The sequence below is a fragment of the Dermacentor albipictus genome, unplaced genomic scaffold (genome assembly GCF_038994185.2).
Source record: "Dermacentor albipictus isolate Rhodes 1998 colony unplaced genomic scaffold, USDA_Dalb.pri_finalv2 scaffold_19, whole genome shotgun sequence".
In the NCBI taxonomy this organism is placed as follows: Eukaryota; Metazoa; Arthropoda; class Arachnida; order Ixodida; family Ixodidae; genus Dermacentor; species Dermacentor albipictus.
The window spans coordinates 1,971,335-2,043,046 of NW_027225573.1; the positions used below are offsets into that span (position 1 = coordinate 1,971,335).

Consider the following 71,712-nt stretch of genomic DNA (forward strand, 5'->3'; position numbering starts at 1 on the left):
TGCTGATTGCTCCCTAGACTCAGCGCACTTTGGTCGTGGCCACCTTGGCAGCTGGAATCCGGAAGCCGGTTGTCGATGGTGAGCCCCAGGTACGTGACCACCGCCTTCCATGGTACTGCTTTGGCGCCAACCTTCAGCTGCTTGACCTACAGACGGGCAGAGGCCAGCGGGTAAATCAGGGGGGCCTCCGTCTTGGCGGCAGAGACCCTGAGCCCAATGCCTCCTAGGTACGAGACCACCGCATCCAAGGCCTCCTGCAGCGACCTCCTGATGGCTGGGATCGATCGCCTCGGTCCCTGCACACATAGTGCCATCTCGTCCGCATAAATGGAGCAGCGGGCCGGGAATGGGGCGGCGGCTGGGAGTGAGGCCGGCAGTCCTGCCAGTGCCATGTTTAAGAGGAGGGGGCTGAGCACCGATTCTTGAGGGAAACCTGCTGTGATGCCCCTGAGTTCGCTCAGCTCCCTTCCAACACGGACCCAGAAGGTCCTTCCCGTCAGGAATCCGGTGACAAAGCCGAGGAGGCACCCGTCGACGCCGAGTCCGTCCATGGCAGCATCGATGACTGTGTGTGGGAAGCCATCAAAAGCACTCTCCACATCCAACAGCCGCAGCTTGGCCACGTCCCCGCAGCTCTTCGCACCCCCGAGAGTGGCGACGACGTCCGCGATGGAGTCCGGCATGCAGCGGTAGCGCCTGAAGCCCGAATGTTTCTCTGGGAAGAATTACAGCTGTGCTGCAAAACACTCTAATCGCGCCAGGGCCACCCTCTCCAGCACCTTGCAGGCTGCAGAAGTGAGGCACACTGGCCTGTACGACGACAGAGTGCTGTGGAGGGCTTCCGTGGCTTTAGTATCTGCGTTAACACTGCTGCTCGCCAACATTCTGGTATGTCGCCTGAGCTCCAGATGTCGTTCAAGCACTCCAGGAGACGTTGCCGACCGGCATCCTCCAGATTGCGCAGCATCTGGAAAGCGATGCCATCAGCTCCAGGTGTCCTCCGGCGCTTGTCCTGCTGAGCGCTGCTTCCAGCTCTGGTATCCTGATGGGCTCGCTACACAGCTCCTGGATCTATGCAGCCACCCATCCTGGATGGTGGCAGGAGGCTGGATATTGCAGAGCAGCAGCCGGTGGTGTGTCCAGCAAAGCAGGTATTCTGGAAGCAAACCGGTCCGCCAAGAGCTCGGCCAGGGCAGCGGTACAGATTCCCAGTTGTACGGCCACGGACAGCACTTGGCGTGTGGCTTGTGGAACCATCAGCAGGCACTTCAGCAGGCGCCACGTATGGGTACCATCCTGGGTTCAACTCATAGAAGAGCAGAAGCCCTTCCAGCTTTGGCACCGACATCTCCGTGCGTGGCGTCTGCAGACGGCATCCACTCGGCGGTACTTAGTCCAAAGCTCCGACCGGTCTGTGCGCAGTGCCGGGAGCTCTGCTCGACGCCATTCCGCTCGCAGGGCCAGGTGCCTCAGATGCGGAACCGGCTGGCCCACCTGTGCTGTCATACTGACCGTTGCAGCCCTGACGCTATCGACCACCATCTGCAGGAAGTCTCTGCTCGAGGTGTCCTAGTGGCAGAGCCGTCTGAAGGCCCGCCAGTCCACGATGTGGCACTCCTGGCTCCTAGTTGTCTTGCCTTGGAATAGAGAGAGCAGGAGAGGCCGGTGGTCGGACCCCTAGTTGTCCGGAAGTGGCACCCAGGAGTGCCGATAGACCTCTGTGGCCACGCTAATGTCAATCGCCGAGCGGAATGCCCGGCCTGAGCGTCGGAGGAACGTTGGTAGGTCGGTGTTCAGCAGGCCCAGTTGCAGGAGGACGTCCCTCAACTCCTCCCTCGTGCGTAGCACCGTCTACTGCCCCAAGCCGTGTGGTGGGCGTTGACGTCTCCACAAGGCAGGAACTCCCTCCCTAGACAGTGAGCCAGCTGCCGCAGGCATGTGGGATCCCATGGCTTTCCTGGCTTGATGTAGACGCAGGCCACGGTGGTGACGGAACCCTCGAGGCGCACTCGAACAGCACAGCACTCGAAGGGAGCACTGACCAGGTTTGCCGCATCCACCTCCACCTGAAGTAGTTCCCGCTTCACATCCACAGCACAGTGAGGAGCGCCCTGCTTATGCTATCGTCGAGGCATGGCACTGCATGGCAATCCGCCCGGGTACAGGAGGTTCGGCTGCTATAACCCCACGTAGCCTGGGATGCGCAGTTCCTCAGCAGCTACGTACACCTCCCGTAGAGCAAGTACATCATAATCTCTATGCAGGAGATGTAGCGAGAGGTCCGCATGTAGCCGCAGCAGTGAGTTAGTGTTCCACTGGAGGACGCTAGGGCGGCGACGACGATTCCTTGCCCTAGGCGGATCAGCCATGATAGTTGGCTGTGGTCTGTGTTGCCACTGCCTGCAGGCAGATGGCTCTCATAGGATGTTCAGCAGGCGGCATAGAGCCGACTGCCTGCATGGTCAGCAGAAGATTGGCCACCAGTTGCTCCACTGTAGTCAGGGAAAAGGGGGCCGCAGGCGATGGGGTCGTGGTGACCGCAGCGGCCTCCGACAGGATTGGCAGCGTGGACAGCGGCGTGAGCGCATTGTGAAACTTCTGCTTTTCTTCAGGCGTGTACGGTGTGGAACCGGCTGCAAGTTTGCTGCAATCAACGACTCTGGTGCCCAGCTGCTTGCGATAAGACTGCGCTCCCTGGGACGAATCAGCCCTTCATCTGACCACGTGGACCACGTGGCCTATTTCCTGGTGCTTGCACGGGATAAAAGGGCGCTCGGACGGCTACGCGGGTCACTTGGCAGCGTGGACAGCGGCGTGAGCGCATTGTGAAACTTCTGCTTTTCTTCAGGCGTGTACTGTGTGGAACCGGCTGCAAGTTTGCTGCAATCAACGACTCTGGTGCCCAGCTGCTTGCGATAAGACTGCGCTCCCTGGGACGAATCAGCCCTTCATCTGACCACGTGGACCACGTGGCCTATTTCCTGGTGCTTTCACGGGATAAAAGGGCGCTCGGACGGCTACGCGGGTCACTTGGCAGCGTGGACAGCGGCGTGAGCGCATTGTGAAACTTCTGCTTTTCTTCAGGTTGAAATACTTTTATTATTATTTTTCATTTGAATTGTATAACCTTGCTGTCCGTGCTGCCAAGTTGCTGTCGGTTGTTATCATATGTATTTTTCTTCCATTATCAGAGACTTGTGTTGACAATGGCTACTGATATTGCAGACTTGAAAAGGGAATTCCGTAGGGAACTCCGGGAACTGAAGGGCAGTTTTGACTTCATAAACAAAGCCTTTGAGGATCTAAAAAGCGAATGTAAAACCCTAAAGACTGAGAACGAGACCCTCAAAGCAACGCAAGCGGTGCTTGTGCAGGAGGTTGAGGCACTGAAAAAGCAAGCGACAGCGCAAGATCAGTATTCCCGGAACAAAAACATCGAAGTGAAAGGAGTGCCGCATAACAAAACAGAGAATCTCGAGAAGCTACTAAAGCAGGTTGGAAGTGCACTCGGTGAGCCTATCACGAAGGAGGATGTCGAGATTTGTCACCGCGTTCCTGTGCGCAACACCGATGCAGATCCAAATATAGTGGTTGTTTTCAACCACCGATCCAAAAGAGATGTTGTGCTTGAGAAGGCCAGAAAGACTAGGCTAACGGCAAAAGACATTGGGTTTACCATAGACAGACCAGTGTACATCAACGAACACCTTTGTCCTCAGCTAAAGAAACTGCTTGGAATGACCATCGCTAAGAAAAAGGAAGCAAACTGGCGTTTCGCATGGTCTAAAGGAGGCAAGGTTTTCGCGCGCAAGACAGAGGAGTCACGCATAGTGCGAATTGCGTGTGAAGCCGATCTGCAAAAAATTGGTAACTAAAGACAGCTAGGAAAGCGCGTTCGGTCCAATTTTATAACTTTTCTATGGTCACACCCAGGGACGTTGTTGCCCCTAAATACAGCGATTGTATTACCTTTCTACACTGCAATGCGCAATCTGCGTGTGCTAAGCATGACCAGCTCACTACATTTTTCAATGAATTTTCTTTCCATTTTCAAGTTATCATGATTACCGAGACATGGTATGCGTCTGAAAACGAAGTAATGTGCCTGCCTGGTTACAACACCTTCTTTGTCAACAGACCTTCTCGTCGCGGTGGTGGCGTGTTGCAGCTTGTGTCAGAGCGCTTATCGTGCAGTTTGCTCGATGACTTTTCCATAGCTACCGCAGATTACGAAGTTCTAGCACTAAAGTGTGGAAAATGCGTGTTTGTCACTGTATACCGCCCCCCAGATGGAAACACCAACACTTTTTTTTCTTTTTTGGAAAAATTACTCAGCTTTGTGTCAGTAAACGAACTGCGCCTTACTATGGGAGGAGACTTAAATATCAATTTTTTACGCCAGACACCAAAATCTTCTGAATTGAGAACGATTCTCGAGTCATATCACTGTACTAATGTTATTACTGAACCTACACGCATCGGCCATCTCTCTGATAGTTTAATAGCTGTATTTGTAACAAATTCTTCTGAACATTGTACCGATTCAGGTGTGATTGTCACTAGTTTAGGTGACCATTTACCAATTTATATGTTCTGCCGTTTTAATCACTGTTTTAAAGATACACAACACGCTGATACATTTCTCGTGCAAGAAATCAACGGCAAAACATTAGGGGAATTTCGCACGAAAATTGAAAATATAAACTGGAGCTTTGTGCTTGAAGTAAGTGATGCAAACAACGCTTACAATACATTTATAAGCATTCTGAAGGAAGCGTATACTTGCTGTTTTCCGTTTAAACAAGTAAGAAGGTCCACTAAAATACGCAAGCCATGGGTTACGAATGAGTGCCTCAAAATGATTCGCGAGAAAAATTTATTATATGCTCAATTCGTGAAAACAAAGGCCACCAATGATCTCGCAGCGTTCAAGAAATGCCGCAATGGTGTAACTAAACTTTTGAAAAACACAAAACGTGCATACTTTGAACATCGGTTTAATCAAGCAAATGGTAGAAGCGAATCAGTCTGGCGTGAACTTAACGAGCTTTTAAGACCAGACCGTGAAGATGAGTTGGAAGTTACTGTGGGTGGCAAATCGTTAAGGGGCGAAGAGCTAGCAAACAGCTTTAATGACTACTTTACTTCTCTAGCTTCAAGCAATTACAACAAAACAGCAATTGAGTTTTTGGGTGTACTACCCAATAAAAGTTCAGCCTTTTTTGAGCCAACGTCTCCGGAAGAGGTTTTCTTAGTTTTCATGTCCCTGAAAAACAGCAAAGCGCGTGATATTGATGGGCTGCAAATAACACCCATTAAATTTGTGCTCGATCTTCTGTCACCTGTCCTCACTCATATATTCAATATTGCTTTATCTACTGGAGTCTTTCCCGAAGCAATGCAACATGCCAAAGTTACTGTACTGTTTAAATCGGGGAACAAAAACGAATTTTCAAATTACAGACCAGTTTCAGTATTACCTGTAATTTCAAAAGGATTAGAAAAAATTATCTGTAAAAGGGTTACATCATTTTGCGAAAAACATTCTATCATATCCAAGCAACAATTTGGTTTTCGAAAAGGAATGTCGACAGAGCTTGCTTTACTGTCACAAAAAGAATTCATTCTTAACGGTTTTGAAGATAAAAAGATAACAATAGGAGTTTTTATTGACTATTCTAAAGCGTTCGACCGGATTAATCATTTAATTTTATTTGATAAATTACGACATTATGGGTTTCGCGGCACTCCATTAGCACTTATACAGTCATATTTAAGACATAGAAAGCAGTGCGTCTCAATTAAATCCCACCAATCAACCCTTCAAAAAATTTTGCAAGGAGTACCGCAAGGCAGCGTTCTTGGGCCAACATTGTTCAACATCTACATAAATGACATCGTTCATATAAGCAAAAAAACACACTTCATAATTTATGCCGACGACAGCAGCTTGTTTTTCCAGTCAACTAGTCTGGCTTACCTTTCGGACCTGGCAAATAACACCCTGAGTAGTTTACTTAATTGGAGTAAAACTAACTCGTTGGAAATAAATAGTACGAAAACAAAAGCTATTCTGTTTGCTCCACCACAGAAAAAAATTGATAGAAACATACTGATAACGCTTGGTGCGGAAAGGATAGAGCTTGTAAAAACGGTAAGGACTCTAGGAGTAGTTTTTAATGAGCATTTATTGTGGGATGATCACGTCGCCCGAGTTTCAACGTCTTTGGCCAGGGCTTGTGGCATACTATGCAAATTCAGACATGTTTTACCCCCTAAAATTAAACTTTTAATCTACAACAGCCTTCTTGCTCCTCATATAAATTATTGCAATCTCGTATGGGGAACCACTTCCCAAACGAATCTTCAGAGACTACTAGTCCTGCAGAAAAAAGCCGTTCGCAATATTGTGAATGCCTCTTACGATGCTAATACAGCTGCAATATTTCGCTCCCTTAATCTGATTCCCGTACAACACTCGTACGAAACAAACCTTGTCTTAAAGTGCAAAAACAGTCTTCTATACAACAACACATTTTTCTTAGATATATGCAAATTAACTTTCCCCACACATGTACCGTACAATATGAGGCAAAAGAATGCTTGGCTACTGCCATTTTCAAGAACAAATTATGGCTTCTCTAGATTAGAATATCGCGTACCGAAGTTACTAAACGCCTTACAGAATGTTGATATAACCCTAAATGATATTTCTAGGTGAACGTTGACAGCACAACTTTCGGAATACGGCGCATTTACGTGGAACCAGTGACGCAAACGGTTGAGCAATTATTAAAATGACTTATATAACGGTATTTTGCTTATATTTCTTGAGTATCCTTTGCACAAAAGCATGTTGCTGTACTAAATTATACCCTTATAAGTGGCTGTATAAATTACAATGGCATGTTTCTGAAAAATGAATGTTGTCACAATGTTTAAAGAACAATGTTTCAAGAAAATGTTGTAAATGTACTTGTCTTTTTTTGTATTGGTGAATATGTGCGCACTTCTGTCTTTCTCTCTCTCTCTCTCTCTCTCTTATTGACAAATTAACAGAAAGTTTTTTTTGGTATGAGTGTGTGTGTATATGCATACATGTACTCTGAATGTCTGTATCAATCTGTGCGTGTTGCCAAGAAGAGGGGCAAGGACCTAGTCAAGCTGCTGTTTTGCAGCTTTTTGTTCTTGCCCTAGTGTTCTTTTTCTGCTGTAAAAAAGAATGCTGAAATAAAATGAAATGAAATGAAATGGATCGAGGGGCCTCGCTTTCGCGGTCTCGAATCGTACTGAAATTTAAGATCAAGCAAGCATTTGCCCTTTTGCTCTACGCGAGGTTTCTGTCCTCGCTGAGCTCGCCTTAGGACACCTGCTTTTTTTTAAGGATACTGGACTCGATGGCCTCCAGGAGGACCCTCTGAGCAGGCTCTCCGTCCACCCCATGCAGAAAGCCGGTGCTCTTCCAGCACTCAGCCGGTAGACGGGCAGTCACCGGGATGCCGTGGAGCTCAATGACCGCCAACAGCTCCTCTAGGCACGCCCGAGTTGTGGTATCAGCGGCCACCATTTTGCGCTTGTGGTTTACTCTCATCACAGCAACACCAGACCGCGCAGAAAGTGCCACCGCGAACACGAGGCGTGGCGCACCACGGAAGGCTCCCCCGGGTGCCGCTGGGGGGAAAAGCACCGTGCGGACCACCTCAGGGTTTACCGGCAATGCTGCATTCTCCAGGGTCGTTGGGCGCCGCCGGTCTGCCTTGGAGCGGACCAGCTCAAAGCCGTCCAAGGGGGGTTCCTGATCGCAGGGGACCTCGTGCTGCACTACCTTGAGGGTGGTGACTGTAGTCGCTGGTGCAAGGCGCGAGTCAGCAGCAGCCCGGGGGGAAAAAGCATCCGAAGTGCCCGCAGATTTCTTCGAGTTGTGCTTCTCCTTCTTCTTTTTCCCTTGGTTCTGCTGTGCGGGAGGGACTTTCAGGAATTCTGCCGGAGGATGTGCAGGTCCATGCTGCGTTGGATCAGATGGCACAAAATCCGCGAGCTCCTTCAGGACCGAACCGATCGGGCTGCTAGCAGACGACGCAGCAGCTGGCTGGTGGAGCGTGATCAGGGGCTTTACGTGATCATCAGTAGTCGCGCCCTCTCTTGGAGAGAGCGCCAAGGAGGCAGCCGGCGACTCATCAGGAGTCCGAGAGACGGCACTCGCAGCGGGGACGGGATAAAACCCCTCAATTTTTCAAAAGTAGCACCATTCTTAGATCTTTCCGCCACCCCGCTCACCCTGACGCGTCCTCCTCCACGCCTCCTGTCGCCCCAGCCTCCACCGCTCCCCCATTGGCCAATCTGTGTCACGTGGAAGCAGGCGCCGCGCTTTTGTGTATTTTTTTCTTTCATGTGTGGAGCAGGCGCCGCGCTTTTGTATATTTTGTTCTTTCCAGCGCACGCCGACCTCCATTGTTGGGCCTGCGCGACGAAAGTACGGCAGGCGGACTGACGGAGCGCGTTAGCGTAATAGAATGTGCAGGGACGAGAGCTTAATTGCGGTGCCATGCTGCTGCGCCTTCGGTTGCCGCAACAGACACAGCGAGGTCAAAAAGCTTTTTGCTTTGCCGTCCGGCGGGCGCAACGCAAAAAGAAGTGTGGATTCGCAGGATCGGGTGGGCTGACTTCGAGGAAGTGGCAAAAAACGCACGGCTTAGTGAAGTAAGGGCCACGGCTACTCACAACCTCTTATTTTGAGCCTAGTTCACGCCTTCCGCTTCGAAAAAGTGTGTGTTCATGCTCTGCGTGGTTTTTAGCGCGTTGTTTGACTTTTGTTTTTCGAATGTGCTCTTTGTTTCGTGTAGTTTTGTCTTGCGGTGAAATGCACGCTTCTGCAGCTGGCCTGTGACATAAAAGCGACTTTATTCAGGGTGTGTTTTGAGCTCCACCAGAAGTTAGCACATTCTCGACGCTTTTGCAAGGCTCACTATGACTTACGATGCAGTCTTTTAGCTTCGAATGTAGGCCCGCATGTATTGATTCGGTTTGTGGTGATTAACGTTTTTAACGTTCCGAAGCGACTAAAGCTAGGATTGAGGTCGTAGTGGATGGCTCCGCATAACTTTATCTAGCTCGCCTGGGGATGTTTAACGTGCACTTTGATCGTAGAGTCGTACGTGGGCCGGTAAATTCCTCGTTGGCGTTTCATAATACTCGCACGCTAGCGCTGCTTTAGAAGTTGGCGCCTCGGCGCGATTGTATTTCTTCAATAAAATTTGTTTACTAGTTGTAACAACTTGTCATTATTTCGTATTATTGACGGCGCCTCCAGGGCACCAAAGCGGCAACGGGAACACCAAAGCTAGAACCAGGGCTGGATGGGGCTCGCCGAAGCCTGTGCATGCCAAGGGGGTATAAGATCGCGGGCAGCCAATTTTGTATGCGAACACTCCCTGCGACGCCTGCATTAGTGTAATGTTACGTGCTCTTCAGAGGCCTCCATAAGCCATTACATGTGCCCTCCTGGAGCAGTACTTGTAAAAAAAAACATATCGTCACGATTACCAAAGCACCCCGCAATGAAAGAAACGGCCCTGTTGCCAGGCATTGCTGACCGCACACAGCCGAAATCTCTCACGCGCCGACCGAAGAAAAGTGTCCTGCAGGTACGTGAATGAACCTTCAAAACAACGTACACATACTTTCACACTGTCAACACCTGAAACTTTGGTAATTACGCGCGCGTTTGAGTTCACCGCGTGCTGGCGTCGTGTTTCAGCAACACGAACTCTCAACGTCGCGCGCTTTACGCCTTAAGTACGCCTTGAATAATGGTCATTTTCTCTATTTCTTCCGCAATTCCAACACGAAATTCTAAAGGCCAGTTACCGAGTGACGAAGAAAGGTATCAATTGAAAAAACTGCTCCGCAGGTCTCGAATGAACTTTTCTGCGGAATTCCTCCCGTAGCGTGTTAGCCGTCGTCTGCTACGGCAGGCCCACCACCGGCGGCGCCACCGTCGAGGCCGCGCCGAGCGGAGGAGGAGGGAAGCGAATGGGGCTGCTTTGGGAGATTGAGGTAGGGTGGCTAGAATTCCCCATTCTAGCCACCCTAATTGAGGGCTTTAGGACGGGCTCGTTAGCTGGATGGATGGATGTTATGAGCGTCCCCTTTGGAACGGGGTGGTGGGTTGCGCCACCAAGCTCTTGCTACTATACTGCCTAATATTCTACCTAGGTTAAACAATGCAAAAAGAAAAAAAACACTATGAACTACCACGCCCAAATTTTCTGATCCCCTATTGCGAACTGTGCTTTTGTACGTCTCCGTCTTTTGTCGTTTCCCTACTTTTCTTCCACCAATCCTCCAGTCGCCTCTTACTAATGTGTATTGCGGACGTGTTTGCTTTACCACTGCTCCCTCTGAACCCAAGGGCTTCAAGGAGGCCAGTGGTGCCTAAATCGACCACTGGGTAGACGTCTTCACATTCTAATAAAACATGCTCCGTAGTTTCCCTAGCTTTACCACAGCAAGCACATGCTTCTTCTTCCTTCTTATATCTCGCTTTAAAGGTGCATGTTCTAAGGCATCCTGATCTCGCTTCGAAAAGTAATGAGCTTCCCTTTGAGTTATCATACATGGTTTCTTTCCTGATTTCGTCTTTTCCTCTTAAGTAGTTACTCATGGCAGGTTTCTTTTCCATTGCCGCCACCCATGAGTTTATTTCAGCTTCTCTGACTTTCCGCTTGACCTTTGTTGTTGTGTTGTCCACCCTACAGGCCGCATACTTGCTGGTAAGCTTCCTAGTTCTTTTCCTCCACTGTGAATCAACGTTTTACCTGTACAGATACGTGAACACTCTCCCAGCCCATTTACTTTCTTCCATATTCCTCAGCCGTTCTTCATACTCAATTTCGCTGCAAGCTTCCCTCACTTCAAAACTAGTCCAGCCCATATCACCCTGCACAGCTTCATTTGTAGTCTTCCCGTGAGTGCCCAATGCGAGGCGACCCACTGACCTTTGGTTCGCGTCGAGTCCAGATTGTGCCCCTGATTTATAGCAAACAACCGCATTTCCAAAAGTAAGTCCTGGAACCATTACACCTTTCCACATACCTCGGAGGACCTCGTACCTTTTGTATCCCCATAGCGCTCTGTGCTTCATTATGGCTGCATTTCTCTTCCCCTTTACTGTTATGGTTTATCGTGTGTTTCCATATATCCATTGCCTTCGCTTATCCATATACCAAGGTATTTATATTCTGTTACCCAAGATATTTCTTGGCCCTGTATCTCCACTGTCTATTCCCTGTTTTCATTGAATACCTTAACACCTGATTTTCTAACAGTAAATTTCAAACCTAAATTGTTGCCTTCCTGTCTACAGATATTAGCCAGACGTTGCAAATCACTTTGCTTTTGAGCTAGCAACACAATGTCGTCCGCATAAAATAAACCTGGGAGTTGCTGCTCTACTACTGTACCCGACTGTTTGTGTGAGAGAATAAACCCGATATTACTTCCTTCTAGCACCCTCACCATGTATATCATAAACCGCATGCAGCGGGGATAAAGGGCACCCCTGCCTCAGTCCCTAGTTGATATGAACTTTCTCTTAGGTCCTCCTCCCTTCCCATTCAACGCAAACGGTATTTTCTAGGTAAATCTCTCTCAAAAGCCGTAGGCAATCGTTACCTAAGCCTTCCCCTTCCAGAATATTCCACAAAATGTTGCGGTCTACGTTGTCGTAGGCTCCTGTAATGTCTAAAAAGGCCACATACAACGGTCTGCTTTCTGCTTTTGATGTTTCAATACACCGAGTAAGAACAAACAAGTTATCATCCAAACGCCTACCTATTCTGAAGCCATACTGAAGTTCTCCCAAAATGCCATTATTCTCTGCCCAACTTTGAAGCTTTAATTTGATTGCTTGCATTGCTAGCCTGTATATTACCGATGTAATGGTCAACGGTCTATACGAGTGAATTCTGTCTTTATCCCCCTTACGTTTATATATTAAATTCATTCTACTTTGTCGCCAACTGTCTGGCATTCGTCTATCTTTTAAAGCTTTTTCCACTGCTTTCACCAGAGCATCGTTACTTTTTGGTCCTAGTTCATTTATCAGCCTAATGGGAACCTCGTCTAGCCCTGTGGCTGTGCGCTTAGAAATTTTCTCTTCCGCTTTCTTCCAGTTTAAGTTTGTCAGCACCAGCTCCTTTTCCACTTGGGTCTCTTTCATGCTGTTTTTTCTTCAAATGCAACCTCGTCATTGCCTTGGAAAGATTCGGCTGTTACTTTTCGGATGTAATATATTGCTGCTTCTCCTTCCAGTCTGTTTTCATCTTCGTCTAGGATATGTTCTTGTATTGTTGTTGACCTCCTGCATAATAATTTTATGTGGTTCCAAAATATTCTAGGTGCGGCCTTCTTTATTTTCACGTATTTCTGACAACCAACGTTCACTTTCACCTTTTACTTTTGCTTGCACCAGTAGTTGAACCATCGACTTTAACTCCCGGTATATGTCCAATTTACTGGTCACTTCATCCTGCGGCAACTGCGCCTTCTTTCCCTGCTTGTGCTCTCGAGATGCTTTCTGTCGTTCGGCGATCGCTTCTCGTATCTCCTTGTTCCACCAGCTTTTCGGTTCCTTTTTTCCTTTCCAACGAACATGTTGTTTCTCTTTCTGTATTTTTGTCAGTATTACGCTTAGAAGCTCATCATATTCCCACTCTTTACTTGGCAATTTGCCAAGTTCTTCCTCAACTCTAGTGACTATATTTGCTATTTGTTCAGCGTTCCAATTTGGACTGGCCATTTTGCTCTCCTTGCACTCTTTCCCAACTACACATCCCATTTTCAAAATGATGCGTTTATGGTCGCTCCCTATGCTGCTAAATCCTTCCTCATCGATGACTATTTCTCTCAACTTATCATGAATTCCTTCTGTCATCAGACAGTAATCAATAGTCGATTGCCGGTTTCCCGCTTCCCACGTGATCTGTCCTTCACACTTAGGCCCTGTATTCACGATAACGAGGTGATGTTGCTCACAAAGGTCTAGCGTTGATTTCCCGTTATTGTCGGTATACCCATATCTATCCTGTATGTGGGCACTCATGTCACCTAATAGGACAATTTCAGCACCATTCCCGAAACCCTTAATATCAACGCTTATGCATTCCCCTAACTCTTTATTCTTCTCTGTGCAATTTTTTCCAGTCCACAAATACGTAACGCCCAGACAAGTTTCTTTACCACTCATTGTACCTTATAACCAAAGATGTTCTGGACATTTTGAATTGACTTTTTTTCTATTTGGCTCCCTGATGGATGAGCATTCCGACTCCCCCTCCCTTTCTTTCCGACATAGTTCAGTTGCACCCTTCCCAAACAGAATTCTCAATAACTGGCGGCTCTTCCGAGTCTATAAGGTGCGTTTCTGTAACCGCATACACCTCTATTTGTTCTATATTTAACTGCTCCTCAATCTCTTCCCACTTTTCCTTTCTTCTGCCGCCCTGCATGTTTATGTAGCCTATTGCATGGCTAGCTCTTTTTCTTGCTTTCCTCCTTTTTTTGTTATCGAGGGCGATGCTCTTCTGATGTTCCCCTAGGGGACCTTTTTCATTACTATCTACTCTGAACTCCTGAGCGCCCGCGGGCCCCCAAAAGAAAGCAACGGCGCGACCACCAAGTCACCAGCCCACTTCTCATGCCAGCCTGTAATTGAAGTGGATCCCGTCTCGCCTAAAACCACCACAACTTCTCACTTCCCCGTTTACTTCGACAACCTCGAAGCCTTTCTCTCGGCTCATTTTCCATATTGCCTCATTAGCAGCCACTACGGCTCTTTGTACGTGACTGTCACGTACAGGCATCTCCGGAACCGTGAACACCACGATCTGCACCTATGACAAGGTTGCGCACGTGGGCATTTTCCGCGAGCTTTTCTTTTGCTCGCTCTATGACAGAACCCAGTGTCCGCCCTAGAAATGTCCCTACCGCCACTCTTTTGTCGCCTTTCACCCTCGCCGCAATTGCTTTTGAGCGCCCAGCCAGGTTTGAGTCGCCAGCGATAATCACCCTTTCACTCTCTCCTACCTCGCCCTGCTTCCTTTTGTCCTTTGCCGCGTGATTCGGACTCCACAACGGACACTGTCCCCTGGGCTCCTGCTTTTTCCGCGTGGCGGACTCAAGGTAGGTGCCGCTCTTTCCAGCTAACCCTTCATCACACTAAATACATTCCACGTACTTCGGAGGCACTCCCTCGCCTGTCGCGTCGGGGGTCTGCGTTCCAATTGTCACGCACATTCTCGTTCACAATGGCGACCCTGTTCAGCTTTTTCTCGGCTGCTTCAAGTCTCTCTTCAACTACCTTCCATGCATCCCGCTCCCGGTTTCGCTCATTTTTGAGCTCTTGCACCTGTTTGAGAAGCTCTTCCTGGAAAATCTCCATTTTCTGCAGCCTAGTATCGACATCACATTGTGTGCCGGTCTCCTCATCTGCCTTGAGGGAACACCCGCGCACTGCCGCCTTTCTCGCCATGTATTGCACGGCTTTTTGCAATTACTACAATACTATCATATTGCTACTACTGATGCAAATACTATAATACTATGATACTATATCAATACAGAGCGTGTGCCTTTTAGCAAAGACTGATATGCACAGGACCCAAATCCTCAATATGTCGCAAAGCAACTCTCACCACCGTTTCAAAAACAATCCTTGCGCGGAGACCGAAGGTATGACACGCTCTCGCACGCGCTCAACCACGCCACGCTCTCACTTTCCTACCAAAACACGCACAGCAAAACCAATAATAGCTATTTGTCTAGCCACTTCTAAGCTACCATTTAAAGACTACAAACACTCAATGTCCCACCCGGCTGCGTGTTGGAGCACGTGGCACGAAACGACGCTCTAACCATCCTGCAAAACAAATGTACACGAAGCACGCCCGCGCACCTGGAATGCGAGAGACAAAAAAAAAAGGAAAGAGAAAGAAAACCACCTAATTAGCAAATAAAGAACAGAAGCAAGCTCAAAACATGCACGAATACTTATGATTTCGTCGCCGCCATGGAGCCCCGAAAAGCACGTCCATTCGCCACAAAATCCAAACGAAACCTTTCGCGACATCTGGCGCGCGCGCTTCCTAGGAAGTTCCTGTAGCAGACGGCGCTCAAGCTAAACCGCGGCGCCGCGGCATTCGTGAGATGAAAAAATATCTGCACTCGCGCGGAAATAAAACCTACTGGTGCCTGGCTGTGGTGAAAAACGAAAGAAGGGCCCGAACTACTAAATCTAATTCTTTAATTTAAAATGGGGGCTGAAAGAAAATCGCTCAAGAGAGCGGAATGAGTGCTTGATTGCCTCGATTCCGCATGTTAACCTTTCGTTCGTTTGCGCTCAATGACCGCGCGAGCCTTGGTGATTGCTAGCGCTTAATCCCGTTTGCTCTGTGAATTCGTTTTCTTGTAAGTGTGCTGCGTACACATAGCGGATACTTTGAATGAATAATTCGTGTAAATATAGGGCTGACAGCCGCTTGGACCGAAAAACTTTCGACATAACGTTGCTAAAACGTGCGACCCTCACGGCAACTAAACAACATCCTGTGTGTGTGTGTGTGTGGAAACGAGCGCCCCAACAGTCTTCTTGGCACTGAGTGAGTCTGTCGTGTAGCGATTAGACGACGACTGTTGTGTTTTGTGGTTCAGTGCTACGAGCCAGTGCAACTGTCGTGGCTTTCTGAAGCGGCAGTATGGATCGTGTCAGTGAGTCTCCTCAATCGTGTTCGGGCTGCCTGCGCCATCTAATCTCGCGGCACACGAACATAAAGCGTATAGCGTGTGCGCATGTGTGAATGCGGCTGACTGTTCTCGTGAACTGTGCGACATCGCCACGTGAACTTGAATCATGACGCGCATTGCTGTGTTTATGCCTTTTCGCCCCCGTGCACCGCTAAAGCCCCGTAAGAATTAGAGTGCCCTTATACGAAACGCACGCGGATAGGCCTAGCTATTACTGCAGTGTGTTTTCCTGGCGATCCGTGTATCGCTTCTGGCGTTTTTCTTATGTTAATTTCCAGTTGTGTGTATTTCATCAGTAAAATGGCATCGCCGATTACTGAAACATCTTCGAGTGTAAGGAAAACTTAAAAGGAACGAGCTCGCAGGTGTATGTAATGTACTTTGATATATTGTATTATAGTTTATTATTAGATGGCCAGTAGCAGCGGCTACGTAGTATTCGTTTTTAAAAGCAGAGTAATGCAGGCACTTAGGAATATATTTATTCCCATATGCAAAGCACAAAATACGGTTAGGATATGCAGAGATGGGAATGACTTTTTAGACATATTGTAAAGCGCAGCTAACAACGCGCGCACAAACACAGGAAAGTGTAAAAGTAGAATTCGCTGCTGAAATTAGTGATTTCTCATCGCACGTAACGCAATGCGGATATTTGTCAGCGAGTTAATGCGCTTCTGCCCCATTAATTACTTGCATGCAAGGTTATACTGCACTTGCTAAGTCAACGGGCTCCTAATGCACTGAAATTAATAATCTCCACAAACTACGGCTGTCAGCATTCATGCGTGCGAATAAAATACTATCGCAGCTCTGCACCCCCCCCCCCACGTGTATACTATAAAGGAGATTTATTGGAGTTCGTAGCGACCACCGGTTCTAGAATGCATTGAGCACAGTCCCAGAGCTCGAGCCTCTGCTGCGCGCTTGATGCTGCCGATGCTGCTGACTCTGCGCTCACGTTCGTTGTCGTCCTTACAATACGTTCTCTCGGACTTTCACCCGCCGTGGTTGCTCAGTGGCTATGGTGTTAGGCTGCTGAGCACGAGGTCGCGGGATCGAATCCCGGCCATGGCGGCCGCATTTCGACGGGGGCAAAATGCGAAAACACCCGTGTACTTATATTTAGGTGCACGTTAAAGAACCCCAGGTGGTCGAAATTTCCGGAGTCCCCCACTACGGCGTGCCTCATAATCAGAAAGTGGTTTTGGCACGTAAAACCCCATAATTTAATTTCTTTTCTAGGACTTTCGTATCGCTACTTTTATCGTTTCCTTCGTATCGCAACGTTACTTTCCACGCATAGTCGTGCAGTTACCGATGGTTCAGTCTTTTCGTCCAATTCTGTGCAACGATGCTTTTTCTTCTGGTTAGGTTCTGGTTGCCGCGCGGGATGCAAAATAACTTCTTGCTTGCCTAAACATCTACTTAACGAGACCAATACTAAGTCTAATCAGAGGCATGTCATTGGTAGAACCATACATGAGGCCGCATAAATGATCTCTGAGGACGAATTAATCCGCACGCTTGCTAACAAATATCTCCCAGTCGGCTCAGGGCGGCCATACCATACATGAGGCCGCACTAATGACCTCTGAGGACGAATTAATCCGCACGCTTGCTAACATATATCTTCCAGTAGGCTCAGGGTGGTCTCCTGTACATCTCGATTACCAGGGCCAGGCCAATTCCTACCTGGATGCAGAGTTTGACGTTAAGGTGATTCGTAGGGTTCTACATGGACTCAATGGTAGATCCACACCAGGGCCGGATGGCACCTCCAACAAGGCGTTACGAAATCTCGATGAAAAATCAATCGCTTACCTCACAGAGGACATTAATGAATTTTGGAGGAATGGAACCGTCCCATTACCTTGGAAGACTGCTCTCGCAGTACTCATCCCCAAACCTGGCAAAACACCTAGCGTTGACAACTTGAGGCCCATCTCGCTTACATCCTGTGTGGGTAAGGTAGCGGAGCACGCGGTCCTGAATCAACTCTCCCGGTTCCTGGAGAATAACGACCTTTACCCCCATAGTATGATAGGATTCAGTCCAGGCCTGTCCACACAAGATACCATGAAACTGATTAAGCATCAAATCACAGACAATGACTCTAGCGACACTCGAGCCGTTTTGGGACTTGATCTTGAGAAGGCCTTCGACAGCGTTCTACATTCGCATATCCTAGCCTCGATATCTCGGCTCAATCTGGTTGAGAGATTTTATAACTATGTTAGATCGTTCCTCTCGGATAGGAAGGCTACCCTCCTGGTGACCGATCTCGAATCACATCTGCTGGAACTTGGCGAGAGGGGCACCCCACAGGGGTCAGTCATTTCCCGCTGTTTATTCAATATAGTCATGGTTGACCTAAGCAGAAAGCTTCTCGAGATTGAAGGCATCAAAAACACTATGTATGCTGACGATATAACTATATGGTGCACATGATGCAATGACGGTCAGGTTGAGGGAGCCTTACAGGAGGCAATAGACACTATTGAAACCTATCTCGAAGCCACCGGCCTCAGATGCTCCCCCTTGAATTCGGAACTTTTGCTGTATAGTCCCAAGAAACGCGGTCCAAGGCCCAAGGGATGGACATCGTTAGAAGACAGAGACATTAACTTATATACAAGAAATGGTTGTCGTATACCCAGAGTCGATTCAATCAAGGTCTTGGGCATAATCGCTGAGTCAGGGGATACAAATGGCAAGACCATACGCAAGCTAATTGCTAAAACTGAAAGTGCTGTTCGTTTAGTTCGGAGAGTATCAAATCGGCATCATGGACTCAAAGAAGATAACCTCATTCGACTAATGCATGCCTTCGTTCTATGCCACTTTAGATACGTGGCAGCCATGCATCGATGGAAACGGGCAGAGCGGGATAAATTGAATGCACAGCTTAGGAAGATTACCAAGCGGGTTCTCGGGTTACCCGTATACACTTGTACAGAGCGCTTAATGCAGCTTGGCATTCATAACACTCTTGAAGAGATTGCAGAGGCCCAGGAGCACGCACAGCTAACTCGCCTCACAACAACGAAGGCAGGGAGATCCATCTTGCAGGAACTCGGATATCACCCCGATAGAGTAGCGGAGGAGTTCTCCGACGTTCCTCCGTCGATTCGTGAGAACATTACGGCCGCGCCAATACCTAGGAACATGCACCCCGATCATAATCGCGGTAGAAGGAGGGCAAGGGCGGCCAACCTCCTTAGGCGAATACACAGTGATCAGCGACAGGTCAGCTTTGTGGATGCCGCTTCTTGTAAGGGACGTCGGGCGTTCACCATCGTCACTGTTGATGGTCGGCAAGGAATCACCAATGCTGCCTCGGTTCGGACGAGGGACTCCAAAATAGCTGAACACATGGCTATTGCACTAGCCCTGCTGGATAGCTCACCGGATGTCATCTATAGTGATTCAAGATCTGCAGTCAGGGCATTCGAAAAAGGCACCGTTTGCAAACGGGCCCTCAGACTTATTGGGGGCAAAGCAATCACGCACCACTTCATTTATTGGTTTCCGGCACATCAGGTTCAGATAAAGGGTGCTCCTCCCAACCTCAACGAGTTGGCTCACGGGGCTGCGCGTGACCAATCGGAAGCCGACTCCCGAGAGAACAGGGACACGCCCTCCACCTACAACGACATTATTAAACACTACTATCTCAGCCGTAGAACCTACTTTGTTCCTCATCCGCGCCTAAATAGAGCTCAAGTATTAACGCTCCGTCTACTACAAACGAATACCTATCCGAATCCGTCGCTCTTACATAAAATCTATCCGGATACTTACACCAACGCTACCTGCCACGATTGTGGAGATACAGCCACGTTAACCATATGCTCTGGCGGTGTGCCCGGTCACGCTCTATCATCGCTAACAGCTCGGCCAGATGGGAGGCAGTTCTCCGCAGCCCGCTCCTGGCTGACCAACTCTGGGCTGTCCAGCAGGCCCACGATGCGGCCGAGAGGCTCGGCCTTCCGCTTCCCACGTGGGAGCGGCCCGCTTCGTGAACACTCACGATCTGCAGGACCTTCATTAAAGTTTTACCATACCATACCATACCATACCATCCTTCGTCCGGTTTCGGCACCCAACCACACAGCAACAAGGCATTTCGGCCAACCCGGAACAAAATTATCGCAGCAATGTGCATTCCACAACAGGCGAAACGCGCGCACTTCGCCCGGCGGGCAGGAACTTTCATGGCGGCAAACGGGCGCAGAAACGTCACATGTCAGCGATCAGCCTATCGCTGACGTCGTCGGCTGGATCAAATCCTTTCTCTACTTTGAAATTATTGAGGGATTTTACCGTCCGCTCCACACGTCCGTCGGGTGATACGCGAGCCTCCGAGCAAGCTAGGTGGGGCTGTTTGCGAGGGCCAGCCCTGTCGTCCTCCTCTCTCAGCTTCACGGGCGCGTTTCCGCGAGCACGAGGAGTCCATTTCCTCGTCGTCATCTGAAGAGGGAAGGGAAGCGGTAGTCCTCTCAGCAAGGGTGGTGTCCTGCGCCAGGGACATGGGGCTCGCCTGGGGGGACTCCACAACTGTTGCCGCTGTGCTGCCGAGCACAGCCATAGGCAGAGCAAGAGCCGCTGGTTGCGTAGCTGTGGCTTGCTTGCGCAGCCATTCGTCGACAATATGCGCGGCACGGTTCGCGAGCTCTTCTCTTGCACGGAACTCTTGAAGAGTCGACGGCTCGAATGTCACGAGCGACGTGCTGGCGTGTCGACGGTGACGCGCGCGCGGCGGGCGTCTTTCCGGCGAGAGGAAACTCGTGATGCTCGCGGAAAAAAAAAATTAGAGGACGCTTAAGCTTCGCCTTCAAGAGTGGAACGCGACAGCGTTCCCATCGACCCGCCAAGGGGTGTAAGACAATGAGCTACGGCGCAGGGATCACTTACGAGGCGCCCCGCATTGGACTTCGCGCCCACCTATCACACGGAGAGCGTCGAGCAACGCAGCGTTCGGCGCGGCAACGAAACATGCGCCTGAGCAAACGGAACTAACCAAAGAACTCGGTGTCTCGGAGGGGGAAACGATCTACGCCAGCCAAACGTCGTGATCGGCACGGGCAGAGAGATAGATAGATAGTAATCTAGAGAAAGGAACGGCGCTTGATTCTGCAAACCGCGTGGGAGCACGGCGAAGCGTCGTCAGGGGAGAGGGAGTCGGGGGAGAGGGAACCGGTCCGCGCACAGCCCCAATGCGCGCATGGCGCGCCACCTCTCGTGGCAGCGCCGTAGATAGAGAGGAGGGGGTCTTCTGTGTTTGCCGCAAGATGGCTCTGCGTGTGCGGTAAGCGCAGAAGAAATGTAGCGGAAACGTACTTCGCTATCGTGTAAATGCGGCGTCTGTAAGTTACAGGCTCATAATTACCGATATACACCGCAGTATAACTTTCTACGGCACGTTTTTAAGGCAACCCCGCGTTCACTAGACGCGCGTTTGTACCGCTTTCAAACATCGAACTCGTGGCTGAGTGGTAGCGTCTCCGTCTCACACTCCGGAGACCCTGGTTCGATTCCCACCCAGCCCATCTTGAAAGTTGCTTTTTATTTATGAAGTGCCTGCCGTGATTTATCGCTCACGGCCAACGCCGCGGACGCCGACGCCGACACCGACGCCGACGACACCGGCTTTTCTGCGACACGAGCTCCTTAACGCTATCGCGTTAAAAAACGCCGGGCACGATAACAGCAGGTCACGAGAAACGCATCCCCACCACCGAACACAAACTCTCGACACGCGCAGCGCGCGCACAACACACGTGGCGCGTGCACAAAGCACCACACCCGTGCGTGGAGCAGGTGTCGTCTTGGTGTCTCCTCACACGTAGTGCGATAGGGAAGCGTGGACGTCGGGCAGGGGGAATGATCCTACGGCAGGCACGATGCAGCGCAGTAAGCGCAGCAGGACGCGCAAAGCATGCGTGGCAGCACGCGACGGCGGTAGGCCACGCGGTTCGTGCAGCGACTCGACCGACTGGGCGGCTGCAAGCGACTCTCGCGGTCTATACAGCAGACGACACGGCGGGAAAAGAGAAGAGAGAAAACACTTCATGATAGGAAAGGCAGGCAAGCCGCCGGCCTTCGAGGTCAACGCGCCTGCGCCAGTAGTGCTCCCGGCGACCACAGGCAATAGGCCCGCGGAGCCCTGCCACGTGCTCTCGTGTATCCTCTAAGATTGGGCGATCCCGTGGATGCGTTATGAGCGAACAAAGCGTCAGTTTGCGAAATCGAGACCAGAAACAGTCCAAGGTTCGTGGCTGTTAGCGCTTTGCACCTTCCTGCATCTAGTCGAACACTTCGTATACCTACGTTTACTTGGTGTTGGTTATGTGGCTGAGAAGGCAATTGGCCAACATTGTGATATATCCGCCAACAACTGCGTTTCTTGAAATCGCCATATGATGTGTGTGCCGCTGTCAACAACCTCTCTTAATTAAGCAGGGCTACCGAATGCGCTCACAGTCACGTCAGTGCACAAGAACATCAACAGGAAGCGTATCTATTGCAGAGCGGCCATTCGCTGAGGTACGCCGAGTAAAGAATCACCTGCCGACACGGACAGCTGCAGATTACAGTGCCGCTCAATGGTTTCGACCTGTTATCTATCCACTTACGCACTGAAGTTGCGAGTGGCTAGACATAGGGCGTTTCCGACCGTTATCATTGGTAATTTGACGTCCTTACAAATGTTTCGAAAATATCGCGTAGGTGATTATAATTGGAATATACACAGTGATTACGCCGCTGTCAAGATCTCTCAAAATAAGCGTAGTAAAATGCTTCTCGGTGCTCACTTCTTGTCTGGGAAAACTATACGAGAGCATCGTCACGAAACGCATCCAGCAACACCTAGAAAACAAGAGGCTCTCCCCGGACATCATGTTCGGCTTCAGGGCGAACCTCTCGATGCAGGACGTGCTTCTGCAACTTAAAGAAGATGTCCTGGAGACAATGCCCAAGAATGGGGAAAACGTAGTCATGGCACTTGATATAAAAGGTGCTTTTGACAACGTCAGCCACGCCGCTATAATGGAGGGGCTAAATAACACCGACTGCGGGAGAAGAATCCATGACTATGTCAAAGACTTCCTGACCAACAGAACAGCCTCAGTGGAACTAGGGGAGATGAGGAGTGATGTCTTCACCACCCCAAGCAAAGGCACACCCCAAGGCTCGGTCATCTCGCCCATACTCTTTAATGTGGCGATGATCGGCCTAGCAGAAAGACTCAGCAGAATCCAGGGCATCCAGCACGCGATGTACGCAGACGACATCACGGTCTGGGGGAACCATAGATCCCTGGGAGAGAAACAGGAGACGATACAACAAGTAGCAAACTGCGTAGAAAGATACGTGAAGGAAAGAGGACTAGCCTGCTCTACAGAGAAGTCTGAGCTACTGAGGGCAGGAAGATACCCCACTAATACACCACTCGAGGTGAAACTGGAGGGGCAATACATCCCGGAGAGGAACATCATAAGAGTCCTGGAAATGTGGCTACAAGCAACCACGATATGCAGCCACACATTCAGCCTGCTCAGCAAGTCGGCTGAACAGGTAGGCAGAATGATAACCAGAGTCTCCCACCGAAGGCATGGGATGAAAGAAGACGACACGCTAAAATTCGTCAGAAGCCTCATAGTCAGCAGGGTAATCTACTCGCTTCCATACCACGTCATGATCAAGAGTGAAACGGAACAAGCAGAGACAATCCTGCGGAAGGCCTACAAGACGGCACTTCACCTACCAAGAAACACACCGAACGACAAGCCGCTACAGCTAGGGATTAGCAACACCTTCGCCGAACTGGCAGAAGCACAGCTTGGAACACAGTTTCACCGACTCAGAGACACGGCTACGGGAAGAGCGCTTCTGATAAGGTTAGGTCGCGACCCAAGGAGGCATCACGATCGATCCGCTGATATACCCGACGAGATCGTAAGACCCTGCAGGTCAATCCCATTCCGAAAAACATGGATCCAAATCTCCACGCGGCCAGAAGGCAGGCGCCGGCAAATTATGTGGAAAGGCATTTAGCCAAGCTAGAAAACACGGTTTTCACGGATGCAACACTGTATCCATGAAACAGATATACAAATTACATTAAGGCAGCGTCGGTAGTGGTTGACGGCACAGGCAAGCTAATCACATGCGCAACTACACCTAGCGCCAGGATAGTGGAAGCGGAGGAAGTCGTTGTTGCGCTGGCAGCGGCTGAGGGCTATCGAAAAGACAAATCAATGGTCATTTTAACGGATTCAAAAGAGACATGCAGGAACTACACAAATGGTAGAATCTGCAGGGCTGCCTTAGCTATCGTCCGCAAGGCAGAAAACCTCAGACACACCGCAACACACAAATTAATCTGGATTCCGGCACACACGGGAATAAAAGGAAATGAAAGGGCAGACAGCTTGACTCGCGAGATCACGTACCGAGTCGAGCGGCCACACGCCCTGGGACCGCACTTCACCGTGGAGATCGGCAATTCAGAGTTAGTCAACTACCACAGAGGCAAGAGAATTAGGTACTCCCCGCAACACAAAGTCTTTACAAAGCAAGAAGCAGCTAGTTGGCGGAGGCTGCAAAAGGCAACCTTCTCTAACTTACATGTACTAAGCAAGATGTATCCTACACAATTTAGGAACATATGCCTCTGGTGCGGGGCAACCCCCGCGCTTTACCATATAACCTGGGAGTGTAAACGTAACTACACATTCCACCAACACAAAACCCCGAGTGCGGAGCAGTGGGAGAGCCGGCTCACCAGCTGCGAGCTCGCCGCCCAAAGGGCATTGGTGCAGCACGCAAGCGAAGCAGCGCGGCTCAGTGGAGCCATGGACAAGGGGCCCAACTCAGCTAAGAAGGTCAAGCGTCTGCAGCGATGAAGACGAAGACCGAATGCTAAACCCTTATTGGATCGAATAGTTTCCCTATGTGTCACTCGGTGCGGGTCTTAAGCAAGTATACATAATATTTGCATTGCTCACGTACAGGCGAAGCTGTAGTAAGATATCTTTACAGAGACAGATGTTATGTGTTAAGTCCCCTAGTAGTTTTCGTTTCCCCAAGCGTCCGCCGCTTAAATCCAGAATGCTGCGCGAGAAATTTTAAAAGAAACAGAAAAAAGAAACAAGAAGTCTTGCAGTGCTCCACAAGGATTCGAACTCTGTACTGTTGCGACTGGAGGTTCGAAGACATGGGATCCTCTTCCCTCGTGGAGCGGTAAGTGAACGTGAGGCTGGGTCCGATATTCTGGACGTTTGAAAAACACGTATGTATTTAAAATCTACACGAAATCAAAGTAATACAGAAAAGCTGATGATGAAGTGGTAGTCGCCGCTCACTCCTGCCGTCCGTTGCTCCTTTTATCCCTTGCGTGATCATTACTGACTCACTTCCCCCAATCCGGAGTCAGAACACCGATGACATGAGGACCACCGACCTTAAGGTTGGTTGCTCTTTTCCACAAAAGTGGAACTTGGTCGGAAACGCACGCGCATCACTGGGCACAATCAGGAAAATGAGGGGAGTGTACGCTGACACCGATCGTATTCTGACAGGTGACGGCCGCGTCATTGCGCTGACCGCATCCCCGGCTTGGACGCGCGAATTTGTGCGGCTGAATGGTGGCGGCCGTGTCACTCACTGCATTGACTGCGTCTACGGCTGGGACATGCAAATTTGTGCGGCTGACAAGTGATGGCCATGTCACGTTAATTGCTCAAAGCTATCCTGAACGAGGTACTCCCGCGCTGGCCATAAATCACCCGTGTCGAGTATAATTTAGACGATGCCACCGGCCTGCTCCCCATAATCGTGCGAGCCGTGACCGAAGAGTGTCGCAGTACGAACGGCCGATCACTATAGCCCGTCCACCGCCAGGAAGAGGGCTCGCAAGGGGGCAGCTGCTCGGTGCCCCCTGAAGACGTCTTGGCCGCTCAGCAGGCACAGCTCCGGCTCGAAGTCCCAGGCTCGCCGGGAGGATGGAACGTCCCTTGGCGGGGGGGCTGGCTGCGGATCGTAGGCTCGGATTAGCATTTTCGCGATAACGAACAGCTACGCACAGCGCCCGAGCAGCGTCAAGGCAAGCGGCCAATTCCCCTCCGAGATATGCTGGGTACACTCTCCCTTAATTTATCTCGAGCACAGAATCAGCGAGCGCCAGAAAGGCAGCCATAGAGGAGCACCGCGCAAACGAGGCTAAACAAATTAATTAGTAAATGAATTTCAGGCCCTAAACAAAGCTCAAACGGTAATATGACTATCGTTGTGGTGAGTTTGGTTTCTATCGTGTCTCAAACAAGGCACAACTCACGCAGCTCTCAGGCAACCGATAAAGTAATAGAGATCGGTTGAAACATACATCAGCAAACCATAATTAAAGCCCACCCACAAAAGAACATACATCCCGTACCTACGTAGGTGTCTTCAACTTGCACAATAAACTAAATTAAATAACACTAAACGAAAAGAGATGGAAATTCAAACAATGGTCTGAGTTTGGTATGCGAGTTATTCCTGCCATCAGTACGAAATGCCATGGCTTAGGGCACGCGCATTTGCGTTTTCTCTTCCCTTTTTGAATTTCACCTCGAAATTATGTTCCTGTATAGGCAAGACTCCTTTGGAGTAGGCGACCATTCTTGGGTGACATATTACGGAGCCATGACAAAGGACAGGGATCCGTCTCGACAACAAAGAGAGAAAAGTAGCATCGAAGCTTCTGAATGGCGCACACAAGGCACGCACACTCTTTTTCCGAAGTGCTGTATGCCTCCTCGGGCCCAGTAAGCTTTCTACTAACAAAAACCACCGGGTGCTCTTTTCCACTTTCCTCCTGCTGACTGAGAAACGCCCCGAGACCCCTGTCACTCGCATCGCAATGTAGTATAAAAGGTAGGATATAATCCGGAGCTCTCAAAATGGGTTGAGACGTTAGCGCTTTCTTTAAAGCCAGGAAAGAAGCCTCCTTCATCTCGTTACGCTGTACCTTAGTCGGCTGTTCTTTCCTTCAGCTATCGGTTTAGGGACTGGAGTCGTTGGAATAGTTGGAGATATAATGCTGGTAATATCCAGTGACCCCGAGAAATGCGCGGATATCGGTTTTAGTAGTGGGTCAGGTATAGCTATCGAATGGCGGCAACCTTTATCTCATGAGGTCGCTGGAATCCTTGCCCGATAAGATGTCCAAGGTACTCCACCTGTGACTTGCCGAACTGACATTTCTCACCCCTTATAGCGAGCCCAGCGTGGCCGTAACGCGTCAATACGTCTCGCATGTGGCCCATGTGGTCTTCCCAACATTCCGAGAAGACCGCTATATCATCAAGATATGGCACCGCGTAGACCTCTGCTCCGGCGGACACACTATGCATGAGTCGCGAGAAAGAAAAGGGCGCGTTTTCGAGCCCAAAGCTTACGATCAACGGTCGAAAAGTCCCTAAGGATGAGATGAACGCGGCGTATTGACTGGCTCGTTTCGTCAAGGGTACCTGCCAGTAGCCGCCTGTCAGTTGCAGCGTAGAGACGTACTGGGCTCGGCTAACTGTTTCCACTCTCTCTTCTAGGTTGGGAATAGGGTACAGCTGGTTCCATGTGATTGCATTCAGTTTCTTATAAGCAATGCAGGGCCTCGGCTCCTTTCCGGGTGCCTATACTAGTATGAGAGGCGAGGTATATTCTCTGTTGGAAGGGACAATGACACCGATAACCTACATTCTTTGAATTTCGCATGCGAGTATTTCTTTTTGCTTCGGTGAAGCTCGGTAAGGTCGGGAGCGACCTATATCGTCGGAAGTTAATTCAACGTCGTAATCCACTAAGTTGGTATTTCCCGGCCTATCTACGAACGCCTCTGTGAATACCACAAGTAACTGTTCAAGCTCCTGTCTCTGTTCTTCATTCAGATCGGAACCATGGCTAACCCTGTCAAGGAGGACAGAGACTGTCTGTGGTTTCGACTCATGTGCGAGCATAAAGATGTCTGTCTCTAGTTCGGGGATATTCAAGGCGAGATGGACCACTGCTGCTCGCTGGCGGTAAGAATTCATCAAATTTGAGTGGTAAATCTTTAACTTTTTTCGCCCACCGGGCAGTTTGATCACATAGTTGGTACCTGACAGCATCTATAATACCATCGCAGGGCTCTCCCACTGAACCGCGAGCTTGTTAGCTTTAGATGTTGCTAAGAGCATTACTTGGTCTCCCTTTGAAAACAAATTTTGGCGAACGTTTTTATCGTACAGACGTTTCGCCTTAAACTGCGCCGATGTCATGCTCGCCTCCACGAGCTCCTTACAGGCGTGGAGTCGCTCGAGTAGGCCCAGCAGGTACTCGACCACTGTGGAATCATCCCGCTTTTCCTCCCAAGATTCTCGCAGTATGCCAAGGGATGACCTAATTACCTCCCGTAGACGAGTTCGGCGGGACTAAATCCTGTGGCCTCGTGGGGTACCGACCTAAGCGCGAACATTGTGGCGGGCAAACAGGGCTCCCATTCCCTTTTTATCTCATAGCATATAACGTACGACTCTTTTTAGGACTGAATGCCACGCTGCGAAGCAATTACTCTGTGGATACTTGATGAAGCTGTGTATTCATCGGATGCCACATTTTCCCAAGAACGTCGTGGTGAGTGCGCTGGTAAATACACTGCCCTCATGACTTTGTAACTCCACCGGAAAACCCACTCGCGAGAACACCGATAGGAGCCCATAAACAATGTTAGCCCAGGTGACTTCCTTCAAGGGGACAACCTCGGGGAACTTTGTGCCGGTGCATAACAAGGTCTATATCTAGCAGCACCCCGATTTCGTTATCGGCAGTGGACCCACTATACGTCCACGACCAGCCGACAGAAAGGCTCGGTAAGGAGCGGCACCAACATTTAGGGTGCCTTTGCTGGTCCTGTGTTTTGCCGATTATTTGGCAGATGCCACAAGATTGCACAAATTTCTGGACATCTTTCAAATAATTCGGCCAATAAAGTTCCCGCAATAGTCGTGCCTTCGTTTTCTTATTACCGAGATGGCCGCCCAACCACTCCCGTGACAAAATTGCAGCATATTGGCCCGATAACTTTTGTGGTACTACAAGCTGGTCATAGTACACTCCCTTTTAGTCCTTATACTGACGATACAAGATGCCTGTGCTACGGCGAAAAACCACGTTTTTCTGTGCCTGGACCTCCCCTTCCATACGGTTTAATTTCCGAATCGTTTCGTCTTCAGCTTGTTCTAAGACGATTACCTCTGGACCCCCTTTAATAGTTCTGGGAAGCCTTTAAAACAGGGAAGCACCAAAAAAGGCTCCCGTTCTTCGCTAACTCCTCTAGGGAGACTGGAAGTACTCTTGTCATTCGCCCGAACCGCCTCCTAAATTTGTTGCGGTCCCCATTTGTTCGAGTGTCTGTGCCTCTTTTTTCTCTGAAACACGGAGCTGCGTTTCGATCTCATTGGTCTTAGAACAGCTGGGAACCTGTACTGCATATTCTCCAAAGCTCAAACCTCTTTCTCTCAACACTTGCTCTGAATGATTAGAAAAAAGGTGACCATACTGCTTTGGTAAATTTCGTGACACGCCGGCTTCTTTTTCTAGCTCTCCGAGCGCACCCTTAATGAGTGCCCTTTGTCGTGTCCGCTGCCGGAGTGGTGATGCAAGCAAAAGACTGACGCCACTCCGATGTAGCCACGAACCCAAAAAGCCCCGTGTTTATTAGACAGCCGCTTTTTATCCCTTTTGCTTCATGACGTCACAGCCTGCGCACATGAGTGCTGAGTCAGATCAGAGAACCGATAACACTACATCTCCCTTTTTTTTTTTACACAACACATAGCAAACAAATGAACCACAAAACAACCAAACAATAGGAAACGTACAAATGGGATGAGTATACAGCACTCAAGTGTAGCCATATCGCTGTGGCGGCCTTATTTCTCGACCGTAGCGTGTCATATAACCACCGGGTCTCCTGTCCTCATATGAGGCAGCAGCCGGCGTTGAATTAAGCACAGAAGGCTCTGCCAAGGCCTTGTTTTCCTCGAATTGGCCTGCAGCGTCCGTAGGCGCAGGAAAGTCATAGGATGGGTCATGCACGCCGGTTCGCTCGCTGTACCGGACCAAGGCGCGTCTGTTTCTCTCTAGTTCAACCCCGTCGTCTGTCCGCACCCGATAAGACCGAGGCCGCATGGCCCGACTCAACACTTTTGCTGGAATTTCGCTGTCTTTTATCCATACTTGGTTTCCCGGGGTGAGCAGCGGTAGCTGCGTTACCACATGGCGGCGGTCGTAATCAAATTTTTGCTTCATCCGCGCTTTCTTGTCTTTGTATCGGAGGCTCCTGAGACCACTTGTCATTGACGGTACTAGCTTTTTCGGGTGCACGGGAAGCGTAGAGCGCAACCGTCGGCCCATCAATAGCTGGGCTGGGCTTGTACCCAAAGGACCTGGGGAGTCCCTATAAGCTAGGAGGGCCAGGTACGGGTCAACCGCTTTTTCCAACATCCGTTTTACCGTCTGCACTGTACGTTCGGCAGCTCCATTTGACTGCGGGTACCTGGGGCTGGACGTGCCGTGATGAAAGCCATAACTAGTCGCAAACAATGCAAATTCTGAGGAAGCGAATTGAGGACCGTTGTCTGTTACGACAAGTTCTGGAATCCCGTGCCTAGCAAATATACTCTTGATTTGCTCAATAACCGCCGCTGAGCTCGTGGAAGTTAAAAGGGCAAGCTCTGGATAGCGCGAAAAATAGTCTACGACCACGAGATACGATCTGCCATGAAAATGGAAAAGGTCAGCTCCTACCTTCAGCCAAGGCAAGCTGGGGGACTCTGATGGCATCATAGGCTCGGCTTTCTGAGCGCGCAGTCTCGCGCACTCTCGACAACTGTTTACCAGAGCTCCTAGCTCAGCGCTGAGACCGGGCCACCACACAGATTCGCGTGCCCTTGCGCGACATTTCACAATGCCCTGGTGACCAACATGCAATGAACAAAGTATTTCACTTCTTAGTTTCTGAGGCACCACAAGACGAGACCCATGCAGAAGCACACCGTCACATATTGTAAGGTGTGCTCTCTCCGACCAGTAAGGGCTTAGCCAACTGCTTACTTTAGCGAGACGTGGCCAGCCCTGCTTACAATACAACCGAAGTTGTTGGCAGATTGAGTCTTTTTCTTGCGCGAACTTTATTTTGTTCCAATCGGCTGAAAATTTCAGTTCGCTAATGCAGCCTTGTGCATGGCTTGATACTTCACCGCAATGCAGCTCCCCTATCTCTACGTCCGCTTCCGTGCAAGGTGCCCGAGAAAGGGCGTCGGCGGTGCCAATCTGTTTTCCTGGGACATAGGAGACTGAAAAGCGATATCGCATGAGCCTCAATCGGAATCTTTGTATTCTAGGGGGAAGCACATCAAGGGGTGACTGACCGAGTAGCGATACGAGCGGTTTGTGATCCGTCTCAAATTGAAATTCCAGCCCTATCAAAAACCCTTCCAGCCTTTCTGCCGCCCACGTCAGCGCAAGTGCTTCCTTTTCTATCTGCGCGTACCGTTGTTCTGTCGGCGTTAATGAACGAGAGTGGTACGCAACCGGCCGCCTTTCCCCATCTGATTGCACTTGCATGAGCACACAGCCGAGACCGAATGACGACGCGTCGGCGGACACAATAGTGCGCAGCTTAGGGTCAAATTTTGCGACGCATTGCGCCGAGGTGATCAATTCTTTCAGAGTCTCGAAGGATTTTTGCTGAGGCAGGCCCCAGTGCCACTCACGGCCTTTCAATAGAAGACTACGGAGCGGTGCTGACATGTCGGCAAGGTTGTTCACAAACCTTGCCAGATAATTTATCATGCCCAAAAACCTGCGGACATCAGCAACATTTGATGGCGTAGCCATTTCGTTTATGGCTCGAACTTTCTTGAGATCCGGCGCGATTCCCGCCGCATCGACCACGTAGCCTAAAAACGCTACTCTTCTGACACAAAAAGAACATTTTGCCCGATTGAGTGTTACCCCCGCTGCAACCAACCTTTTGAGCACTGCGTGCAGCCGTTCATCATGTTCACGCTTAGTAGCTCCGTAAACCAGAACGTCGTCCATCAGGTTCACTACTCCTTGAAGGCCATCTAAGATTTCCGCCATTCGCTTTTGAAAGTATTCCGGGGCCGAGGTGATACCGAACGGCAGTCGCTGGAAGCAGTACCTACCAAAGGGGGTGATAAATGTTGTTAGTTCTTGACTTTCTTTCGCCAATTTAACCTGGTGAAATCCTGAATTGGCATCTAATTTCGAAAAGTATGTGGCTCCCGCCAATTGCCCCAGGGCGTCGTCTACGGTCGGAAGACAAACCGTTCAAGTAGGACGCTCTTGTTCAGCTGGGTTAGATCCACACAGATTCGAACTTCCCCACTTGGTTTGACTACTGGAACCATTCCTGCGCACCATGTAGTTGGGCCATCTACCTTACGAATGACATTGCTTTTGACCATTTTCGCCAACACTAGTTTTATGGCGTTCTTTAACGGGAGGGGTACCCGCCGCGGCACGAAAATTGCAAAGGGGACAGCGCCCTCTTTCATGCGAATGGTGTATTCGCCTGACATCATGCCCAGTCCAGAGAAGAGCTGCGGATGCATGTGCTCAAACTGTTTATCATCAACCACATCAAGAAATTTGACTACACCAAGTGCTTCAATGGCTGGGAGCCCTAATAGGACACACTGCAGCGACTCTACAACATGCAGTGTTTGTCGCGTTGTTTTGCCTTTCCAAACAATATCTGCTGAAAAACAACCATTCACTTCGAGGCGCTGATTCGCAGCGCTTCTCAACAGCGCTTGTGACCTGTCTATACGAGGCGGTACACCGGGGAAATCGGGCGGAACAACAGTGACTTCGGCTCCTGAATCAATTTTTGCACTTACGCGTACACCATTGATCGACACTTCCGCGTATCTGGCATTTGAGCTGTTCAGTGTCCCAACAAAAAAGTTTTGTCCATCGCCTTCTAGCATAGACACGCCCACCTGGTTGTTTTCTGTTCTCTTGCGACACGCCACGGCCAAATGTCCCTTGATACCACAGTGGTCACACCGCGCTGACCGTGCAGGGCACCGGGCTCTCGGGTGGCTCGACCGTCCGCACAACTGGCACGCCTGCGTTCGCCGCTGTGCTGTGGCGCGAGGCTCCCAGTTGTTGGGCGGCTTCCTCGTTGTTCGTCGGACTACGTCAAGTTCGCCTGTATTCGCCTCGTTGCTGACGGCCCGGAGTTCCAGTTGCTGTCGTTGAACTGTTTCCTTGAGCCTGGTCCTCGCCAGAGCGGTCGCTAGCGTAAGGGTGGCATCCATCTGGAGCGCTTCCGACAGCTGCGCGTCCTCGAGGCCGACCACAAATCTGTCGCGGATCATTCGATCCCGAAATTCTGCAAATTCGCAGCGGTCTGCAAGCTCGTGCAGGGCTGTCACAAAGTTGTCCGCACTTTCCCCGGGTTCTCGCTTTCGTCGATGGAAATTTGCGCTTTCATAGACTATATTCTTCGTGGCCACAAAATGGGCGTGAAACTTTTTCTTCACTGTCTCTTAGCTTCGAGACTCCTCTTCGGTAAGGCCGAATGCCTGAAAAATTTTTCTTGCCTGCCTGCCCATGGTGTACAAAAGCGTTCGCACCTGGGGCTCTTCCGTTCTGCCGATGAGCCCCGACGCGCAGCGGTAGTAGTCGTCGAATGACATAATCCATTCTGGCCATTCGGAAGTGCGGTCGAAGTTGAAGGGTGTCGGTGGCGGGATGGCTGCCGGTGGCGGGGCTGCCACTGGCGGAGCCGTCATCGCGCAGATCGAACGCCGGGTGAGTGAAGCAAAGGCAACTAGGATGAGGGAATCGATCCCACTTCAGACACCATGACGTGTCCGCTGCCGGAGCGGTGATGCAAGCAAAAGACTGACGCCACTCCGATGTAGCCACGAACCCAAAAAGCCCCGTGTTTATTAGACAGCCGCTTTTTATCCCTTTTGCTCCATGACGTCACAGCCTGCGCACATGAGTGCTGAGTCAGATCAGAGAACCGATAACACTACACCCTTGCCATTGGCAGACATACGTTTTCCTCTTCTGCTACTTGCCTAACCCATACACATTCCCCCGTAAACCTGTCTAGAGGCACGTACGAGGGCTGGAGTATGTCCACGGTAGCCGCTTAGTCACGGAGACCACGGCAGTTTTGGCCATTTGTTGTCACGTCTCGCAAGTACTGCTCAAGCAGCCGCATGTTGTCGTGGTTGTTCGTAAGCAACGAAAAAGCTAGCTTTTCCTTGTGGAAACCGATCGCCAAAGCCCGTTCTCGTGACAAAGAAAGCGCACAATTGATTTCTGTGCCTCGAACGCTCTAGCTCGGTTCCTAAGCTCCCCTATTTCCTTGCCTGAGGGCGCACTTTTGGTCGACTCTTCGTTCTGATCTATTTCTTACACCCATTTTTGTACCTGCCTGGCACGATCGCTAGTTTCGGGGCACTGAGCAGTTTCTGAATACGTTTTCTTGGCCGCTCTCCCGCGTTCTTTCTCCTCCCCTCGTCTGAGACTGAATATCCTTCGCAAAGCTCCGCGGTGCGCTGTACGCTCCTTTTTCCTGGCTGGTCCTATACAAGCCATTGGCCTGTATTGGCCACATATCATTGGCCTGAATGAGGAGGCACTCCTCATTCAGGCCAATGATAAATTATTCAATGCATCCATTATCCAATCTGTACAAGCTCAAGCTCTGCGAATTTGCCTTGGTCTTCCCAGATGTGCGTCCACGGCAGCAACAATAGCCATCGCGCATGATGACCCCAACAACACGTATCTTCAAGTCGACACTTTAAGGATGCATATCAGCCACTTCGCCCGACTTCCATCGCATCATCTCGCCTCCCTTCCTGCCGCTCGACCTCGTTCAGCGTTTAGCAGGATTATTGCCGCCAACCATTGAACTTTACGGTCAAACTTCACGCCTGCAGCACGACCATCTGAACCGCTGTGGTGCCTCCATCCACTCCAGGCTCTTCTTGTTATTCCCGGTATCAATAGGAAAACGGAGTTGTCAACTTTCGCCCTCAAACAAACCGTGCTTTCAGTGCTACTTGAACAGCACAGAGGACGCATCCACGTTTACACAGACGGTTCTGTATCCTCTAATAGTTCAGCTGGAGCAGTGGTGAATCCCGCAGAGTGCGTCACCCTCAAGTTCAAGACATCTCACATTACATCATCGACGGCTGCTGCAGCTATCCGTGCTGCTCTGGAGTTTATTGTTCACAAATCATCACATTCCTGGTCCATCTTATGCGACTCAAAGGCAGCTCTTCAGTGTCTGATGTCCCCTTTCAACCATGGACCAAATGAGCAACTAGTCGCAGACATCCGACCACACCACCATCACGCAATCAACAAGGGACAAAACATCATCTACCAGTGGATGCCGGGTCACTGTGGAATTTCAGGAAATGACAGTGCGGATGACGCTGCCCGGTCGGCTCATAATGGTGCCCAGATTATACCCATACCGCTGTCAAGAAAAGATGCAGCCACAAATCTTCGCTCCCTCGAATGCGAGCTTACAAAGAATCTGTGGAACACCAGTGAATTCACGAACGCACGTCTCCACAAATTGGATCCACGTCTGCAACTCCGCCTACCACCGGGGTTGCCACGAGCGGAAGCAACACTTCCTTGCCGCCTGTGGATCGGCGTGGCATTCACGAACTTCTGTTCATTCCGCATTGGAATGGCCGACAGCCCTACTTGTGACACCTGCGGCCGCGAGGAGACGATTGAACACCTCCTTTGTGACTGTCCCCGTTACGCAGTGCAAAGAAAAGTGCTCGTGACCGCTCTCGCAAAACTCGACAATCGCCCCTTTACAGAGGAAAAAACTCTAGGACATTGATCCAGACGGGCTTCGGCACACAAGGCTTTAAGAGGAAGCTTTAGCTCGGGCCCAACTCCGACGCGGCCTATTCAAATACATGTAAAAACGCAAAAACGTTTTTCTGAGATAACCCCTGGACCGATTTTAATGAAATTTGTTGCATTTGAGAGAAAAAGTTAAATTCTAGTGACTGTTGGAAGTGGAATTTTGATTTAGGGCTTGAATTTTGTTAAAAGAATTTTCGAAAATTCAGACGTTTGAAAAAAATAGAAGCACGAAGTTTAGAAACTAATAGCTTTGCATCAAGAACAGATATCGCGATTCTGTAAACGGCATCCATTAGACCATTCAAAGCGGACAAATTTGCTATGTCAGTGTACATCTTACGTGAATTTGTTACGTTGTTTACGAGGGTTCTGTAAAAGTTGTAATTACACATTTCCAAATTTTTTGAGGTTCATGTGTAACATATCAATTTTGTCCGCTTTAGATGTTCTATCAGGTACAGTTCACAGAATTGCGATATCATTTTTTCTTGCTGAGTTACGGAGTTGTAAACTTGATAGTTTTGTTTTCTGAAAATTTGCGATTTTTGCCAAATTTTTCTAAAAAATTGACGACCTAAATCGAAAATTCGAAACCAACAGTCACTAGATTTTAAGTTATTCTTTTAAATGCAGCAAACCCCGTTAAATTTGGTGCAGTGGTTGCCTAGAAAAACGAATTCTCCTTCTACATGTATTTAGATAGGAGCACCCGAGCTAAAGCTTCCTCTTAAGGGCTTTGTTGAAGTTTTTAAGGACATGCGAATTGTGCGACCGCCTTTGAACGTTGTAGCGCGTAGTTTCACGTTACTGTGTGAATTTTCTTTTTTCCCCTTTTTTTCCTCTTCTTCTTCTTTCTCTTTCTATTCCCTTTACCCCTTTCCCCAGCACAGGGTAGCCAGCCGGTACTCACAGTGGCTAACCTGCCTGTCTTTCCTCTCCTTTGGCTCCTCCTCCTCTCCTTTTCAGTGCATATTAACTCGACAACTTTGTCATGGTCTCCGAAAACGTCCTCGCCCTCAAGCCATTCCGTGAGGGTGCACTTCTAGCTGTACGCGAAGTCGTTTAATGACTCTTCGCTCCGTTTGACATCATTTTAAAGACGCTGGCGGAAGGGTTCGGCGGACCATCGATACCTTCTTAGCAGCTCGCTTTTTAATTTGTCATAATCTGCCGCCTCTTCTTTTGAGAGTCGAGCAAGCACTTCCGCTGCTTCACAAGGGAGAACGGTTAGTAGCACCTGAGACCGTGGCTCACGTAACACTTTGCCTTCGCAGGTTCTTTCAAAATTAACCAAAAAGAAAGTGATGTCCCACCTTATGCCGGCTTCTTTCTCGCGTTCACGTTCATCCTGCTCTCGCTTTCTCTGGTCCTCTTCCTTCTTCGTTCGCGTTCCTTCTGGCCCTGAATATCCTCCCAAGCCTCCACGATCTCTTCGTCATCTCTGCCGCTTGCGTCTATCGCATCGATTACCTCCGCCCTCTTTGGCTCTTTTCCACAACCTACACCGAATTCCCCGCATATCGCGTTTAGGTCCCTGTTGCTCAACTGCCTCCAATCCATGGCTACCTCTCTTTGCCGACACGTTTCTCAAGTAAATGAGTGTTGATGCAAGGTATGTTTCAACAAGGCTTCTAACACCTTTGTTACCAGCAAGAACCACGTTAGGACTGGCAACTCTCAAGGCGAAAAGGCCGCGCACTCACCATACCGAAGAAGAAGCGCTGCGCAGACATTTTCACGGCTGCCATCCAATGTTGCGACTGGGGATTCGAAGACGTGAGATCATCTTTCCTCGTGGAGAGGTAAGTGAACGTGAGGATGGGTCCTATATTCCGGACGTTTGGCGAACACGTATATTTTTATTTTTGATTATGAATACTGTAAGCCTTGAAACGCTCATACAGGAGTGGACATACAAACGGTGCGGGCGTAGCGCTTTATTAAACAGGGTTTTGCACCAAACTGAAACCAAAAGGCAATCGTTACAATCGACGCGCCGTCTAAGCAGCAAGTATATACGAGACAACAAAAACAACCTATACAGTTCATTCATATTTAAAACAGCGCCAAAAAAACACGGACAAGGGAGGACACAGGACGAGCGCTGTCCTGTGTCCTCCCTGGCCAGTGTTCTTTTGGCGCTATTTTAAATATGAATGATCCGTACCAACTAGCTCGCACCCAAACCCTTCTGAACCAAAGCAGGGCGTACACCATGTAAAGTGTATGAAGCAGTTAATACAGCAAAAAAATGCACATTGGTTGTTCTGTGTAATGTACAAGAAGTACCAAGTGTAATGTATATTAACATGATATCCAATGGACAAACGTGCGCAAGAACCAAGCGCAGAAACGTACGAAAGAACGTAAGGACACAGGCGCGTGTGGAAAAAGTTGGGGCAGGGCAATACGTCATTGGCAATTTTTTTAAGGAACGCTTAGCCAAGACGACCACAACGGAGTCATTATTCCCATAATGGCTCGAGGTGCAATTCGAGTGCCGACGCGAATAAATGCACATATTGTGGGCAAACAATGTCACTTGGGAGGGAATTCCGCAGATCTATTGTTGAAGGAAAAATTGAGCATTTTAGTGTGCTGCAACGCGAAAAGAATGGCCTAATACATTTGTCAGGGTTAGTGCGACTGGAGTGACGTCCGAGCGGCACCAAGTAGTCCGACTTTGTTAAGTTTATCAGGTTATGGTGAAGAAGGTAAAGGAGCTTCAAACAGGCCAACCTCCTCCGACCAGCAAGTGTTGGTATGCCTGCTTGTGTGCGAAGCGCAGTTACGCTGTCGTACCTTGAACACTTTGTGTGTATGAATAGGAGCGCCCTGCTCTGGATCTTTCTTAATGCCAAGTTTAAATACTTTTGAGGCGGGTTCCATACTGTGCTGCCGTATTCTAATATCGACCTAACCACGGTTTTATAAGCAGTTTATTTCACCGAGGTGAGGGCTGTCGCTAGCTTTCTTCGTAAAAATCCGGGTTGTTTCAACGCGCGTGAGCAAACATTATTGATATGTACGTCCCATTCCAACGATCCTGTTATGTGACACCTAGATATTTCACTGAGTCTACTGCTTCCAACGAAGTATTAATTAGCTTACACGTGAAATTTAAGGGCTCTTTTTTACGTGTTGCAATCATACACATAGTTTTCTGTGTGTTAATTTGCATTCCCCATTTTTCGCACCAGGAAACGATGTTTTGTTGAGAGTTATTAAGCTTTGTCTGTTCATCGACTGTTTTAACAGGTGTGCATAAGACACAGTCGTCCGCGACATGCCTTATTATAACCCATGGTTTCATACATGTGTACAAGTCGTTAATATATACAAGAAACAGAGTTGGCTCCAAAACCGATCCCTGTGACACGCCAGAAAGAACATCAAAATAGCCTGATTCAGTATTTTTCACGCAAACAACCTGGGACCGGTTCGAGAGGTAAGCTTCGATCCGTGGAACATTATTGGGAATATTGCCAATTTATTTGAGTTTTTAGATTGGTAAACTGTGCAACCCGGTCGAATGCCTTCGAAAAATCGACAAAAATTGCGTCAGCTTGCGCTCTGGAGTCGATTGTTACAGCAAAGTTGTGCGTAATTTCTAAAGCTGGAGTTACAGTTGAAAGCCCTTGCGTGAAGACGTGTTGATGAAATATAATATGTTAATTTCTTCCAAATACGTTACGACAGCCTTATTTATTAATGTTCCACTAAATTGCAACCTGTGTTGGTTAGGGATATTGGGCTGTATGTGTCTAGAAGCTGCTTGTTCCCACCTTTGTGAATTGGGACGACCTTTGCGCACAACCAATCCGCGGGAAGCACTGCCGTTTCAAGTGATGCAATCAAAATTTCATTCAGGAAATTCAGGAAATCTAGGAAATTTCATTCAGGAAAGTGCTTGATAAATTATCAGGGCCAGGCGATTTCTTTAACGTCTATTTGCAGCAGCAAATTCCAAATGCCGTACTCTGTTATCAGGATTTCAGGCATTGCTGATTCGTGCTCCGATAAGGGCACATCAGAGACGTGGGCACGGGAGAAGACCGTCTGAAAATATGTTTTGAATGAGCTAGCGATAGTACGCGCATCCTCAACCACTATACCGGCAATGTCCAATTTGATTGGAGGACTTTCCGGTTTTCACAGATACCGCCAGAATTTCCGAGGCTGATTCGTCATGAATTCAAGTAAAGTATAAGAAAATATTTATCTCTCCCGCTGCTTGACCTCTCTATCAGTTCTCGTGAAAGCTGACTAACCATAGCGGAATTATGTTTTTTGTTGCGCAGCCTTTGCACCCTTCTTTTTAGGTGTATGATAGATCTTGTAATCCACGGCATCCTCCGCTTTATCTTTTGCAGCTTTGTAGGAATAAAATTACTTTCACAGTGCATAAAGCTACCTTTCAATTTTAACCATAGGTCACTGGCGTCCAACGTATTTCCGTCAAAATCAACTTCCATAATTGCTAAAAAATCAATTATGCTTTCAACATTTGCCCTTGTGTAATCCTTAACCAAAATTCTGGTGTCAGTACTAGGGTGCCCTGCACCCGTGCCAAGGTCGTCAACCGTCAATAAAATCTTTTTGTGGTCGGATATACCCGGTTCTATGCTAACTTCAGGGGTTAAAGATGCGGAAACAAAGAAAAGGTCGAGCACGTGTTGGTTCATGCACAATTGGAGCTAGCGAGAAAGTCTGCAGGATGTCAAAAACAAGGTCACAACTTCTGACTTCTTTATTCCCAATTAACAAGTTATCCCAATCATTTTTTTTTCATTCACAAAACTTTATTAGCGTCCTGAAGCCCGGTCTTTTCAGACCGAGGCGGGCCACGTCCACGTCGGCACCGCCAGGCCGAGCCTTATGGCGTCATCGTGGACCCTCTGGACAGCCCGTAGCTGATCTTGATATGAAGAGCTTGTTATGAACTTGTGCCAGTAAAGCCATTTTTCTTCGGGGTCGGCGAGAGTCGCGGGACAGCCCGCCAGCATGTGTCTGATGTCAATGATGCCATCGCACACGTTACATTCAGTCCTAACTTCTCTTTCTGGGTGAATTTTATTTATGAAATACGGAGTGGGGTACGTCCCGGTTTGCAGTAAACGTAGCGTCACTGCCTGAGCCCTGTTCAATTTTACGTGTGGCAGAGGGAATTGCCTACGCCCCAAGTAGTAATATTTAGTTATGTCGTTGTAAGTTAATAAGTGATCTTTATGTTCCCCGGAATGGTAGTGGGCGTCGGTTCGGTTCTGACCGGCACGGCAAGCAAGTCCTCGTGCCAGGTCGTTCGTCACCTCGTTGAGGTTGGGCCGAGTCGCGTCCACTTGTCCCATATGTGCAGGAAACCATCGCATTTCAGTTTTGATAATTTCGACCTTGTCGATAATTTTAGCCGCAGTCCCAGCTACATAGCCTTTGTCAAAGCTCTTAATTGCTGCTTTAGAATCGCTATAGATGAAAGACCATTTACGGTTCCTGATGGCTAGAGCAATCGCGGCTTGCTCCGCCACCGTGGAATCCTTAGTGAAGATGGTGATGGCGTCCCGTACCTCGCCCCGGCTGTCGACCACCACGGCGGTGTAGGCCTCTTTGCCTTTGACCCAGGCAGCGTCTACAAGGGCCGCCTGTTGTCCTAGCTGTTCAATTTCTTTCAACAAAGCTTTCGCTCTCGCTTTTCTCCTGCTAACATTGTGTTCCGGGTGCATATTTCTCGGGAGGGGGGTGCTTCTGATCGCGTCTCTAAGTTTCGCGCTCAATTCTACCTCGGATTCCTTCGGGTTCATTGATCTATTTGGGTCTGTCCCTATCGCTTTGAGTATAAGCCTGCCCGCTCGCGTTTTCGTCAGTCTTTCCTGCTGCGCCATCTGTTGCGCTTCCGCCATCTCTTCTATCGTATTGTGCACGCCTAGGTTCATGAGCTTCACGTTCGAGGTGCTGATGGGTATACCTAGGGTAGCCTTCACTAACTTTCTGATCAGAGTGTTTAGCTTGTTCAGCTCGGCCTGCGACCATTTAAATAGACCTGCCACGTAGGTGAAGTGACATAGAGCGAAGGCATGCACTAGCCTTAGAGCGCTGTCCTCACCCAGGCCTCTGTGTCTGTTGCTGATTCTCCTTAGTAATCTGATGACTTGGTCCGTCTTGTTGGAAATGTGCTGAATGGCATTCAGGTTGGTACCTCCCGCTGCTATGTGGAAGCCTAAAACTTTAATATTTTACACCTGCCTGATCGCGGATCCGTCGTGACAGCGTAACATAATCTTGGGTTCCTCCCCGGGGACGTAGCCCCTGGGTCTTCGACCCCTGCGTCGATGTTTTAGGACCAAAAGCTCCGACTTTGCCGCCGAACAGTTGAGTCCCATCTCGCCTAGCGTGCTTTCCACGGCGTGTATGCTCTCTTGCAGTCTGGTCTCCGTTTGGCCTACGTTACCGTTGGCGCTCCATATGGTTATATCATCGGCGTATATTGCAAAGTGTATACCTTCTATGCTCTCCAGTTTCCTCGCGACTCTGGTCTTTGCTAGATTAAATAGCATGGGCGAAAGTACGGCCCCTTGCGGGGTGCCCCTGTTTCCCAGGTTCATCACCTTTGATTTTAGTTCACCTAGCGTGAGGCTCGCTTGCCTACCGCCCAGAAACGCCTTGACTACACTGTATAGCCTCTCGCCCAACCCCAGCTCGGACAGGACCTCGAGGATGGCCTTGTGCTCTATGCGATCGAAAGCTTTTTAGACGTCTAGTCCCAGAATCGCTCTCGCGTGCACCGGGCTAATGTGTATGAGCTGGTGTTTGATCAGGAGCATGGCGTCCTGAGTCGATAGTCCGGGGCGGAAACCGATCATGTTATACGGGAGTATGTCATTTTGCTCGACGTATCTAGTGAGTCTGTTAAGAATAACGTGTTCCATAGCTTTACCTATGCACGATGTAAGCGATATTGGACGTAGGTTATCCAGATGGAGTGGTTTGCCCGGTTTTGGTATGAGGATGGTGTTAGCTATCTTCCATTCCTCCGGATAGTCTCTCTTTCTCCACAACTCGGTGAAATGATCCGTCAGGAAAGTGATCGACTCATCGTCTAGATTCATTAAGAGTTTATTGGTAATACCGTCGGGTCCGGCTGCCGATCTACTAGAGAGAACATGGAGGGCGGCCCGTACCTCACCCTCGGTGAAATCGCGGTCCATTTCCTCGCACGGTCCTCCCATGTACTCCACGCGTTCGTCGCTATCGCCCGGTTGTTCGAGCGGGAGATATTTGTCCGCGAGCTGTCTCATGACTACCTCCTGAGTCGTGCACTGGCTGACTTGATGTACCAGTTTTGTAATTGCTGTTCTCTTGTTTGACTTAGTGTCGCTATCGTTCAATAGATGTTTGAGGATGTTCCAGCTGCCTCCATGTTTGATTCTGCCGTCTGCCAAGTGGCAAACTTCGTCCCACTGCTGTTTCACGAGCGTTCTCGAATGCTCCTCGATCTGTCTGTTGAGCAACGCTATCTTTTTCCTGAGCTTTCGGTTCAGTCTTTGCGTTTTCCATCTTTGCAGAATGGATTGTTTGGCCTCGATCAGATGCGCGAGCCTACTGTCCATGCTCTCTATGTTTTCTTCTGTCTTAATTTCTTTAGTGGCCTCCCTGAGGTCCTCTTCGAGCTGGTTGATCCAGGTCTGGAAGGACTGTCTGCCCGCTTCTATCGGTTCCGATTCTAGTCTCTTCGCTCTAACTTTCCTAAAAAGGTCCCAGTCCGTGCACCGAAAGGTTCTAGTCTCTTGTTTCGGCATACCTATACCTATGTGTATGATATAGTGGTCGCTGCCTAGATCTGTGCCCGAGTTTTCCCAACTAGCTTGTTTCGAGTTGTTGACAAAAGTTAGGTCGGGCGTAGAGTCTCTGCACGTGGACGTGCCACAGCGGGTGGGGAAAGTCGGATCTGTGATCAGGCACAGTCCCAGGTCCGTGGCAAGGTTCCATAACCCCTCACCTTTCTTTGTATTCCAAGCGTATCCCCACGCTTGGTAGGGGGCATTAAAGTCCCCTCCGATGATGAGCGGAGAGCTCTTTGCGACTGCGAGTGCCTTGTTGAAAAGTGCCCTAAAGCTTTGTTTCTTGTAGGTGGGACTGCTATAAATGTTCAGGCAGAAGATACTCTGCGCCCTGCCCTTGTGCCTTTTGAGTACGACTTCTACTAGGATATACTCGATTTTACTCAGTCAGAGATGGATATCGTGTTCGATAAAGGGTAGCTTTTTCTCAACGAGGGTGGCCAATCCCCTTCCGGAATCTTTTTCTCTACATACCGATTTGTACCCGGTTAGCTTTACTTCGTCCGCTAAAGTTTCCTGCAGCATAATTACTTTTGGTTTGACCCCCGTCGATCTAATTAATTGGCGCAGCGATGCCTTTTTGTTGTGGAATCCGCGACAATTCCACTGCCACACACTAAAACTGTGGGCGCTATCCATGATTATTGAATGGGTTAATTTTGCTGTTACCCGCGATCGATCTCTTTGGAGCGCCCCCTGACGTTCCGGAGAGCGATTTTACGCTTTCTGATTCTGACGGCAAGAATTCGTCGTCGTCGCATTTCGTTTCGAGTTTCTTGAATCGCTGTTCGGCCGTTAACCTCCATTTCCATAGTTTATCCACTTTAAAGTTAGTCCTTTCCGTCGTTTCTCTAATTTCTTTGATTACCTCTTTCAGCTCGCTAAGGACTTCGAAAACCGAGTCAGTTTCGGGGCTTACTGCTCTTTTTTTCGGGGCGGGGGAGTTATCTCCCTCGCCTGGTTCGTTGCTTTGACCTACTGGTCTGGCTACTGCTACGCTGGCAGGGCTCGGCTGTGCCTTCTTTTTCAGTTCTGCTACCTGTTTGGTCAGCTCTGCATTAGCTTTACGCAAAGAGTTTACCTCCCTAATCAACTGTTCTATTCTGGCATCATTGCTTTCAGTCACCGCCGGCGTAGTGGCGCCACCAACGATTCTCACCGTACCTTTGACTTTATCCGCCCAGGCGGTCCCAACTGTCGGCTTGGCACCGGGTGTTCCATCTTCTAAAAGCGCCTGGGCTCCTCCCGACTTGGAGCGGCTTCTCTCCCTCGCGGCCGATCGCGACCGGGCGCGTTCCCTTTGCACCTGCGATCCTCCCGACTTGGAGCGGCTTCTCTCCCTCGTGGCCGATCGTGACCGGGCGCGTTCCCTTCGGCGAGCTCGTACCACATAGGGTGTTTGAAATCTCTGCTTGCACACCTTGTCTCCGGTGGGATGGTCTCCTCCACAGAACTTGCACTTGGGCGTGCAAACGTGGTCCGCTCGTGGGTTGGGGGCTCCACACCCTCTACACTGAACAGAGTCCGGCGTGGGGCACACGTCCGAGCGGTGTCCTACCCTACCACAAGTGAAGCACACATCAAATTGTTTCCTGTAGAGATAACATCTCAACAAGGTCGGCCCGTAGCGCACAAAGTTTGGCACTTTCAGACCATCGAAGAGGACGATGACTGAGCCTGACGTCTTTATGCGCTTGGCGGCCAAAGCGAGCGGGTTGCGCTCATGCACGATATTCCTTGTGATAGTAGACTGGGAGTCCCTGATGTCGACTTGTCTAATCACCCCTTTGCACGTGGCGTGCGGGGCCGTCTCGTACGCATTGACCTCGTACTCCGTTTCCACGATTTTGAAGGACTTCATTCTCACGTACCTTGCCGCATGGTCTGGTTCAGGCGTGCTCACCACCACGATATTTTGCGTGAAGTTGGGGCACACCATGTCTTCACTTGCTTGCTCTGCCGTTAGGCCTGAAGCCTCGATCACTGCAGTTCCAATAGCGGTGGTACTTACTTTGCTCAAATTTAGTCCCCCTCGTGGCCTGATTATAATTTTCCGATGCTCCTCGGGCAGTTGGGGCATCCTTGAGGCCTTTACTATATGGTACTTGATCGAGCCGGTGTTGGTGGCGGGTCCCTTGCTGCCGCCGGACGCTTGCGAGGTACTTGGCGTCGCGTTCGCCGCGTTGCTGCTCTTCTTTCCAGCACGGGATCGTCGTCCGGTAGCCACTTGCCAACCGAAATCTTCCTCGTTGTTGTCCTCTTCGTCTTCCATACGGGAGTCTGCCATGTCCCCCTGGCGCGTAGGCCGGCAAGGCCTAATGGGCCCTGCTCCTCGCTAGGGTTAGCTCCGCACGTAGCTGGGTGAACAGAGAAAGTCCAATAAAATTGTCAAAGATTGGTTCCCACCTCGAAACTTCATATCAGTCGAGTCTGGACAACTTCACGAATCTGATGATGTGCTTGAAATCGTCGTACCTCGAAAAATTAGCCAGCGGAACATCGAAAAAGACGGAGCCGATGTGAGAGACGTGTCTGCTCCGTGCTCTTCTTCTTCTTCTCTTTCATCCCAATCAATGCCCTAAAAGTTAACGTTTCCAGTTGGAATTCATTTGGTTCTGTGGTTGATGTGGTTATATAAGAAGTCGTACAGTTTTACAAGGTCGTCTGGTCGTCTGGAGCGCCTGGTCGTCTGTCATCATCATCATCAGCAGCAGGAGCCTGGTTATGCCCACTGCAGGGCAAAGGCCTCTCCCATACTTCTTCAACTACCCCGGTCATGTACTAATTGTGGCCATGTTGTTCCTGCAAACTTCCTTGCGTCATCCGCCCACCTAACTTTCTGCCGCCCCCTACTACACTTAACTTCCCTTGGAATCCAGTCCGGAACCCTTATTGACCATGGGTTATCTTCCCTCCTCATTACATGTCCTGCCCATGCCCATTTCATTTTCTCGATTTCAACTAAGATGTCACTAACTCGCGTTTGTTCCCTCACCCAATCTGCTCTTTTCTTATCCCTTAACGTTACACCTATCATTCTTCTTTCGATAGCTCGTTGTGTCGTCCTCAATTTAAGTAGAACCCTTTTCGTAAGCCTCCAGGTTTCTGCCCCATACGTGAGTACTGGTAAGACACAGCTGTTATAAACTTTTTTTCTTGAGGGATAATGGCAACCTGCTGGTCATGATCTGAGAATGCCTGCCAAACGCACCCCAGCCCTGAATCTTCTGATTATTTCCGTCTCATGATCCGGATCCGCCGTCACTACCTGCCCTAAGTAGATGTATTCCCTTACGACTTCCAGTGCCTCGCTGCCTATTGTAAATTGCTGTTCTCTTCCGAGACTGTTAAACATTGCTTTAGTTTTCTGCAGATTAATTTTCAGACCCACCCTTCTGTTTTGCCTCTCCAGGTCAGTGAGCATGCATTGCAATTGATCTCCTGAGTTACTAAGCAAGGCAATATCATGAGCGAATCTCAAGTTGCTAAGGTCTTCTCCATCAAATTTCTCCCCAATTCTTCCCCCTCCAAATCTCTGAACACCTCCTGTAAACACGCTGTGAATAGCATTCGAGAGATTGTATCTCCCTGTCTGACGCCTCTCTTTATTGGGATTTTGTTGCTTTCTTTATGGTGCACTACGGTGGCTGTGGATCCGCTATAGATATCTTTCAGTATTTTTACATACGGCTCGTCTACACCCTGATTCCGTAATGCCTCCATGACTGCTGAGATTTCGACTTAATCAAACACTTTCTCGTAATCAATGAAAGCTATATATAAGAGTTGGTTATATTCCGCACATTTCTCTATCACCTTATTGATAGTGTAAATGTAGTCTATTGTTGAGTAGCCTTTACGGAATCCTGCCACCTTTGGTTGACAGAAGTATAAGATGTTCCTGATTCTATTTGCGATTACCTTAGTAAGTACTTTGCAGGCAACAAACAGTAAGCTGCTCGGTCCATAATTTTTCAAGTCTTTGGCGTCCCCTTTCTTATGGATTAGGATTATATTAGCGTTCTTCCATCTTTCCGGCACGCTCGAGGTCATGAGGCATTGTGTACATAGGGTGGCCAGTATTTCTAGAATAATCTGCCCACCATCCTTCAACAAATCGCTGTTACCTGATCCTCCCCAGCTGTCCTCCCCCTTTGCATAGCTCCCAAGGCGTTCTTTACTTCACCGGCGTTACTTGTGGGAATTGAAATTCCTCTAGTCTATTCTCTCTCACATTATCGTCGTGGGGTGCTACTGGTACTGTGTGAATCTTTATAGAACTCCTCAGCCACTTGAACTATCTCATCCATATTAGTAACGATATTGCCGGCTTTGTCTCTTAACGCATGTATCTGAGTTTTGCCTATTCCTAGTTTCTTCTTCGCTACTTTTAGGATTCCTCCGTTCCTGAGGGCGTGTTCAATACTATCCATATTATAGTTCCTTATGTCCGCTGTCTTACGCTTGTTGATTAACTTCGAAAGTTCTGCTAGTTCTATTCTAGCTGTGGGGTTAGAGGCTTTCATACATTGGCGTTTCTTGATCACATCTTTCGTCTCTTGCGATACCTTACTAGTATCCTGTCTAACGGAATTACCACCGACTTTTATTGCACACTCCTTAAAGAAGCCCATAAGATTGTCATTCATTGCTTCAACACTAAGGTCCTCGTCCTGAGTTCAAGCCAAATACCTGTTCTGTAGCTTGATCCGGAATTCCTCTAGTTTCCCTCTTACCGCTAACTCATTGATTGGCTTCTGATGTACCAGTTTCTTCCGTTCACTCCTCAAGTCTAGGCTCATTCAAGTTCTCACCATCCTATAGTCAATGCAGCGCACCTTGCCGAGCACGTCGACATCTTGCCATCTCGCAAGATCTTGACATGATCCCAGGCTTAGCGCAGAGTATGAAGTCTATTTCATATCTAGTCTCGCCATTTGGTCTCCTCCACGTCCTCACGGCCTCTCAACGTCCTCCACGGTCCTCTTGCACGCGAGGCGGATACTCTACCGCCACCGCAGGAGTTGTACGTCTCATTTAACCTGCAGTGGTGCGTTCTTTGATCAGTCAAGGTGGACCAATCTGAGCTCGGTTAAACCACACACATGGCACTACACTGGAGAAACCTGGTATTTATGACCTGTATGTGTGGCCATACATAATAGAAAAAAAAATTTTTTAGGGGTCCCGTGCAGTGATAAACTAAAAGAAAATAAACATTAAATAACGGGGAAGAAAAAAAGAAGAAAAACAAAAAAATAGGAAGAGAAAAGGAGATTTGAACTCGTGACGCTTGGATGTTGCCTGGAGAGATGGCTCAGTCGGTTGGTCCGTCAGGCCCCAGATTACATTGAAGCACCATAGGTCCTGTCCAGAGCCTCGTACTTACGTGGAAAGAGGTGTATCTTCTCCGCGATGGCCAATTGGAACGCATATGCGTGCTAAAAATTCCCTAATAAATTTAGAGACTTGAGAAAGGGTTTCCTTAACAACCGATAACATGGCAATCAGCACTCGAATACGACAGGAGGAATTATTGAGACATGGAAAATTTCCTTGAGCTAAGTATAGTTTGCGAGAGGAATGCTTATAAGTATGGAAAATTTTAAAAGATAAGCGAATTATTAGAATTAGACACCGCCTATTAGTAACTCGACATCATTGACCTTTATTGTACACAATGCGCTGTTATGGTCAGCAATACCCGTTTCTCGGTGAAAAAAAACAAAACAAATGCCGCTTAGCAGCAATAACAATGCCTTCACCACAACCATGGAGGCGTATGAGAGAGGAACCACCTCAGAATTTTAGGTATCCGAGTTCAACCACGTCTCTGCAATTACGATGACATCTGGGCCGTACAACGGCAGCAGTTCCTCAAATTTTTCAAGTTTATATGTACAAGAAAATACGAAGTAATAGAGAAAAGAGGATGATCAAATGGCAGTCGGCCCTCACTCCCTCCGTCCATTGCTCCTTGCGTGCCGTGCGTGATCATTGTTCAGTCTGCTCCGCCAATCCGGAGTCACGCGACCGATGACATCAGGTCCCACCAATCCGGAGGTCGCTTGCCCTTTTCCACAAAAGGGGAACTTGGTCGGAAACGCCATCACATCACTAGGTACATTCAGGAAAACGAGGGGAGTGTAGGCTCACACCGAGCGTATTCTGACAGGTGACGGCCGTGTCATTGCACTAACCGCATCCGCGGCTTGGACCCGACAATTTGTACTGCTGACGGCCGTGTCACTGTACTGACCGCGTCTCCGGCTGCGCAACGCCAATTTGTGCGGCGGACAAGTGACGCCCGAATCATGGTAATTGCTCAAACCTCTTCTGAACGAGGTACTGCCGCGCTGGGAAAAAAATCACTCGTGTCGAGAACCATTTGGACGAGGCCGTCCGCCTGTTCCTCATTGTCGTGTGAGCCGTGACCGAAGGAAGGCGCGGAGCGAACGCCAGATATCAACAATACCTACACACCGCCCCCCCCCAAAGTGTGTCCCTGCTTCCTCTCAGTCACGCCGACGTTGCTGCAGTAACGAATGCTACGAGTGAACAACAATGTTCCTGGCCTCGTGGGAGCTTGGCCGCTACAATGTGAAGCTGTTCCGAACTTTTCGTTTCCAATTCAGCAATCATGCAACTCTTCGGTGTTGTTCAAAAATTTTTCAGGACCACCCCCACTTCGCCTGTCTGTCACGCAACGTCACGAAAGCCACGCTAGCTCCCAATCTGACATAATACGTGCACACTGTTTATGGATTATTTGTCCGAACAAAGGAGAAATCGATATTTCTGATTCGACGCCTTTTCGCCATTAACCATCTGGTCTTGGCCAAAGGTTTCAGGCTGCAACCAATTCACCTGTCTGTCTGTCGGTGTCACCAAACCGGGAAAACTCTTTGCGTCAAAATTACTTGTACGCGTTAAAGATGCAGTAATATGCTGAACAAAACTGGATTTTTTTTTTTTTTGATAGCCGGAGACTGCCCGTTCCAAAAGGAACAGAAGATGGATGCCGCCGATCGCTCAGGCACTGGCGACTCCCACCTGCCGGAGTGCATGGACTTATTTCTATATGGCACGAATTTTGCGTGGCCCTCTAACGTTATCGAGCCCCTTTGGTACGCCTACGACATCGCTCTGCCAACTCTTCCTAGCTGACGATCCGCTTTGTCGGCATTCATAACATTTCGTTTCAAGCCACTGCCATTTTCGACCAGCCACCTCAAGCTAAGTAAAGAAAAGCTAACCAAACGCTGACGCTGGCGCGTCCCTTTTCATACGGTTATGTTTTTTCAGTGCTTTGGCTCAGCCCCATCGAAGACCTGCTCCGCTTTAGCGTACTCCTCGCCTCTTGTCAGCCAATTAGACAGGAAAAACCGCTGAATGTAGGCAGTGTTACTCGCGTTGAAAGCAAACAAAAGTGACCTCGCTATTAACGAGGAGAGCAATTCATTCGGCTGTTTAGGCACCGCTGTGGATCCCCGTTCGACGCTTGCGTTCCATCGAGGAGAGTAGATTAGCCATCCAGGAGATTAGAATAAAAACATAATAGAATAGATTTACGATATAGGGCGACTTGTTAAAATGATTGGCCGACGCCACGCTCTGCTGCTTATCCATAACCATGCAGAGCCAGTGTAAAAATATTTAGAAACGAAAAGGTACAAACATTGGCTAAGAAAAGAAAACGAGCGGTAACCGCTCAGCGAGAAAAATGTGCCGCATAAACAAGACGTTTTAGTGACGACGGGGCGAATAAAAAGTTTCAAGAAATTCTGTCACGTTATTTGTCTTCTAGGTAGACGCATAACATGACAGCCGAGTTCATAAGTTATTCTATTGTGTTTTGCCTGTTTTTTGTATTCTTTAGTAAGGGCTTTTTGTCCAGGCGGTAGTGCAATGCCGGGACAACCCTGGGCCGATGCAATGCAACGAGCATCGAGCCATCCGTCGCATTTCACAAATATGTGACGGAGACTTCCCGCAACAGCCAAGGGCTGTCAACGGGAACGTATACAGGTCGCCTGGCGAAATATGCGACAAAGTGATCCCATCCGAAGCAGCCAGGGGCTGTTCGGCAGGTCAGCATAGCACAGGATCGCACCATTGCAAAGGCAATCAGCGTTCCCAGAGGAATCGAAGAAACGGCGATGTCTAGCTGCCCCTTATACAGGTCTTCAAAGGATAAATCTGATGGTCCCTGCCGCTTCTTCTTTCCTAAGGCAGGGAAAGAACGCTAACACGCGCGCTCGAGGAAGAAAAAAAGAAAACGGAGAGCGAACACATCCATTACTTTCACGAGCGCACCTCTCGCGAAACCGCACGTGGAAACAAGCACAGGTGTCACGAGATTGCTCGTCGATGACCCTGTCGGTTCGTATTGAAAGAAAGTATTGCTGTCCTCCGAATGAGGATGAAGACTAAACTATTTTTTTTAATGCGATTAGCATTCTTCGCTTATACTTCGCTTACATTTAGTCTGTGTACATCTAGCCTCTATCGGCGACCCACTGACAACAGTCGTCCACGGGCTTCGGTCAATAAGTATCTGCTCGTGTTCGCGAAGCCATTGTGGACGTCCCACCTTCATTGTCCTTTCAACTTCGTCATCCGACTTCATATGCTGTCGACCTCTTGCTATCGTCGCAGCACCAATGCCATGATTTACTCGTCTACACGATGTAATCACATGAACGTCATTATTCAAGAACGGCATCCAGTTGTCCTCTTGCCGCCTTCCTCGTTCCATTAACACCAATCCTTCTTCATCCTTCCATCATAATTTTGCTGTGTTTATTCAATCGTGATTATACTGCCGTAGTGCTGATCTCGTCGTTAATGCTTCGCCCTCGTGCAGTCTTCGGCATACATTAGTTATTATACGATCGTCATGATGATGTCTTTGCGGTTCTGTCGTCGTCACCAAATAAAAATTGGAGGGCTCTTAAACTTCGCCTTCAAGAGTGGAACGCGATAGCCTTGTCGCGACCCGTTCGCAACGCCCACTCATTCACTCGGCGTGTTCTTGAGTCACACAAAGACGAAACGTGCGCCTGAGCAAACGGAACGAACCAAAGAACTCGGCGTCTCAGAGGGAGAAACGATCTACGCGAAGCAAACGTAGTGATCGGCACGGACAGCCGGACCGCGACGCGCCATGAAGGCGGACGCGATCATGGGGCTGACGCCTCGATGGGATCGTCCTCTATCTTGCTTGGGAGCACCGCGCAGACGCATGACTCCTCGCCAGCAGCACAGCACAAACCGCAGGGGACTCTGTCCCACCAGACGCGCTAGGGCGCAGTGATCACGTCAGAGGCGTCCCGCATCGGACGCTGCACCTAGGAATCCCGCTGTGGGCGGGAAGAGAAGCCGTACCCACCATGGTTGGTCAGTGGCTATGGTGTTAGGCTGCTGAGCACGAGGTCGCGGGATTGAATCCCGGCCGCGGCGTCTGTATTTCGATGGGGGCGAAATACGACAACACCCGTGTACTTAGATTTAGGTACACGTTAAAGAACCCCAGGTGTTCGAAATTTCCGTCCTCCACAACGGCGTGGACAGTGGTTTTAGCACGTAAAACCCCACATTTATTTTCTTAATGAGCCGTGTCGCGCTGGCGAGTGGCGCGCCAGCTGTCGGCGCAGTGCGTACATGGCGAGGAGGGGTCTTCTGTGTTTGCCGCAAGATGGCTCTGCGTGCGCGCTAAGCGCAGGCAGAAGAAATGTAGCGGAAACGTACTTCGCCACGCGTTTAACTGCGACTTCTGTAATTTACACGCTCATAATTACCGATATAGACCGCAGTATAACTTTCTACGGCACGTTTCTAAGGCAACACCGCATTCACTAGAGGCGCTTTTGTCCCGCTTTGAAGCATGGAACTGAGTGGTAGCGTCTCCCTTTCACACTTCGGAGACCCTGGTTCGATTCCCACCCAGCCTATCATGCAAGTTGTTTCTATTCATGAATATCCTTCCGCCAATTTTCGCTCGCGGCGAACGCCGCCTATACCGGCTTTTCTGTTACAGGAGCTCCTTAACACTACAGCGTTAAAAGCTAACTGTGCCATACATGAGTCGTGCAGTTGAGCACCTTAAAACCTGCAGCGCCTAAATTAAAGCTTTGAAAACAATTTCCTCAAAATTATAACGTACTGCCTCTATAAGAGCTAAGGAAAAACACTTATAAACTTGCTGTCGATGACGCTCGACAGTGCTGCATATAGACTATGTGGTCTTTAACGGTGTAAAATTTATTTTTTTTCCAATGTTTGCTTTCATTCAAGTGGGGACAAAGAAATCTGCGTTTTAAAAATGCCGAAATCTCAATTCTGACTCGCCTGTTCTCTGTTAACCGATTATTCAATCCAGTATTATGGGGCGATGGCAAATCGCCGCATCGCGCAGATATTTCTAAATACAAAATACGCGCTTGCAAAGAATTAGGCGCTATTATGCGCGCGTGTCTTTGATGGGGGATCTTAGCATGCCGGCAACCGTCACTCATAAAGAATGGTGAGGAAATATGGGCCATTGGAACAAGAAGAAGAAGTATTTTAATGAATGGAAAATGTAGAGTGGTCGGCCGGATAATGGAGCATCTGGCCTGCTACTCTACGTAAGGGAAGGGGAAGAGGGGAAGTACAAATTAAACACGGGGGTCTCCGTCATAGAGGGACGGAAAACGGGGTCGGGGGAGTGTTCCCCACTGCTTAATATGGCCGTAATGCAGAAGTGTATTCGTGAGCATCAGGATATCGGTTAAGTGAAGGAAGGCTAAAGCGATTGTCCCTGATGTCAGTAGCGATTGAATCAGCTCACACGCTGCTACGCATTTGCCTCAACTACTGAGCTTCTAGCACGGATTCACGAGCGAGTCTTGTGAGCTTTGTTTTTCGAATCCACGGGAAGCATGCTACGATGCACCTCTGATCGATCTTACCGGCCCGCCTTTCCCGCACGGGCTATGTGTGCACGCATTTGCGCGCCTTGTCATTACTGAATTCCAGGTGGCGTTAAAGATTAACCGCTGCGCGCATCTCTCTTTCGCATGTAAGAGTCGGAGTGCGCAAGATATTGTTGCAGTGATCTTGACTTGTTCGTATCTTACAGACCAAGTTGAGCCGAGCTGGTGCACGCGTGCTCATGCTTTAATAGGCATCGTCTCGAGCAGACGCAGCCACTTGGGCGGGAGTATTGCGATAGATCGGCTGTCACCGCGAGGCCCGTTCAATCATTCGAGATGTGCTCCACGTGTCGATCAAAGATACGAACGTAGCTGTGCTGAGAAGCTCTGTCCGTTCGTGATGGCTCAGCGCTGCTAGTTTCCCCACGAAAGTCACTACCGGAGGCGCCTCATGGATTGCGGCACGCGAAATAAAAAAAAAAGTGCGGTAGGTGTTCATTCCTTTAACACAAGAACGGGAAAGCCTGCTGCAGATTCGGTAATGCCCTAAGGTATGCAATCGCCCTTGGCGCTACGAGAGCGAAATACCTTTACCTAATTATAATAACTCTAATATGGCTACTTTCGAAAGAGAACGGCGCAGGGGGCGGTACTACGACTGCTATGACTGATAATTGCTATAAATATATATATATATATATATATATATATATATATATATATATATATATATATATATATATATATATATATATATATATATATATATATATATATATATATATATATATATATATATATATATATTGTAAAGGGGGGTTTATTCGGCTCGTAGAGCAGCATATAGTGGGCTTGGAGGCAATAATTTCTGAATTGCCCTCATATAATTGTGTAATCTGTCTCTCCTACATTCATGATGCGGCAGATTAAATGCCTTATCCTTTCGAAATAACGATTTCTTGGAAGTAAGCACTATCTGTGCTTGTTTTCTTTATCGCGTTCTTCATGTGATCGTAAAATATTAAAGTGAATGATGCAGGGAAGCGCTGCTTGTCATGTTTTGTGCACCTTTCCTGACATTAAATTGCAACAAATCATTTTTCAGGTAGAAAAGAAGCAGATGGCTACAGCGATCAATGAAGAAATGGCTTCATCTGTGATGGCTCGCCTTAGGACAATGGAATGGAGCTACACAAAGGCATCACCATCCTCGTCTGTGCCCTGGAACGTTGGTTTGAATGAGACTGTTCTTCAATGTAGAACGGCCACAAGACTTGTCACCACATACAAGGCGTAGTGCAAGCTCTAAATATTGTACAGGAGGCTAGAATAAATGACTCCATGCAGTCACTCTGTATCTGTGGTAAATGGGACCATTTCACGCAGAACACTTACACGTGATTATGTGTTTTCTCTCAAAATTGCTATGCCGTGCGTTTCGAAACACATTAGCTATTGTATGCACACCTTACATAACATGTCTGTGTGCAAGCCTGACTGTAGACTTACGAAACATACAATGAAGTGCATATGTACGTGCTTCAACATGCTGTACTTCAACAGCCTTATAGCAAGGGCTATTATATTGCTCATTACACCCGATAGGTGAAGGGGTAATATATTCCTGATCACACCCTTATACCCCATGGGTCGAAGGGTAATATGTTGTTCAAAACACCCTCAAGGGATAGGGTGTTATTAGAATATAGAATAACCATCATAAGAGTGTAATTCCCTATAAAAGCCAGCCTTTTCCAGGGTGTTAGGGGGTTATTTATAGACACTGAAAAAGACCCTTAGGAGTGTAAATTATTTTACAGTGCAGCGACAAACTCAGCACCAGCAGGTAGGGCGCAGCCAGCGAACGAACTGGGTACGTGCCACGCGATGGCAACGGGGCTTTTTAGCCTGCATCACGGTGTAAGAGTAGTGTAAGCTGTCTTTCACCGTGGCCTGCATATCTTCTTCGTCACAATCACCCCCGGAATTGAAGAGTAGCCATCCTGGCGACCTAGGAAGAGGTGGATCGTAATACTGCTTCAGCCGGTAAATGTGCACAGTCTCTCGCCCCCGATGACGCAGACTGGAAGATGGCGATACGGGTTCGACCACATAGTTCACTGGTGATGTTTGTGCAACCACGCGGTAGGGCCCATGGTACATCGGGAGGAGCTTGGACGAAAGGCCAGGAGCAGCAACAGGCGGGACCCAAAGCCACACGAGTGAGTCGACGGGGAAGGGGTGAGGGGCAGGATTGAGGTCATGGCGTTCTTTTTGGCGGCACTGTTGAGCAGACGTCAAAGAACGGGCCAGTTGTCGGCATTTCTCGGCGTGCTGAGCAACCACAGAAACAGGTGAGCATTCAGCAGGGTCCAGCCGGTACGGGAGAACCGTATCAATGGTGCTTCAGGTATGGCGGCCGTAGAGCAGAAAGAATGGTGAGAATCCGACAGTGGCTTCAGAGGCAGTGTTATATGCGTAAGTGACGAACGGAAGTACAAGGTCCCAGTTGGAGTGGTCAGATGCAACATACATTACTAGCATGTCACCAAGAGTACTGTTGCATCGTTCTGTTAAGCCATTGGTCAGTGGATGATAAGCAGTAGTTGTGCGGTGAATAATTTGGCATTCAGATAGGAGTGACTGCAGGACATCCGAGAGGAATACGCGGCCCCGATCGCTCAACAGTTCACGAGGTGCACCATGGTGGAGAACGAAGTTGTGTAGAATGAACGAGGCGATGTCTTTCGCTGATGCGGCAGGCAAGGCGGCGGTTTCAGCATATATATACCGTGTCAAATGATCTACGGCGACAACAATCCATCGGTTGCCAGCGCCAGTAGATGGAAGAGGCCCGTTTATATCAATACCGACCCGGTCAAATGGCTGAACTGGGCAGGGAAGTGGTTGGAGAGATGCGGTGGAGAGATGCGGGACACATTTGCGTCGCTGGCAGGCAATGCAGGAGCATACGTATTTGTGGACGAAGGTGTACATCCCTCGCCAATAATATTGCAGGCGAAGCCTTGTGTAAGTTTTTGACACTCCGCCGTGACCATGCACACTGCGGGTCAGAATGAAAAGCGGAGCACAACTCTTGTCGTCTATAAGTGGCGAGGCACTACTAAGAGCCATTTGCGGCCATCATAGTGGTAGTTGCGGCGGTATAAAAGTCTGTCCCGGATTGTGAAATGCTGCGCCTGTCGGCGTAACGCTGGAGGTGCCGAAGTTGCCGGAGGATTTGACAAAAAGTTGAATATCATGACGATCCATGGGTCTTTTCGTTGCTCCGATGCCATGTCCAGGATGTCAAGTGGTAAGACGTCTTGTCTGTCGATAGAAGTGCTTCTGTCTGAAGCAATTGGGGAGCGCGAGAGGGCATCGGCGTCGGCGTGTTTGCGTCCAGAGCGATAGACGACACGGATATCATGTTCCTAGATTCGGAGGGCCCACCGAGCGAGGCGGCCCGACGGGCCTTTTAGGTTGGACAACCAGCAAAGAGCGTGATGATCCGTCACCACGTCAAAGCGTCGACCGTAGAGATATGGACGAAATTTTTGAAGAGCCCATACGATAGCCAGGCACTCTTTTTCTGTTACTGAGTAATTGGCCTCAGGTTTCGTGAGTGCACGACTGGCTACGCATTCGGCATTAGTGTTCTTGCGTTGTGCGAGCACGGCACCAAGGCCGACACCACTGGCGTCAGTGTGAAGTTCTGTTGGTGCGCTTGGATCAAAATGGCGCAAGATTGGCGGAGACGTGAGTAGGTGACGAAGAGTCGTAAAGGCATCAGGCTTCCAACCAAGCAAAAAGTTCATTGTCGCCTTGGATAAGTTGGTTTAGTGGTGCGATCACAGTAGCGAAATTGCGAATGAAACGTCGAAAATAACAGCATAGGCCAATGAAGCTGCAGTGCTTTCAAGTTAGTGGGTTTCGGAAATTCGGATACGGCGCGAAGTTTAGCAGGATCAGGAAGAATGCCTTCTTTGGAGACAACGTGGCCTAATATAGTCAGTTTTCGAGCTGCAAATCGGCACTTTTTTAAGTTAAGCTGGAGACCAGCATTCCGGAGCCAGGTCAATACTTGGTGTAAACGCCGAAGATTGGTCGGAAAATCAGGGGAAAAGACGACAATGTTGTCGAGGTAGCGGAGGCCACTTCAGGCTGCGTATAGGATGCCGTCCATCATGCGTTCGAAGGTGGCGGGCGCATTGCACAGACCGAACGGCATTGCAGTGAATTCATACAAGCCATCTGTTACAAACGCGGTTTTCGAACAGTCAGCGTCAGCCATGGGCACCTTCCAGTAGCCAGAGCGGAGATCTAAGGAGGAAAAAAACTCCGCTCCTTGCAAACAGTCAAGTGCGTCGTCAATACGTGGCAACGGGTATACATCCTTTCGGGTAATCTTGTTAAGCCTTCGATAATCGACGCAAGATCGTATAGTGCCGTCTTTCTTTTTAACTAGGACGACTGGTGATGCCCAAGGACTACTAGAAGACTGGATGACACAGCGATTGAGCATATCGTACACCTGGTCATTGATAACACGTCTTTCAGACGCCGATACTCGGTAGGGACGCTGTCGAATCGGTGCGTGGCTCCCAGTGTCGATAGTGTGCGAAACAGTCGTTGTGCGGCCGAATGATGTTGCTTGGCATTCAAAAGACGAAGAGAAGCCTTGGAGTAAGCGAAGAAGTTCGTCGCGCTGCGTCGTCGTAAGGTCACTGGCAATAGCTGGCAGAAAAGAACGCGGCAGTGACTGAGGAGGCGATGTCTCGAGAGCAGCAAGATAAGTGGAGTCGTCCATCGTGTCAAATATTGAAGATGAGGTCAGTGGCTCTGCTCTGCCAAGGCTTTCACGGCGGCGTAAAGTAATTGGTTCAGTCAATGGGTTTGAGGCGCACATGAGAGAGGCGCCAGCTTTGAACTCAAGGACGGCGAACGGCAGTGGTAGTGAACGGCGGCGAACTAAGAGTTCGGACGGAGCGAAGAGTACTGTGCCGTCATCTACAGATTCGCAAGGGATACTGACAAGAGTGGAAGACCAGGCAGGTATAACGGTCTCTTCTGAAACAGCGATTTTGTGAGAATGGTCCTTATGGTCAGTGATAATATCGGTCGAAAACTGAAACAGGTCGATTTCAGCGCGGGCGCAGTCAATGATCGCATGATGTGTGGAGAGAACGTCCCAACCTAATATGATGTCGTGTGAACATGATGGCAACACGATGAATTCTATTATATTGAGGACCTCCTGAATTACGACACGAGCAGTGCAGGCGCCGGATAGCTCGACGTGCTGCGCGTTCGCAGTACGAAGAGACAGCCCAGAAAGCGGCGTCGTCACTTTTCCTAACTTGCGGCAAATACGGGCATCTATCGCTGAAAGTGCAGCGCCGGTGTCGACAAGTGCTAGCGTCAATGTTCCTTCTATTGCAACTTCAATAACGTTCTTAGTGGAAGTGTGAGGCCTTGTACATCTCGCTGGCACCGCCGTTCTCGCCTCCTGAACTGCGATATCTAGTTTTCCTGGCCCAAAGGGCTCCGCGCCGCCGGTGCATGGGGGAAAGCAAGCGGCGGCGAGGAGAAGGTGAACGGCGAGCGGCAGAGAATGCGGTGTCGACTGCAGAAGGAGATTCAAAGGCGTCCGAATAGTTGCGGCGTTCTTGGAAACGTGGCGCATACGGACGCACATATTGTTCGGGACGTTCGGTGTAAGCAGGCGACAGTGACGTGCCACGTGTACAGCACGGCCACAATAAAAACAAATCGGACGGTTGTCTTCTGTGCGCCAATGGTCTTGAGGTCGTGCATAGTGCACCAGTGGACGGAATGGAGGGGCGCCGGCCTCATCGCGACTTCGGCGTAGGTCAGGGGAGCTGACGTCGGAGCCTGCTGAAGAGAAGGCGAAATGTGATCGGCTACCTGCTATTTGATGACAGATTGTAGAGCGGGCGCCAACGGAGTACTCGGCTGGCCGTGTGCAAGTGGAATCAAGGAAAACTGACGAGTCACCTCTTCACGGACGAACTCCTTGATCCGTAACAGCAGCGAAGTGTTATCTGGGGCAGCAGCAAAGCTCGACATTGAAGTGGCCTGAGGTGTGAATGGGCGGGTGGCTACGCGTTGTTTGCGCAGTTCGTCGAAGCTTTGACACAGACTGACGAGTTCAGAGACTGTCGAGGGATTTTTCGCCAACAGCATCTGGAAGGCGTCGTCTTCAATGCCTTTTAAGATATGGTGGATCTTCTCGGCATCAGCCGTTGCGACGTCAACGCGGTTGCACAGGTAGAAAACATATTCTATATAACTGGTAAATGTCTCCCGGCTCTGTTGCGCACGGCCACGCAAACGTTGCTCGGCGCGGAGCTTGCGAACCTCGGGGCGCCCAAATGCATCGGTCACGTTAGTCTTGAAGGCCGTCCACGTCGTCAGATCACGTTCGTGGTTGCGGTGCCACATGCTGGCGACACCGCTCATATAAAACGACACGTAATTAAGTTTTTCGGCGTCGTCCCAGTGGTTGTGGATGCTCACCCGGTCGTAGCCAGGGAGCCAGTCTTCTACGTCACGGTCTTCGGTAACACTGAAGATGTGTGGGTCGCGTTGCCGCAACGGGCCGGGCAGACCACGGGGCAGCGGGTTGTGGTTGTGGTGGTCCTTCTTCCGGCATTATGAAGACGGGCTGCAGTGTCCTATTACGAAGTTCCAGAATTCTGGTTGTACCCCGCACCTCCACCAATTGTAAAGGGGGTTTATTCGGCTCGTAGAGCAGCAGCAACAAACTCAGCACCAGCAGGTAGGGCGCAGCCAGCGAACGAAATGGGTACGTGCCACGCGATTGGCAACGGGGCTTTTCAGCGTGCCGATCTTCATGCTCACAGTGTATATATATATATATATATATATATATATATATATATATATATATATATATATATATATATATATATATATATATATATATATATATATATATATATATATAGCCTATCTCATCTACGGGATCGAATGCGAGCGCTGTTGCTTTGTGTCTGCGTGTAGTAGTTGGAGAATGAGTTTAGGGAGGAGAAAAAAAAGAAAAGGAAAATTTCTGAAACATAAGTGCAGCGCCGTGGTTTTAAAGCGCACCCGCGGCAGAGAAACGGAAGGAGATATAAACGTTCGTGGCCATGTTGCGCCCGCGAAAAATTTCCTTAATAAATTTAGAGACTTGAGAAAGAGTTTCGTTAACAACCGATAACATGGCAATCAGCACTCGAATACGACAGGATGAATTATTGAGACATGGGAAATTTCCTTGAACTAAATATGGTTTGCGAGAGAAATGCTTAAAAGTATATTAGACATATTAGACAGTTATTAGACAGACAGTAAAAGTAAGTAAGTAAGTAAGTAAGTAAGTAAGTAAGTAAGTAAGTAAGTAAGTAAAAGTAAGTAAGTAAGTAAAAGACATATTAGACAGTTATTAGACAGACATATATTAGACAGTTATTAGAATCAGACACCGCCTATTAGTAAATCGACATCATTGACCTTTATTATTCACCAAACGCTCTTATGGTCAGCAGTACCCGTTTCTCGGTGAAAAAAACAAAACAAATGCCGCTTAACAGCAATAACAACGCCTCCACCACGACCATGGAGGCGTATGAGAGAGGAACCACCTCAGAATTTCGGATATCCGAGTTCAACCACGTCTCTGTAATTACGATGAAATCTGAGCCGTACAACGGCAGCAGTTCCTCAAATTTTTCAAGTTTATATGTACAAGAAAATACGATGCAATAGAGAAAAGAGGATGATCAAATGGCAGTCGGCCCTCACTCCCTCCGTCCATTGCTCCTTGCGTGCCGTGCGTGATCATTGTTCAGTCTGCTCCCCCAATCCGGAGTCACGCGACCGATGACATCAGGTCCCACCACTCCGGAGGTCGCTTGCCCTTTTCCACAAAAGGGGAACTTGGTCGGAAACGCCATCACATCACTAGGTACATTCAGGAAAACGAGGGGAATGTAGGCTCACACCGAGCGTATTCTGACAGGTAACGGCCGTGTCATTGCACTAACCGCATCCGCGGCTTGGACTCGACAATTTGTACGGCTGACGGCCGTGTCACTGTACTGACCGCGTCTCCGGCTGCGCAACGCCAATTTGTGCGGCGGACAAGTGACGCCCGTATCATGCTAATTGCTCAAACCTCTTCTGAACGAGGTACTGCCACGCTGGTAAAAAATCACCCGTGTCCAGAACCATCCGGACGAGGCCGTCCGCCTGTTCCTCATTGGCGTGTGAGCCGTGACCGAAGGAAGTAGCGGACATAGGCTAAGGAAAGAAAACGAGCGATAACCGCACAGCGAGAAAAATGTGCCTCATAAAGAAGAAGTTTTAGTGACGACGGGGCGAATAAAAAGTTTTAAGAAATGCTGTCACGTTATTTGTCTTATAGGTAGACGCTTTGTCTTCTTTTTGTATTCTTTAGTAAGGGCTTTTTGTCCAGCCGGTGGTGCAATGCCGGGACAACCCTGGACTGATGCAATGCAACGAGCATCGAGCAATCCGTCGCATTTCACAAATATGTGACGGAGACTTCCCGCAACAGCCAAGGGCTGTCAACGGGAACGTATACAGGTCGCCTGGCGAAATATGCGACAAAGTGATCCCATCCGAAGCAGCCAGGGGCTGTTCGGCAGGTCAGCATAGCACAGGATCGCACCATTGCAAAGGCAATCAGCGTTCCCAGAGGAATCGAAGAAACGGCGATGTCTAGCTGCCCCTTATACAGGTCTTCAAAGGATAAATCTGATGGTCCCTGCCGCTTCTTCTTTCCTAAGGCAGGGAAAGAACGCTAACACGTGCGCTCGAGGAAGAAAAAAATAAAACGGAGAGCGAACACATCCATTACTTTCACGAGCGCACCTCTCGCGCGGCCACACGTGGAAACAAGCACAGGTGTCACGAGATTGCTCGTCGATGACCCTGTCGGTTCGTATTGAAAGAAAGTATTGCTGTCCTCAGAATGAGGACGAAGACTAAGCTATATTTTTTTTAATGCGATTAGCATTCTTCGCTTATACTTCGCTTACATTTAGTCTGTGTACATCTAGCCTCTATCGGCGACCCACTGACAACAGTCGTCCACGGGCTTCGGTCAATAAGTATCTGCTCGTGTTCGCGAAGCCATTGTGGACGTCCCACCTTCATTGTCCTTTCAACTTCGTCATCCGACTTCATATGCTGTCGACCTCTTGCTATCGTCGCAGCACCAATGCCATGATTTATTCGTCTACACGACGTAGTCACATGATCGTCATTACTCAAAAACGGCACCCAGTTGTCCTCATGCCGCCTTCCTCGTTCCATTAACACCAATCCTTCTTCGTCATTCCATCATAATTTTGCTGTGTCTATTCAATCGTGATTATACTGCCGTAGTGCTGATCTCGTCGTTAATGCTTCGCCCTCGTGCAGTCTTCGGCATACATTAGTTATTTTACCATCGTCATGATGATGTCTTTGCGGCTCTGTCGTCGTGATCAAATAAAAATTGGAGGGCTCTTAAGCTTCGCCTTCAAGAGTGGGACGCGAAAGCCTTGTCGCAATCAGTTCGCAACGCCCACTCATTCGCTCGGCTTGTTCTTGAGTCACACAAAGACGAAACGTGCGCCTGAGCAAGCGGAACGAACCAAAGAGCTCGGTGTCTCTGAGGGAGATACGATCCACGCGAAGCAAACGTCGTGATCGGCACGGACAGCCGGACCGCGACGCGCCATGAAGGCGGACGCGATCATGGGGCTGACGCCTCGATGGGATCGTCCTCTATCTTGTTTGGGAGCACCGCGCAGACGCATGACTCCTCGCCAGCAGCACGGCATACATCGCAGGGGACGCTCTGCCACCAGACGCGCTACGGCGCAGCGATCACGTCAGAGGCGTCCCGCATCGGACGCTGCACCTAGGAATCCCGCTGTGGGTGGAAAGAGAAGCCGTACCCACCATGGTTGGTCAGTGGCTATGGTTTTAGGCTGCTGAGCACGAGGTCACGGGATTGAATCCCGGCCGCGGCGGCCGCATTTCGATGGGGGCGAAATGCGACAACACCCGTGTACTTATATTTAGGTGCACGTTAAAGAACCCCAGGTGGTCGAAATTTCTGGAGTCCTCTCCTACGGCGTGCCTCATAATCAGAAAGTGATTTTGGCACGTAAAAACCCATAATTAAATTATTAATCATGGCAGGTTTCCTTTCCATTGTCTCCACCCATGAGGTTATTTCAGCGTCTCTGACTTTCCGCTTGACTGTCGTTGTTCTGTGTTGCCCACCCTACAGGCCGCATAATTGGTGGTAAGCTTCCTAGTTTTTTCCTCCACTGTGAATCAATGTTTTTTCCTGTACAGGTACCTGAACACTCTCCCAGCCCATTTACTTTCTTCCACAGTCCTCAGCCGTTCTTCATACTCAATTTTACTGCAAACTTCCCTCACTTCAAAACTAGTCCAGCCCATATCACCCTGCACAGCCTCATTTGTAGTCTTCCCGTGAGCGCCCAATGCGAGGCGACCCACTGACCTTTGGTTCCCGTCTAGTCCTGATTGTACTATGACTTAAAGCACACAACCGCATTTTCAAAAGTAAGTCCTGGGACCATTACACCTTTCCACATACGTCGGTGGACCTTGTACCTATTGTACCCCCATAGCGCTCTGTGCTTCATTATGGCTACATTTCTCTTCCCCTTTACTGTCATGGTTTATTGCTTTGTTTCCATATATCTATGGCCTTCGTTTATCCATATACCAAGGTATTTATATTCTGTTACCCGAGGTATTTCTTGGCCCTGTATCTGCACTGTCTGTTCACTGTTTTCATGGAATACCATAACCCCTGATTTTTTAACACTAAATTTCAAACCTTAATTGTTGCCTTCCTGTCCACAGATATTAGCCAGACGTTGCAAATCACTTTGCTTGTTAGCTAGTAACACAATGTCGTCCGCATAAAATAAACCTGGGAGCTGCTCTATTACTGTACCGCCTGTTTGTATGAGAGATTAAACCCGATATTACTTCCTTCTAGCGCCCTCACTATCCTCGCCATGTAAATCATAAACAGCAGCGAGGATAAAGAGCACCCCTGCCTCAGTACCTTCTGTCGCGCGCGCCACCTAGGAAGTTCCTGTAGCAGACGGCGCTCAACCTAAACCGCGGCGCCGTGGCATTCGTGAGGTGAAAAACATTTGCACACGCGCGGAAATAAAGTCTACTGGTGCCTGACTGTGGTGAAAAACGAAAGTAAGGCCTGAACTGCTAAATCTAGTCCTTCAATTTCTTATGTGCGCTGAAAGAAAATCGCTCAAGAGAGCGTAATGAGGGCTTGATCGTCTCGATTCCGCACGTACCTTTCGTTCGTTTGCGCTCAATCACCGCTCGAGCCTTGGTGATTGCTAGCGCTTATTCCCGTTTGCTCTGTGAATTCCTTTTCTTGTAAGTGTGCTGGGTACACATAGCGGATACTTTGAATGAATAATTCGTGTAAAAATGAGGCTGACAGTCGCTTGGAACGAAAAACATTCGACATAACATCGCTGAAACGTGCGACCCTCACGGCAACTAAACAACATCCTGTGTGTGTGTGGAAACGAGAGCGCCAACAGTCTTCTTGCCGCTGAGTGAGTCTGTCGTGTAGCGATTAGACGACGACTGTTGTGTTTTGTGGCTCAGTGCTACGAGCCAGTGCATCTGTCGTGACATTTTGAAGCGGCAGTATGGATCGTGTCAGCGAGTCTCCTCCATCGTGCTGCCAGCGCGATCTAATATGGCGCCACACCAACATCGAGCGTAGTGTGTGTGCGTGTGTGAATGCGATTGACTGTTCTCGTGAACCCTGCGACGTCGCCACGTGAACTTGAATTATGACGCGCATTGCTGTGTTTATGCCTTTTCGCCTCCGTGCACCGCTAAAGCCCCGTAAGAATTAGGGCGCCCTTATACGAAACGCACTCGGATTTGCCTAGCTATTACTACACTGTTTTGTTGCCGACTCGTGTATCGTTTCTGGCGTTTTTCTTATGTTAATTTGCAGTTGTGTGTTTTTCATCAGTAAAATGGCATCGCCGATTACTGAAACACCTTCGGGTCTAAGGGAAACTTCGAAGGAACGAGCTCGCAGGTTTATGTAATGTACTTTGATATATTGTACTATACTTTATTATTGGATGGCCAGTAGCAGTGGCTATGCAGTGTTTGTTTTTAAAAGCAGAGTAATGCGGGCACTTAGAAATTTATTTATTCACATATGCAATGCACAATATACGATTAGGATGTGCAGAGTTGGAAATGACTTTTTAGACATATTTTTGTAAAGCGCAGTTAACAACGCGCGCACAAACACATGAAAGTGTAAAAGTAGAATTCGCTGCTGAAATTTGTTATTTTTATCGCACGTAAGGCAATGCGGGTATTTGTCAGCGAGTTAATGCACGTCTGCCCCGCTATTTAGTTGCATGCTAAGTCGTGCGGCACGTGATAAGTCAACGGGCTCATAATGCACGAAAATCAATATTTTCTACAAATTTTCGCCGTCAGCATTCATGCGCGCGAATGAAATATTATTGCAGCTTTGTACACACACACGTGTATACTTTCTCTCGCACCTTTGTATCGCTCTAGGTTACTTTCCTCGCATAGTCGTGCAGTTACCGATGGTTCAGTCTTTCTGTCCAATTTTGTGCAACCATACTTTCCTTCTGGTTAGGTTCTGGTTGCCGCGTGGGATGCCATGCGTCGTCCGGTTTCGGCACCCTACCACACAGCAACAAGGCATTTCTGCCCTCCCGGAACGAAATTGTCGCAGCAATGTGCATAGCGCAACAGGCGAAACGCGCGCTCTTCGCCAGGCAGGGTCACGTGTCACCGACCAGCCTATCGCTGGCGTCGTCGGCTGCATCAAAGCCTTTCTCTACTTTCAAATAATTCAGGGATTTTAGATGACAACGCCACTCTGTGCCGCCTCCTCGACGCCGTAGAGGGAGTCTCGTTCATCATGGATCAAGTTTCTGGAATGAAAGAAAAAGATACACCATCGCAAGGACCATTCACGGGGAGCGAAACAATGGGCCCAAGTTTTCGCCTGCCTTTGATCGCCGATCTTTCGTTGCCGGCTCGACGAGCTGACGTGGCGTGTACAGCTACCACCAGGCTGTAGACTGGAGGCGCGCGTTCCTGAAGGGGAGGGGGAAATGACACTTGTGGCGCTGAGCTGCGTATTTGCGTGCTCGAGGTTTTTTTGTGTGAAAGCGTCAAATGGCCTACTGAGCGATAAGGTCCGCTGCATCTGTAACAGCGAAAATCCCCATTGGCTGCGACGCCACATCACGAGCCTGCCAGACGCGCTCGTGACGCTGGATTGCGCTGGCTGGCTTGGGTCTCGACGGAGCAGAGCGGGCGAAAGGAAACCCATGCTGCTGCGGTATTGCGTGACGGGAGAGGGCATCGCCGCGGCGCCACGTCACCCCCGCTCTCGGAAGCCTGCGTTATCCGCGCGTCCCTTGTCCTCGCAAGCTCTCGTGCACGCGCTAACTACGCATCCGTAAAGCCAAATCAACACGCGCCAAGCGTCTCAACGGGCCCGGTTGACCGCGAGGAGTTCATGGCTCGAAGCACCGCTCAGCGGCGTTCAACTGGACATCAGTTTTTTTCGAATGCACAACTCATATGACGTGCTTAAGTGTCCGCTAATTTTTTTTATGCACTCCTGTGAGGCATCCTGTGTGAGATTGCTGTCCATGGCGCGAATTTAGCGATGCTTTTATTCTACTTAGGTGTGTGTAGGTTTGTGTTTTGGTTTACCATTGAGCCATTTATGACTTTATTCAATTAAAACTGGTCTTCGACGTAAACTGCGCTGGAAAGACCTGCCCGCGCACTTGATGACTCTGAACTTTAGACCCATCACGCACATATACAATCTGAGTGACTATTCTGTACTTCAATAATATGAATCGCCTTTTCCTCATTTGACCTCTCATCATCACCGCACCATCACTAGCCCTCCCCTCACAACGTCTGCCCTCCCGCACGTCACCCTTACCAATCTTCCCGAAGGGGATTCTCACCCCACCAGGTGAAGGTGAGGGCACATGATGGTGGGGAACGTGAGCGCTCGGCTTCATGAGGGTGCCTATCTCTTGCAGGGGCCGCTACCCAGTCTCGCAGGTCATGCATGCCGAGGAGCCACGCGTCACTTCAGGCAAGCGGCATGGGCGGCGGTTTATTGTGATAGCAATTGTAGGAACCCTCTGGCGAAGGCGAATTTCTGCCGTCGATGTCAAAGCCGCCGTGAGTTTCCGTGCAAAGTCCCAATGCGATAATATCCTACCTCACCTAGCGGCACCGCATGCTGTAGGTGCCAAGAAAATCGAGAGACGGGGAGCCGAGAAGGATGATGGTTGGTGGGCGCCGTCTTCGCGTCTTCTCACTTGCTCATTGTTGTGCACTAAAGTGTGTGTGGGGGGAAGGGGCGGGGGGGGAAAGGATGGCTAAGTGAAAGGGGGAAGGAAGGCACGTAAGTTCGCGTCTCCGATTCTAGCTCTAGTGTTTCTGCCCATAGAGCGACCGCGCGGGGCCGTGCGTGCCCTATATTGCAGGTAATCTGCCGTGAATGCGAACGTTGGCCCAGCGACATGGCTTGGTCCGACTGGACACAGATGGCTTGGGCAGATTAATTACTCCGTAATGAGTATACACATCTCCGCCCAGTTGAAGAAAGTTAAAACAGCCTAGGAAGGCCCTCAAATTCGTACGCTGGAGGACACCTCATTACGCCGACTCGAATCTGCACGGCAAGAATTACTGTTCATGACCGGACTTACCCGCCACCTTCATTATCTTCCAACAATGTTCACGAGACGTCCCCATTCTCCGCATAGATTTCCTGAACCAATACGGCGCAATCATCGACCTGAAGTCGAAGTCGATAACGCTGTTGGAAGATTAAGCGATACCGCCGGAGAGCTGTCGTAGTCCCGATGCCTTGAGTGTTCTCGAAGATCAAGTCAGCATCCCGCCCGGCTCCAGCATTCTCATTTCCGTCGGCACGAAAACACCTACAGACGTAGAAGGTGTTATCGAGGGTGACCAACGTCTACTACTCGACCGTGAAATTTGTGTCGCAAGAGGGATCGCTCGACTGCACGGAAGAAAAACGAAACTGCTGCTGACAAATTTCAGCCAGTAGTCCAAGGACATCTACAAGGGCACTCCATCGCATACATAGAGGAAATTCTGGAAACCAGCATTGCGTTTGTCCTCTCGGATTCTGCCGCATCTACCCCGACGACTGTAGTTCCCGAACCAGGCTTCGACATAAATCCAAGTCTCCCCATGATTAAGCAGCAACAGATCAGAAGTCTGCTTCGACGATACAAAGACTGCTTTTCGACGTCATCAAGGATTCGACAAACACCAGTCGCAAAGCATCGCATAATAACCGAAGAGTGTGCACGAGCACTCCGCCAGAGCCCTTACCGAGTTTTGACGCGAGAACGTGACGCTATAAGATAAGTCGACGAAATGCTGGCTGACGACGTCATCTAGCCATCAAAAAGCCCATGGGCATCACCTGTTGTCTTAGTGACGCAAAAGGGCGGAATCCTACGTTTTTTCGTCGATTATCGCCGACTGAACAAGATCCCGAAGAAGGACTTATGCCCACTCCCATGGAAAGACGGCGCACTGGATCGGCTCTGCAATGCTAAATATTTCTCGTCGATGGATCTCAAGTCTGGCTACTGGCAAATAGAAGTCGGCGAGAGAGATCGCGAAAAGACCGCCTTCGTCACGCCAGACGGCCTTTACGAGTTCGAACTGATGCCATTCGCATTGTGCTCAGCGCCTGCCACGTTCCAGCGCGTCATGGACACTGTGTTAGCAGGGTTGAAGTGGCAGACCTGTCTTGTTTACTTGGATGACGTCGTCGTTTTCGCCGGAAATTTCGGTGATCACCTTAGGCGGCTTGCGACAGTACTAGAGGCCATCAGGTCATTAAGGCTCACTTTGAAGCTGGAAAAGTGCCGCTTCGCTTACGATGAGCTTCTGTTCCTGGGCCATATCATCAGCAAATCTGGAGCCCACCCCGGCCCATAGAAGACTGCCTCTATCGCAAATTTCCAACAGCCCGTCGACAAGAAGGCAGTGTGTAGTTTCCTTAGCATGTGTGCCTACTACAGGCGCTTTGTCAATGACATTTAACGCATCGCTGAGCCGTTGACACATCTAACTAACCCCCGTATGTAGAAATGCAACTCAAGTCGAAGCCCATGCTTGACTTGATTTAGATGACGCCTGGCGTTAACGTTCCCAAAGACGCTCACTGCGTTTCCGTCGGCGCGTTCCCGATAAGCGTCACTCAAGTCAAGTCAAGCACGGGCTTCAACTTAAGTTGCATTTCTGAATACGAGGGTCAATGTGATGTCGAGTTCAAGTGGGAAACGCCGCTGGCCGACGCACTTGAAGAACAAAAATGACGCATGCAGTCGCCACCGGTACCTGCACACTTCGATGAGGACGCCGGTACCGAAATCAACACTGACGCTAGTAGCCTAGGCCTCGGTGCCGTTCTATTCTAGTGTAGAGCCGTGGTAAACGAGACGGACACACGTCTTTTCGGTAACAAGGTCAAGTTTATTCTGTCAAAAGAGAGAATTGAGCGGGCGCGCGCAGCCAACACCCTCTAGTCTAGGAGGTGTTGGCGCAGCGCGCCGGAAGTGGCGAGGGCTTTAGAGAGCGAGAGGAGAAAAGAGGGAAAAGGAGCATAGAGAAGTGCGGTGCACGGACCTAGTGCGAAAGGAAGGCAGTAAACACAGTAACAAGAAAAGGGAGCTCGCGCACGACGTTCGGCACAGTGAGTCGGATCATGTGTCCGCGTGCCTGGTGTCCAACACTAGCGAAGGTCCGCTTACGGGAGGCCCGCGGGACACCCCGCGGAGTTGTTTATGGCTGCGGGGTTGGTGCGCAGCTCCATCGCCGCGCCGCTACAGATTGCTCCCACGGCCGAAAACACTGTAGCGTGTTTGTGCGGGGGTCATGCGTTTTGAGAAAAAGGCAAGGGGCTGCCACCCACCGTTTACTTTTTGTTGCAGTACCGCTCCGACCGCAGAGCTGGAGGCATCCGTCATGAGCGA

General features: G+C 49.3%; 3 protein-coding genes and 1 pseudogene across 3 annotated transcripts in view; 1 reads left to right on the forward strand and 3 right to left on the reverse strand.

The window, feature by feature from the left end:
• Positions 1-683, reverse strand: part of LOC139052185 (uncharacterized) — a 2,041-nt gene extending 1,358 nt beyond the window's left edge. Inside the window, exon 1 of the mRNA XM_070529261.1 lies at positions 151-683. Coding sequence (XP_070385362.1) covers positions 151-683 — 533 coding nt within the window. The remainder of the gene's footprint in view (positions 1-150) is intronic.
• A 22,021-nt stretch (positions 684-22,704) lies between these two features.
• Positions 22,705-25,528, forward strand: LOC139052186 (putative nicotine oxidoreductase). Its single transcript, XM_070529262.1, has 2 exons — positions 22,705-23,382; positions 25,301-25,528. Exons 1-2 carry the CDS (start codon positions 22,705-22,707, stop codon positions 25,526-25,528), a joined length of 906 nt encoding a protein of 301 aa, XP_070385363.1.
• On the reverse strand, positions 25,137-33,866 carry LOC139052172 (uncharacterized; annotated as a pseudogene).
• Positions 33,867-42,581: 8,715 nt separating this feature from the next.
• LOC139052131 (uncharacterized) lies at positions 42,582-46,142 on the reverse strand. The gene is made up of 2 exons (XM_070529228.1): positions 46,089-46,142; positions 42,582-45,970 (listed from the first exon to the last, which is right to left on the reverse strand). The coding sequence occupies exon 2, from the start codon at positions 45,898-45,900 to the stop codon at positions 44,245-44,247; it is 1,656 nt and encodes a 551-aa protein (XP_070385329.1). The 5' UTR covers positions 45,901-45,970; positions 46,089-46,142; the 3' UTR covers positions 42,582-44,244.
• Positions 46,143-71,712: the final 25,570 nt, after the last annotated feature.

Bases quoted from the DNA above. Each gene is read 5' to 3' on its own strand.
- LOC139052131 (XM_070529228.1), bottom strand. From the start codon at position 45,900: ATGGCAGACTCCCGTATGGAAGACGAAGAGGACAACAACGAGGAAGAT.
- LOC139052186 (XM_070529262.1), top strand. From the start codon at position 22,705: ATGTTCGGCTTCAGGGCGAACCTCTCGATGCAGGACGTGCTTCTGCAA. The intron at 23,383-25,300 runs GTAGGCAGAATG...TTTCCACAAAAG, and splicing joins TCAGCAAGTCGGCTGAACAG to TGGAACTTGGTCGGAAACGC.